The 60948-nt window shown below is 40.3% G+C and overlaps 1 protein-coding gene across 1 annotated transcript; it reads left to right on the top strand.

The window, feature by feature from the left end:
* Positions 1–12157: 12157 nt before the first annotated feature.
* Positions 12158–44960, top strand: LOC130924514 (pre-mRNA-splicing factor ATP-dependent RNA helicase PRP16-like). Its single transcript, XM_057851143.1, has 24 exons — positions 12158–12707; positions 19186–19348; positions 19576–19694; positions 19779–19852; positions 20376–20531; positions 20597–20752; positions 20840–20947; positions 21034–21155; positions 21240–21377; positions 21456–21642; positions 27036–27221; positions 27310–27450; positions 27548–27658; positions 29240–29356; positions 29450–29557; positions 29632–29744; positions 29830–30038; positions 32705–32859; positions 32955–33110; positions 41317–41451; positions 41553–41678; positions 41757–41852; positions 42252–42370; positions 44610–44960. Exons 1-24 carry the CDS (start codon positions 12524–12526, stop codon positions 44677–44679), a joined length of 3249 nt encoding a protein of 1082 aa, XP_057707126.1. The 5' UTR covers positions 12158–12523; the 3' UTR covers positions 44680–44960.
* The last annotated feature ends 15988 nt before the right edge of the window (positions 44961–60948 follow it).

Below are 60948 nucleotides of genomic sequence, written 5' to 3'. Positions count from 1 at the left end.
TTACGCTACACAAGCACTTCATTATGCTTGTTGTTAAGACTTGTGTATGTAAATCTGATGTTGGTAGATTGTTTTCTTTGTTGTTAAGACTTGTGTATGTAAATCTGATGTTGATAGATTGTTTTCTTCTGGGAGATGAAATGCATGTGTGGCAGCTTAGCATTTTTTTTTTTTTTTTACATAGCGTTTTGAAAGTTGCTGTCATATTTTTGGGAATCAAAGCACCGTGTACCAGAACAGCATTCCGGCCCTGAATCTTATACCGGAACTGCGTTCCGGCCCTCAATCTTATACCGGAACTGCGTTCCTACCCGTTCTGGCCCACTTTCACCCCTGCATTTATTTCATTCTGGAAGTCATGCGAAGTAGCGGTGAAATAATTTGACTGCACGCTTTTGAAGTCTGAATCATATTTCGAGAAAAAGTTGCACATTTCAAGATAATTCCCCCTTGATTGTGAGTAACCCTCCCTCTCTTCCCTGTGTCCAAGGAAAGGCAGTTCCAATTTAGCCAGTAGCTTTACTATAGCCACGACTTTGCAAAGATATGATCTGTTGCTCTCAACAGTGGCTTTATGACAGTCAGACAGTTTCTTTGCGATTGATCCCGTGGTTACACTTTGTTTAAAGTTCTCCCATTTCACCACGCAATTTGGAATGGAATGGAATTTTATTGTCATTATCATCGGTATCATTGACAATCATTGACAATTACAAAATGTGAAAGTATTTGCCCGAAGGAACCGAAGAAGAAGACAAAGGCAGACGGGATGAAGCAAATGCTTATCAGTTTCCCGTCCCCCATACAACTAAAGACACACATTATGGCATGGAACATACATCAAAACTGTACAATAACACAATCAACAATTTGGGTTTAGTAACTTTGCGTCCAGTCAAGCAGCTCGATTGATTTCAGGGTGTACAAGGTTTTGGCTTTGTCATGTCCCTGACATTTTTGCATCTGTTTGCTGTGGAACATTTTGTTGTGGCTATGTGTGTGGCAAAAGTGATTATGTGTTATCACAGCTGGTGTGCAACAATTGGCGCACACAAAGGTCACTGTAACAGTTTCATCAGACATGAATGTATAAAATCAAACAACATGCTGTACATATTTTATCCCAAGATTGTCTCCACAACGAAAACATGCTTATTATTCGTTTTATACAGTATCTTTTCCATATACTCAGTAAACTAGACATTTGAATCAGGAGCTCGGTAGACACAGGATAATTATGTTTTTACAATTGGGGATTAGGAGCTCAATTGTAATACATTCCAGGAGATTGTCAATCATAATTGCAACACCTCCTCCCCCCTTAGATGCCCGATTCATTTGTGTCATGTTATGACAATTTAGGTGTACCTGCGAGTTTGCATGTTCATCCAATTTACTGCCAAGTTTTTCCAGTCACTCATACCCTTGCGAAACGAATCCTCACCGTGGTCAGTTTGAAAATGGCAGCAGGCAAAACAGGAGACGGCATCCTTTTGATTGAATCTTCCAGCCAGGAATACTTATAATAATAAGTTGAAAATAAGCGTTTTTTGTTTCCCATCATTTTTGAGGGGAATTCTAAATCAGGCTGCTTCGAACAGCTATACTTTTCGCCAAGATCGTCATCCCATAGACTTCATTATGGTATTGACAGGACACGGGACCGATTAATAGGGGGCCTACCTCCGTCAAAGCTGATCAAGTGGAAACACAGACAAAGAGCTTTTTACAAAGAAAATTCTTGTGTATAAATGCGTAAATCCCTCAATTCTTTATGGATATGGAGGTAAAACAGTCTCAATTCTTGGTTAACCCTTTAACACCGAACGTGTCGGCAGCGACGCGTTAACGCGTATCGTCTTTGAAGCTTCGTGACGCTGTAATTACGTCACCCACGTGCCGCTGGTTGGTCTCATTTGAAAGTGCGGAAGTTGATGTCCACACCAGTTTTTCTTTGAAGTGAATCGACCAAGAAAAACGGGAGATAATGTCATTTGAGTTTCATAGTTTTATTGCACTCATAAATATGCATTACAACACTGCATGGATCATGTATCTATCTCCATATTTCCATCATTTCTTGTCCTTTTTCAAAACCGAAAGCAGCTCAAAAGACTACATATCCCAAGAGCCGTTGTGATGTCAAGAAGGACAAACCGAATGTGATCATTTTTAATAAATATCCGAGCGAGGCGCCAACAAATGAAAGGGAGGCATGCGAAGCAAGCAACGGCCGGTTGGTTTGAGCGAGCGACTTTGAAACTTGGAGAATGAAACTAAAACTACATTTAGCGCAAGCTAATGCATTATTTCATCAACTCAAGGAAGAAGATGAGCCGTATTTGTCGTTGTTTTCTTTGGATGAGTCGGCGTCTCGGCGAGTAGAAGTGACAGCAGCGCGCAAACGGCGAAAGAGTAGGCTGTGTGACATTGTGTGTGACGCAGCTCCATGACCTGTTCAAGAAGAAGCTTTATTGAGTGCGCAAAAAAAAAAAAAAACTTTATTGGGTCGCATGCCTGAAAAATTTGAATTGAACTGAACTACTTGTCAATATTTTTTTTAAAATACTTTTTTAATGTTAGATATATATTTTTTTCACTATAATCTTTTCAATTTTTATGTAGATGTGTGTTCGAGAAGCTTGATTGCATGTATGTATACTTTTGATAAGGTGATGGGTACAACACCTAACTTCACAAAGCGATATCCTCCATACCCCTTTTTGTGTTAGATGATATATATCATTTTTTTCTCACTATTTTGCACTGTATATAACCTGTTTTGACCATAGTATGTGTAAAGGCCAAAAACGGCTATGACCGTACCTGCTGTTTGTGTTGAATTGTCAGACATAAAACTATTCAATCTTATATTTTTCTAGTGAATGTTTATCCTAACAAGTTGAATAAATATTATCAAGCTTCAAAACCGTTGGTCGAACATGTTTGGTTGTCAATGGGATATCAACATTACAAATTTTGAAAAAAGATTTTGGGATTTTTTTTGTCTTTTTGGGTCCAAAATGTGGATTATAATTGGTCAGTGAAGAAAACAACAGTTTGGACATGAAGTTCAAGGTGTCCTGAAAAAAGGGACCCAACTTGGCCATTGTAAACAAAATTTTCTTTGAAATATAAAGGCAAAATCAAATGCATGCAAATTCGGCCAAAATAGGCTTAGGTGTTAAAGGGTTAAAAGCAAAAAAAAAAAAAAAAGGGAAGTTGGAATTCATTTTAAGTAAATATGTTGAATGTGCTGCTCAAGGCACTGTGGCGCCGTCTTACCACAACAAAGAGCTTTTTGCGTTGAACTTCTTGTGAATAAATGCGTAAATACCTCAATTCTTTATGGATATGGACGTAAAACAGTCTCGATTCTTTGTTAAAAGAGCAAAGAACCGGGCGGTTAGCATTTATTTTACGTAAATATTGTGAACTATGATGCCAAAGCCGTAGCAGCTAATTTCTCCCATTGATTTTTTTCAAAATGCATGCATGGTACAAAAAATATAATAACCTTGAATCCTCGAACAAATCACTCCTGAGGCAACCTTTCCTATTTGTATGCGGTACAGCTTTCGTACTTTTAGCCTAAATCCGGTGTTGAATGACCCCGTTAACAAACTGACTACTGGGCTATGTCAAACAATAGACCACTCAAACAAGCAATCAAGCAGCCTAGGTGTGAAGGTGGGGCTGAGGGAGGGGGGGGGGTTTCACTCTGGATAGCTGCAATTAGCATCTTGAATATTTGCAAATCCAGACTTGTTAACTCCTGAATTAGTGTAAAAATGACGAGAGGGCCATGTGGCATGAAACTACGACTAGCATTCAGAACTGTAGCTAAACCAGACTGTCTACATTTTAGAAAATTGAGTGTTAAACCATCTGGGACAAATACGATCAAGCACCTTTACTTTGTCTTGACAAGTCCAACATTCAGTTGTCAAGGTTCACAGTTTATTATGTTGAAGCACACAATGACTAAAGGACTTTCCACAGCAGCTCAAACAGCCGATTAGTTACAGCAAACACAAGCTTCAGTATACAGTAGGCAAACTGCAGCTTTTGGAAGATATAAAAAGGTTGTCTGCCCAATTGCCTGCATGAGTGCTCCATTGTCCGACAAGCAACAACTGTTTTGTCCAACTGAACAAGCCTATTCGGAAGGGGAAGAGAAAATGACCTCTAAAGGTGTTCATTGCCTCAGACAACCATCCAATGGCACCTTTCTGTCTCCATACAGTTTACACACACGTACAGTATATGCGAGACAGACTTTAAGTCTGTCCACAGTATGGTTCCATGCATGAAGTTAAAAAAAAAATGAAAACCTGACTAGTATGTTCCATTTGGTTGACACAGAGGATAAAACTGGAGGAGTTGAAGGGACAAGTAAACACTTAAAAAGAAAAGTCACATCCTCTCAGTAGTTTGGTCTATTTATTTGTTTTGCGAGTGTGAATGGGAATGACTAATGAGGACCATAGTGCTCACAAAAGATATGCTGATTAGGGTCAAATGATCCTTCTCTGGTTACAAAAGTGATTTGTATCAAATGATCCACCCTAGGTAGTTCTAGTGCAGTGGTTCCCAAAGTCAACCTGGGCCCGGACCCCCAGTGATTCGTTCAAAAAGGTCCCGGACCCCCAACCTCAACTTTCGCCAATAACGTAGTGCTGGACACAGCTATGCCATTCTGGTACAAAGAAATACTCAGTTTTAGTGGCTCACATGCTCTTGCTTTTTATTTTTGCACAATAAATCAAAACGTGGTTCAACACTGGAAAGGGCAATTCTCATATCATGATTAGCTTCCAGACGATTTCGTTTTTTCGTCTTCCATCTAATAGAGTTGAAAACCACGCCTCGCACTTGTACGTAGTAACGAAGGGAACATGGTATTCCACGGCCTATTTGGCGAGTTTTGGGAACAGTTCCAACCCCTCGCACCAAAATGGTGCTGTTTGACTTGTTCTCAAATTGTTGACGGATGGCTTCCGAATGACGGAGTTCGATGACTTCTTCCTTTCTGTCGTCGTCATCGTGCATCGTGTCAAGATTGAAGCCAAAAGGATCTTGAACCCATGATTCTTCTTTTCCAGACAATTCATCAGGTGTAAAATAGTGGTGAAAACTTCCCCGCAGTGTTTTCAAATGCTGCTGGATTTCTTCTTTGATATCAGCTTCTCTCCGATCGAGGCTGTCAAGTGCTGGGAAATTAGCAAAGTTATCATTTCCCACTCGTTTCTCCCATAAAGCCAACTTCTCCAGAAAAGCTGAAAGTTTCTCCTTCCCCCGGATAATGTTGACACTTGGGCCTTGCAGCGAAAGGTTGAGCTGATTCAATAATTCGAACACGTCAGCGAGATATGCGATCTTCTGGTGCGTATGTGAGCATCCAATTCATCAGCCAGGGAGTTGTTTTGATGTCGAAGAAACTGAACAACCTCGTCATAGACTTCAAAGACTCGCCCAATACCCGCCCTCTTGACAGCCATTGAACTTGTGTGTGGTTCCATTACTTTATTAACTTCTTTATGATAAAAGCCTCTTGTTAATAATGAGAGATGCGCCAAATGACAGAAGAAAAGCTCTGGAAAATATTACGAGAGTATTATGCTGGGAAGGGAAAACCCAGGATTATAAATTTGTACACCATGCTAACATCTCTTCAAAAGGGAAATGAAGAAAGCATAGTAGACTACATAATAAGAGCTGAGACTGCCATCACAGCATTGCGAAATGCAGGGGAAACAATGGGAGGTGATCTACTTATCACAATGGTCTTGAAGGGGCTGCCAGAAAGTTACAAGCCATTTACAATTCATGTGGCACATACCGATGAGAACATGACATTTGCTGAATTCAAAACCAAACTCCAAAGTTTTGAAGAAATGGAAAAATTAAATCCAGCAGAATCAAGCGACAGAGTGATGAAGACTCAAGCAAGAGCTTCAAAGCAAACCACAAAAGCAAACGCTCGTGACCGGATCAAAGACGACGCAGAGTTGGTGTGCTTCAAATGTGGGATCAAAGGCCACCGTGCTATATCATGTCGACAAAAGACATGGTGTAGTCGTTGCAAAACTGACACGCACAAAGACGCCACTTGCAGACACAAGGACAAACCGGACGGAGCGAGAAAAATTGCTGAAGATGGGAGATCCTGACTTCGTATTCAAGGTGAGAGATGAACAGCCCGACACCAGGCGGCAGGATACACACAGCATCTGGGAACGAGGCCTGATGGTGGACACTGCAGCAACATCTGATATCATCACTGACGTGACCAAGTTCAAAAGCTTCCAGGAGACGTTCAAACCAGAGAACCACATCGTCGAGTTGGCAGATGCTACCCGGTGCAGTGGAGTCGCACTAAAAAGAGGAGATGCAGAGCGCTACCTGACTGACAACAGAGGACAGCAGCGCAAGACAACACTGAGAAACGCAAGACAACACTCAAAAACGCACTTCTCACACCATCGTACCCACAAGACATCTTTTCGGTGAAAGCAGCAACATTGAGTGGAGCCACAGTACTTTTCAAAGAAGGTGAAGACGCATGGATAACTAAAGACGGTACAAAATTCAATATTCATGTGTATGGCAAGCTATACTTTTTGCATACAATTGGTGAGTCTGACAATTAAAAAAAATTCGTCATCTCTAGTCTTTCTATTGGCTGCGAAATTTAACTGGACGTTACAGCTAGTGAAGAATAATAAGTACGAGGCGGCAAACCAAAATGCCCTCATCACCGTCTATGTTATGATATTCACACATGGCACCAAATATTAGGCCACTGTAATTAAGAGGATGTGCTCAAATTACAGAAAGTAGTTGATGGAATGCAGATTAAGGGAAAAGAAACGACCTGAACAAACGTGTGAGATATGCATTCAAGGAAAATTGATCCAGACTCGAAATAGAGGCGCAGAAACTCGAGCAGATACACCCTTAAAATTGGTACACTCAGATCTTGCGGGTCCTATAACTCCAGAATCGATTGATGGTTACAAATATGCGCAGTTATTTACAGATGATTACTCTGGTGCAATTTTCACATATTTCCTGAAAAAGAAAAGTGACACTGTTCTAGCAACAGAAAAAATTCTCGCAGATATAGCTCCTTATGGGAAAGTAAGGTGCATCCGATCTGATAACGGGACTGAATATACTTGCAATGAGTTCCAAACATTGTTGAGAAAAAGTGAAATAAGACACGAAACATGAGCGCCGTATTCCCCACATCAGAACGGGACAGCTGAAAGAGGATGGCGTACACTATTTGAAATGTGTAGGTGCATGCTAGTCGAAAGTGGGCTACCAAAATACCTATGGCACTATGCAGTACAACCTGCAGCCATGGTACGCAACAGATGTTATAACAGACGTGCAGGGCAAACTCTTTACCAGATGTTGACAAACAAGAAACCAAATATTTCCAGAATGTAAAAATTTGGGTCTGTTTGTTACACATACAAACAAGACAAGGGAAAATTGGATTCTAAGTGTGGCCAAGGACAGTGTGTTGGCTATGACAAAAACAGTCCAGCATATCTAGTCTACTATCCAGACACAAAGAAAGTACAAAAACATAGGCTAGTAAAGTTTGTTAACAAGGAAGTCATTGAAAAAGACACAGACATGTGACATGGATCAAGAAGAATACAACATGATAAGGTTACCAAAAACGGATCAAACAAATGTAGAAGTCAAAAACAGAACTGAAGATCCTGTAGAACCAAGTGTACATAGTGAGAGTCCAAAGGAAGTGACAAAATGTGAACTTGAGAGTAGAAGGTATCCCTCAAGAGAGAGGAGAAAACCGAGTCATTAAGAAGACTTCATAACAGAAGACAGAGATAGTGATGGAGTTCATACTACAGTAGACTACTGCTACAGGATGGTAATTGGTATACCTCAAACATATGAGGAGGCCATGAGTTCAAATAACTCAAAAGACTGGTCAAAAGCCATGAAGAAATTCAGTCACTAAACGAAAATAAAACATTTACCTTGACAACACTGCTAAAAGGCAAGAAAACAGTGGGGGGGTAAATAGGTTTATGCACTCAAAAAGGATGAAGATGGGAGAGATAAGTACAAAGCAAGATTTGTGCAAAGGGATTTAACCAGAAAATGGGAATAGACTATGGAGAGACATTTTCACCCACAGCAAATTTGACAAGTATAAGAGTGGTGTTACAGAAAGCAGCACAAGAGAGTCTGTTGTTACATCAGATGGATGTTAAGACAGCGTATTTACATGCTGCTATTGACTATGACATATACACAGGGGTGAAAGTGGGCGGGAACGGTCAGGAACGCAGTTCCGGTATAAGATTCAGGGCTGGAACGCAGTTCCGGTATAAGATTCAGGGCAGGAACGCTGTTCCGGTATACGGTGCTTTGATTCCGGAAATATGACGAAAACTGTCAAAACGCTATGTAAAAAAAGAAAAATACAAAGCTGCCACACATGCATTTCATCTCCAAGAAGAAAACAATCATCTCCAAGAAGAAAACAATCTACCAACATCAAATTTACTTACACAAGTATTAACAACAAGCATAATAAAGTGCTGTGTAGGGTAATCCGTTTCCACCAATATTTATCATTTATTTTATTCCACGGATGGCATCGAGGTTTCCCCAGCTGCTGCAGTTATCTGAGTCTGACGAATCCTCAAGGCAAAGCAAAACGCCTGGACTCATTTATCAGTTCAATTGGCTAACATGTGATCACCAGAGATAGTTAGCTCTGATTGGTTCAGATGTGCAATTTTTCTGAAACAGCAAAAAAAAAAAAAAAAAAAAAATAGGGCAATGCAACAGAAAATGGATCAAATCTTTAAGAGCAAGGAAAGAGCTAAGGTGGCTTATTTATCATATTTCTTTTTATTTGCTCTGATGGAGAGGTTCAGAACATCTTAGCTGTCAATGTGCACTTTGGGCTTATATTTGTTCATGTTAGGCTACTGATTCATTTCCTTATGATTTAAAAAAGTCAATGTTTGCGCGATGTTCAAAATATATTCCATTTTACTCTGCATAATACAAGTCATTTGTACTTATATTTTCTGAATGTATGTTACTTATTCTAGTTCTTAAGTAGTTAAAATTGAGATTTGGCATGTAGTATGTGGGGAAATGAGTGAAAATCAAAATTAGGAGATGGAGGTTGGGGTTATAGCTGTTTTTGTTCACTTTTATTTTGCAAATCATTGAAAAAATACAATTTAGAATGAAAATCAGTGTTTGTATGTGTTATAGAAATAACTGACCAAAACAGTTTCATTTGCATTTGCAGTAATTTTGACCCCCCCCCCCCCCCAAAAAAAAGATAAAATTTCTGGCTCCGTGGCGGCCTTCATGTCGGGGAGTTCCGGCAAGAAATTCTAACCACTTTAACCCCTGCATATACATAAACCCACCTGATGTCCATGAAGAAAAAGATGGTCTAGTCTACAAACTTGAAAAATCACTGTATGGTCTCAAACAATCAGGCCGAAATTGGAACAGATTTTTGAATGGTTAACTGACAACAATTTCACACAAAACCAAGCTGAACATTGTGTTCATACAAAAGAGCAAAATGATGAGAAGGTAATCATCGTCATATGGGTCGATGACTTACTTATTGCTGCGGGCAATGATCGTATTCTGAAGCAAACAAATGAGATGCTGGCAGAGAAGTTCAGAATGAAAGACCTGGGACAGCTTAAACATTTTCTGGGCATCGATTTCATTCAAACTCAAGATTGTGTTAAAATGTCACAGGAAAAGTATTCAAACAAGATACTAGAGCGCTTTGATATGCTTGATTGCAAAATCAGAGAAACACCCTGTGAACAAAAACTTGACTATTCCGCGGATGCAATAAAAATGACCAACGTGAGGATGTATAGGGAAGCAGTCGGAAGCCTTATATATCTGTTTGCACAAGACCAGACTTAAGCTATGTGGTAAGCAGGTTATCGCAGAACTTTAATGAGCTCACGGAGGAGCAGTGGACTTCTGTGAAACATGTCTTACGATACCTAAAAGGTACTTCCGAAAAGAGCCTTAGTTTCAAAAGAGACGACAATGCAAAACTTGGTATACAGGCATATAGTGATGCTGACTGGGCAGTTGATACAAGCGACAGGCGCAGTACTTTAGGATACTGTGTTTTCTTGAGCAAGAATAGTTCTCCAATTTCTTGGAAAACAAACAACCTACTGTCGCACTATCTACCTGTGAAGCTGAATGTATGGCACTGGCTTCAAACATACATGAATGCCTATATTTAGAACAACTACTAGGTAGCATTGATCATTATCAATACACTCCAACAACTGTACACAATGACAACCAGGGGACAATAGCTCTTGCCAAAAATCTTGTTAACAAACAGAGATGCAAGCACGTAGACATAAAATATCATTTTATTAGATATACTGTGAATCAGGGAAGAGTAACATTGATGTATTGTCCAACAGATGACATGATAGTTGATATCATGACAAAACCTGTAAATAAGTTAAAATTGAAGAAGTTTGACAGTGTTATTTTTGGAATTTGAAATGTAAAAGTTCATTTGTTAAAAAGGGCATCAACATGAGAACGAGTGGGGGTGTTGAGAGAAATGTTGGGAGAAATATTTTGTATACATAAATGTGTCCTCAGGTGATGTTGAAATAATGTTCCTATTGCTTGTTATTATTGACATATTATCTTTTCGCCACAAGATGGCAGGATGGGACTTAATTGTCTAAAGTGCTACTTTTATTACTTATTTTTGTTTGACTTTGATTACTTTGATTTGTGGGGTTGCCTGTGAAGACAGCAATGAGAGAGGATGTATCTGCATGTCGATGGAAATTAAATACGCCGAGTTTTGGCTGAAAGACAACTTATTCTCTGTCAATTTTTCCTACGAATGCAACGTTGAGCTGCAACCACCTCAACAGAGCTGACTGTTCGCCGTGAAGCGAGCCACCCCCTCCAGCACCAGCCTCTCGGCTGCCCCCAGCGTAGAACGACGTAGTCTCGATATATGTCCATCGATGTACAGTAAGTGTTATTGTGAGGCACATCAACTTATCTTCCCTTGCCTCACAGCGTTTTCCACCTGTACACAAACGAACAAAAAACCGTAACACTAACACATAATTGTGCCATCTACACGTACTGATTAGTAACATGCTAGTAGCAGATACAGTAGTTAGTAGTAGTAAATAAAGATCATAATTACAATCATCATCGTAAATACAATATCAAAGGCAACAAGTTGTATCCTGTGCAAAATTTTAGCTACAGTATTTCTCGAGGACCGGACACATGAAAATGCAGGGATAGGAAGAACATACCTTCCATAACACAGCGGCTACATAAACACCCAGTCTTTGTGGTGGCACGAGCTAGTTTCTACATCTGCCTTCATGAACATGTTGTCCTCCCCTGCCGTGATGATGGCAGATGAATGCGGTATTTCCTAATAGTTTTTTTTAAAGGGATTTTGATAAGTAATGTTACTCTAGCTCCACTGTTGTTTTGGATGGAGAAATTCTAAAACGGAAGTTGCATGCAGACATGCGGAAGTAAAGCGGAAGCATCTTGGAAACTTGTCTATATGGTAATTCTTTATTAGCTTCATCGCACCACCTAGCCATTAACACACTTATCATTCTAGGTAATTTGTCTTACATATGAATGAATATTTCAAATCTATTCAATAGTTTTCGTGAAGAATTATGTCATTATTTTTCTTCGAATAATTTAAGGGGAAAATGCTTTGAAACTAGGATTGTTGAGGAGCTTCAATTTGCTGATAGACGCAAAAATTCATTTCTCTCTCGCTCTCTCTCTCTCTCGTGCTCTCTCTCTCTCTCTCTCTCTCTCTCTCTCTCTCTCTCCCCATATATTACTGTATTTAACTTATATTTCCTGTGTGATGGTAATTTTTCTGGGGCCTGCGTCTGCTGATGACGTCACAACAACGCTCTGGTTGCTTGACGTGTTCATGTAGTTTTTCTATTGTGTCAATAAAGGACGTTTATATGAAGATTTATTTCATTATTTAAAAAAAGGAACATACGACATCAGTGCTAATGTCGAAAGCAAGCAAAAAAAAAAAAAAAAAAAAACAAATACAATAAAATAACAAGTCATAAAACATTGGGTTGAGTCAGACGCAGGGTTAAAAACCAGGGAATAAAACTTGATTTTTTTTTTAGTTTTCGAGATGGACAGTGAAGGGCCATACGCGCTTTTAAACGGGCACTTTTAGGCGACCGTATTACTACGAACAATTAGCACACTTTTAAACAGGCATTTTACAGGAGAGCACGGCTCTGGGACAGAATCTCGCTCTGAGCATCTCGACTCTTCGACCAATCATATAGCGAGAATAACCAAACGTCACTGTTAAGGGCGGGGCCTCGAACAGTTCGCAATCCGCGCTGATTGCGTACCTAAATAAATAGAAACACCGGCGTCATTCCAACGTAGGTCATTGTCGCGTCAAGGTGCAGACATGTTTTATGTACACAAACCTGTAATAGGTCGTTTTCATTTTTTTCGGTCGGAGCGTCACCATCCATACCGACCGCACCGCAGTGAGAGGAGCGAGCGCTCACAGACAGACTGCTGCTCGGTTCGCATCAGTTGGGGTCGCAAGCGGGATGAACCGCAAACACCTCAACAACCCTACTACAAAGGTAGGTTAAAAAAAATCACACTAGTAGTAGTAGTACGCGTTTTTTTTTTTTTTTTTTTTTAATTCCTACTGTATTGCTTTTCTGCGCACGACTTAACCGTTAAAGGTCCTGTCCAATTTTGTCTGATTTAGCCTTTATAGTTCAAAGAAAAAAAATGCTCACAATAGCGTGGTTGGTACTTTTTTTTCAGGACAGCATAACGTTCATGTACAAACTGTTGTTTTTTTCTCTGAGCAATTATAATAAACATTTTGGGCCCAAAAAGACAAAAAAGTCCAAATTTGTAATGTTGATGTCCAGTGTTGTTAACAACGGCGTTAGAGTAAAACTGTGTTATTCTTTTTACTAGTGCGTATTCTAATTAATTACTTTTCACCATCTTTGCTTAACTGTTACTGTTAACCGTTACTTTGGATGTGAAGGGGCTCACAGCTGCCTGGGAGAGAACAGCAGAGCAGGAGGGGGAAGGGGGCTTGACGCCGTTGCCGTTAGCATTAGCATTTAGCGTGGCGTTCGCCATCTTAAACTTTCGTGAATTTTTTTAAACATACAATTCGTGGCGTAGTTCCTTTTTTTTTTTTTTTTTTGTTTTTTTAAAACATACAATTGGTGGCGAAGTTCGTGTTAGGGGAAACAGACGAGGAAACCACGAGTATAGACCCTACCCACCGACGTCACAAAATCACGTGATCTCTGTATTGTTCCGCCCCCTTGTCCGTCATTTTGTGTCTGTATTATCAATGGTCTCAATTGATCGAGCAATTTATAATGCATTTCATGGAAGACCCGGTGCTTTCGGATGCCGTAAACTCACTGGATGCGTTGCATAAAAGGCGTTATGTGGAAAAGCTTCAGTTTATCCATTCGCCAAATCCATATTTGATGCCTAAATCGATGTTTTTCGACCCGCTGTCTTCGCCGTATTTGCCTGACATCTGCTAGCTACCCTGATATTTACAACTATTTTGTCCACACAAAATCAGCCTATTCTCACGAAAGTTTGAAAAACTTTAAGAGCTTGGAGGCTTATAAATACTTCGTTGCTGGTTGGGTGAAACAGGTCCTCGTCCACGAAAATTCGGCAGGAATCTATCTTGTGCTTGGAAAGGTGAGTTACGAAATTTTCAGTTCAAAATCTTTTGTTCTTGCTAATATCCACTGTCAAGTCTAATGTATTTCATGTCATTTGTCAATGGAGCTAGGGCTTTTAATGTTTATATGATTTAGCGATAGCACTCTCACTACATACATACGTGTACGTTGTCGGCGATTAGCCTAGCAATGATCTTAATTGTGGTTGTCAGCCCAAAACCCTCTAAATATATATTAAATGCATCTTACCAGATATAAAATGACTACTACATAATCTGTGGTAATCGTTTGGAGCCCAGTTTTCTCGTCGAATTGCAGCAGCCCATCTCGCTCTCTCCTCTCCGAGTCTCTCGGAATCCGGTAGAACTTCAAGTCTCTCCGTCTATCTTCTCTGTTGTTGCAACCGACCGCCACACACGCCTTCACCATTTTGATTATTAATGTTAACGAGCAGAAAAACACGCCGTAAATAGGAGGAATGTACGTAGCCGTAACAGGTAAACACGATGTGTTGACGGACAATTGGGCGGCACCAGTCAGGAGGGCGGAGTTGTGACGTCACGTGGATAGGGTCTATAGACCCTACTCACCTACGTCACAAAATGACATGTGTCGCTGTATCCGGCCGCCATATTGTCCGTATTTTTTAGACTTATTCTCATTGTTTTCAATTAGTCGTGCAAGTTATAGAGCAATTCATGGAAGCCCCGGTGTTATCTGACGCTGTAAACTCATTGGATGCGTTGCATAAAAGGCGTTATGTGGAAAAGCTTCAGTTTATCCATTCGCCAGATCCATATTTGATGCCTAAATCGATGTTTTTCGACCCGCTGTCTTCGCCCTCTCCGCCTGACATCTGCTACCCTGATATCTACAACTATCTTGTCCACACAAAATCAGCCTATTCTCACGAAAGTTTGAAAAACTTTAAGAGCTTGGAGGCTTATAAATACTTCGTTGCTGGTTGGGTGAAACAGGTCCTCGTCCACGAAAATTCAGCAGGAATCTATCGTGTGCTCGGGAAGGTGAGTTACGAAATTTTCAATTCAAAATCTTTTGTTAATTGTATGACAACTGTCTGATTATCCCCTTATAATTATATATTTTCAGGTAGTTCATTCACAACGTCTGAGTGTATGTTGTCGGCGATTAGCCTAGCAATGATTTTAATTGTTGTTGTCAGCCCAAAACCCTCTAAATATATATTAAATGCATCTTACCAGATATAAAATGACTACTACATAATCTGTGGTAGTTGTTTGGAGCCCAGTTTTCTCGTATTCCGAGAGACCCAGAGAGGAGACCGAGATTGACTGCTGCAATTCGACGAGAAAACTGGGCTCCAAACGATTACCACGGATTATGTAGTAGTCTGGTAAGATGCATTTAATATATATTTAGAGGGTTTTGGGCTGACAACCACAATTAAGATCATTGCGAGGCTAATCGCCGACAACATACAGTTTCAAATTCAAAATGCTTATTTCTTCCACCATCATTACATTTTGAATAATATTTAGCTGGTACCAAGTGAAAGAAGCTGGCCTCGTCTACGGATCATCAGTTAAACAGGTGTGTCCAAACCTTTTGCAAAGGGGGCCAGATTTGGTGTGGTAAAAATGCGGGGGGCTACCTTGGCTGATTTACATAGAACAATATATTTAAACAAATTTTAGCAAGCCCTTCTGTGTGTCACATTTGCTTTATTATTTTTTTTTAATCCATAATTTCAACAGTCTCGTCTTTGTGGCTTTCTCTTTCGACACTTGGACTCTTTCGAAATACTGCTGCTGTGAAAAAATAAACTAGCTTCAAGTTGCTATAATTTCTCGCTGCGTATCTTCCCTGTAATGTAGTCGTACATGTCAGCGTGTCTTGTTTAGTAATATTGCGTCACATTGAACTCTTTGAAAACAGCGACTGTCTCTTTGCAAATGAGGCAGACACAGTTGTTGCGTGTTTTATTGAAGAAATAGTCCAATATCCACCTATCCTTGAAGCGTCGGCCATCGCAGTCAACTTTTTTTTTTTTTGATTGTCGCCATTTTAGAAATCACATAGGGTAATGTTGCTTAGAGTGCTGCTCTTAAAGTTTTTCAAACTTTCGTGAGAATAGGCTGATTTTGTGTGGACAAGATAGTTGTAGATATCAGGGTAGCAGATGTCAGGCGGAGAGGGCGAAGACAGCGGGTCGAAAAATATCAATTTAGGCATCAAATATGGATCTGGCGAATGGATAGACTGAAGCTTTTCCACATAACGCCTTTTATGCAACGCATCCAATGAGTTTACAGCGTCTGAAAGCACCGGGGCTTCCATGAATTGCACTATAAATTGCACGACAAATTGAAACCATTGAGAATAGGGATAAACAATGACGGACAATATGGCGGCCGGATACAGCGACACGTCATTCTGTGACGTTGGTGAGTAGAGTCTATAGGGGGCATCAGGGTCAGGATTCGGTGAACCCTGATCTATAGAGTTGATTACGGAGTATTTTTCTAATATTAAAATTGAAAATGGTGACGATAGAAGGAATTCGTGATATGTAATTTGCTCTCTTTTTTGTGATATATATGTACAGTATCTTTGTCACAAAGCACTAATTTCTATTGAGGTAAAACTAACATTTGTGCACCGCAAGCTGTGCTAGTAAAGTGGTAGAATTTTTCTTGTAAGATTTTATAATGTCATATTAAGTTTAATGGCTTTCATGTTATTACAAGCAGGCCTGTTGTGATAACAAATTTTATTGCGGGATAAATTATTTCATAAATTAAGTAATTTAAAATTACTGTGATATGTGTATGTGTATAATTATTGCCCCACCCCCCAACCAATTACTAATAACACAGTGAGAATACGGTATATATTAATAGATCAAGTACACCCATTTAGAAGCATTTAATGTTGACTCTTAAATTAAAAAAAAACTTTTTAAGAAATCACAACCAAAAACAATGGACAATGCCTCTTTTAAGTAAAAGACAACAATATTAAAGAGCATACGACAGGAGAAAAAAGTCTTAAATAGCATTATTATGTGAATTAGAATCATATTTTGAGACAATTCGACTATATACAACAATTTAGCAAAGTGCAGATGACGAGAAATTAGTCTTTTAATCTGCCGGTTAGCCACGCCTACCGTTATAGGGCTCGAGCGTCCCCAGCAGGTGGATGACGTCAGCGGGGAACTGGGCTCATCGGTTTTACTATTCAGCCCATTAAGGGTGAATTTTTCAGAACGAGGAAAACGCGACGAAGAGAGCCGCAAAATGTCATTGTTTCAGTCTCTCTACTCCAATATTTTTACAGGATATTCTTTTTATCCAAGTATTTTCCCCAATAGCTAAATAAATGGATTGAGAAGGACCAGTCAGCCCGTCGAGGGGGAACTATTCACAACGAGGAAGACGCGACGAAGATAGCTGCAAAATGTCATTGTTTCTGTCTCTTTACTTCAATATTTTTACAGGATATTCTTTTTATCCAAGTATTTTCCCCAATTGCTAAATAAATGGCATGGTCATGACAAATAACAGTCTTGTGCTAAATGGAATATGAAATAATAAAAATGCACTTATTCAGGACGACATGGCAAAATTACTCCATAATGGTCAAAACTGTCCACTTCACCTTTATTGTCGCACCTCCCGAACAATATTTTATGACACCTAAATCGGACATATGTCATTTCCCTTCCCCGGCTTTGGAGAATGTAAGCAAACCAAGAGGCGTGACAGCTAGCCGACATGCTAACCCGAACCGAGTGATGTTTCAAAGTCTTCGAAGCGGAAAATCACACATAACTAGCCCGGATTATTTGACATGACGACTGGGTTGTCGATTGGCTACGCGGATCGGCAAACCGCCCGGCAGAGAGCAATTTACAGTTTGTTCCCCGGAGGAGGGCGGCTGCAGTTGTTATGCACCTAACGTGCAGCTAATGTGCACGAGGAGAGCTTTTTACATGCCTATCAATGATCAAACGTAAGTAGTCCTTTATTTAAAGAAAGTTTGTAGTGTTTACTTTGTAATCGCTGTATTAATATTTGACATAATACAAAACAAGATGTTTACTCACTTCCTCGTAAGTCCAGTGGTCCCACAGTAGTAGGGCTTGGCCAATATCCACGGTGAATGGGAACCTTTTGAAACTCCAAAAAGGCGCACACGCCTCTCCCTCATAAAGCAAGATTTTTCTGCAACCATTTGGCTGGCGTGATGCAAAAAATAAACGTATTAATCCGCAAAATCAGCTGAATCCTTAGTCCTCATACACAACAGTAGGCTGTATAGTGAAGAGGAGTCCTTCTCCCGTACACGTCACAGTGCCCTCCTCAATGCAAGACCGAAGCCGTAAGTCACTCATTTTCATGGCGCGGGATTAAAAAAACTAAATAAATATAGAGATCGCTTCCACACACATCCAAGCGGTCCATATCATTCAAGAGCATAAAATACTGCGTGTATTATGAAATAAACATGCTTTTTCGTGTCACATGCACTTTAATACTGCACAGAATAAATAAAATGGCTTTTTCAAGAAACAATTAAATTGCACTTCAATAACTTCAGCATTTAGGCACAGGGGTATAAAGTTGTAGGAACACGAACAATTGCACTTCAACAACAACAACAACAGAGAAAAATAGAGTAATTAAGTAGCAGTAGCAAAAAAATGCCTTCAATAAGTATCAAACAACATTAAACAGAGGTAATACGGTCCCTCTACACTTTCCGTGAGGGAATGCCACTTTGTGCGGTCTCGTTTGTGTTTCACACATCAAGCGAAAACCTCTGTAATTGTCGATTGATGTGACGAGGAAGGTTCCGCTTATTGCGATGCAGTTTGCTCACTAAGCAGTGAAAACTAGAGGGTGATGGTGTTTCAAATGAGCATGTAGATTTGTTGTGTTGGCCCTCTTTGTTGAAACAACCTCCAGACACATTTTGCAGACTGGTTCATCCTTTTTGGTTGCCTCGCCATTTTCATTTGGTTTAAAATCAAAATATTCCCACCTGTGGTGTTTGGCTTGGAAATCAGGATTTTCCGCCCCTTTTAGTCTTCCTCACTCTGCTCGCTCATTGCTGTGCGCCGACTGTGCACTCGGCACTGCCTCCCTCTATTGAATGATGGTCACTCAAACTGAAATGTATAAAACGAACATACTCAGAAGTATATAAAACAGTGAGTCTTCGTCACAGCATATTGCATAGCTGGTAACAAGGAAGCCAAACTTTTTACAGCACGTCTGCCGCACTGGGGCGATAAACGGGGAAAATTACCGCCTTCCTTTTTATTCACCATGCAATAAATGGAATTATTGCATATTGTGAATGGCTTAATTACAAGGTATATTTATGTTTTTCAAACCAGATGGTTTTACGCCTTCCTGCTCCAACTGGGAAGATGACGAAGGCGGTTTAGCCAGTTCCCGGCATTCCCATTGGGAGTCTCCTTCCCCTGCTCCTTTCAAGAGAGAATTGGACCACTCAGAACGGAGTTGGCACATGGGCCGAGAAAGCCAGAGAGGACACAGGTAAATATTTTATCTTGAAATAAACACCATCTTATTCTAGCATTCTCTGTGGTGACAATGATTCATATTATGAAGTACTGTCCTTTGCTGTAATGTCTACTATTTATTCTTATGACAATGTACACACATTGGCTGCCATTGACGGCGACAGACGTCCAATACATTGTTGTCAATGGCAGTGGATGATTTAATATTGCAATGTCAACTGTGCTTTGCTCTTACTTCAGATCAGTGAAAAACAACTATGCTGCTGACACACCCTTGCCCACCCCGTCGTACAAGTACAACGATTGGGCCAATGACAGAAAACATTTCCATTCCACACCTCGTTTGTCACAAGGAAAAGGTAAAGTGAAAATATATTTTATTTAATGATTCTTTCATATTATTTGGGACTATAGAGATTATGATTATATTATATTTATTGTAGGTAAAAAAGAGGGCGGGACTGGAATTACATTCGACAATGAGGACGAGAAAGAGCAGTGGCAAGAAGATCAGAAGGTAGGTCAATTCAATGTTGTCTATCCTAGGAACTAAGTGAATTTTTAAAAAATTGAATTCATTTTGAAAATTAAAATTTAAAATCGTGATTCGTGTTCAATGCCATAGCAAGTGATTTTATGTGATTTTTGTTATTCCCTGTAAAAAAACAACAACTTTAAGTCATGCTAATTTAACATTTTCAGTAAACAGAACTAAAATCTATTCTTAGAACAAACGAACGAACTACGAAGAAAATGAATTTTATATTCCGAAAAGGATTCATTTCACATGCGCTGCATTTTAGGACGAATGCAACATCAGTTATACCCAAGCTCCTTTCTGTTGGAGGTAGGGCTGGGCGATATGGGCTTCAGTACTTATCATGGTAAATTCAGCAGATTTACCTTGATAACGATAAATGATGATAAATTCGCCCAAGCAAACTGTTATATGATTTGAAAATCTGAATAAATACAGTATGTCTATCACCTTCAATGGCAGCCAGTGAGTTTACTATTTCTATTTCTTTCACTGTTTACAGCAAGTCGACAGAGACTGGTACATGATGGACGAAGGCTATGATGAGTTCCACAACCCCTTTACTTCCACATCTGAAGATTATGTCAAGAAGAGAGAGCAAATTCTTAAGAAGCAAACTCAGAAACGAATATCCGCTCAAAAACATCAAATCAACGAGGTATGTTACAAGAGCATACTGTGTTTTTCACATCTTAATAACAGCTTATGCTTTTCTGTCAATAGGACAATGAGCGTTGGGAAACCAACCGTATGTTGACTAGCGGCGTGGTGCAGAGGTTGGAGGTGGACTTTGAGGAGGACAATATGTCAAAGGTTCACCTGCTGGTTCACAATTTGGTTCCTCCTTTCCTGGATGGGCGAATAGTGTTCACTAAACAGGTAGGTTGGCTTATCTTTACAATATGCAAGTTAGCAATTTAATTGAACCTTCATGTCTAACCGTGCGCGTTTGTATTGTAACTGCAGCCAGAGCCCATAATCCCTGTGAAAGACGCCACATCTGACATGGCCATCATCTCCCGCAAGGGCAGTCAACTGGTTCGTAAGCATCAGGAACAGAAAGAACGCAAAAAGGTAGGTTGCAAATCTCTTCAGTTTTAAGGCTAAAACGGGGGCATTCTTAAGTGGAACGTATGAAAGATGATAAAATATCTTTTCAGGCACAGCACAAACATTGGGAACTGGCAGGCACAAAGCTGGGGGACATCATGGGCATCCAAAAGAAAGAAGACAATGCTTTTGGAAGACAAAAGGTTGGCAAAGATGGCAAAGTAGACTACAAGTGAGTGTCTCTGACTCATAGTGGTGTTTAGTGCCACATGTATTCATAATATTATTATGGTTCTTTTCTGATTTGACGCCATAGAGCAGAGCAGAAGTTTGCGGATCAAATGAAAGAGAAGAGCGAGGCCAGCAGTGAGTTTGCCAAAAAGAAAAGCATTTTGGAGCAAAGACAGTACCTGCCAATTTTTGCTGTGAGGCAGCAACTTCTTAATGTCATCAGGTACACATGCATTCAAAGACACGTCAAAGATGGTTATTTTACAGTCGTGAACAACTCCTTTTTTCCCTATTCTTACAGGGACAACAATATCGTGATTGTTGTCGGGGAAACGGGCAGCGGAAAAACCACGCAGCTGACCCAGTACCTTCACGAGGACGGCTACACCAGCTATGGCACGGTGGCGTGTACACAGCCGCGCAGAGTGGCCGCTATGAGTGTTGCCAAGAGAGTCAGCGAGGAAATGGGCACCAACCTAGGAGAAGAGGTGAGGCAAACTATCCTCATTTATGTGATTGTAACTTTTGACTTCGATGTTTGTATGAGAAATCCATACTTGAGACATTTTACGGTAATGTTACTTGAATGTTGGATATACCACTATAAAATATTTCAGTTACTTCACATACATTTTGAAACGAAGCAAAACTCAAAATGGATGCATTAAATGTTCATGCCGCTTTCTAAGGGCCTGTTTACATGGTGACACTGGGACACCAAGTTGCAACAATTGTGTTACAGATTGGCCTTGCGTTCTCATGGTGATGGGGAAAACGGAAAGCAAAACAATGAAATGAAAAATCCAGCGGACGCTCTGGTTTCGATGACATCACCACACGCTTCGCATTATTTTGGGTATGCGCAGTCGCCATGAATGGCGACTCTCCTTTCCACCCTGAATCCTGCATTAACATTACAAACGTTAGATACAGTATATATACGAAAATACTGAAACGATTGAGGCGGAAACGCACTACTGTAGTTTTGATCGCGCAACCCGCTAGACTTTTTGGAGAGACACCTGCCATTGACGAGTATGTCCGCTCCGTGGCAGGTGCTTGATGCTCACTTAGCCGTGTCGCTCCAGGGGTCGACAATATGAGTGGGCCGGACTCACTGGTCAAACCATCAGGGCCACCAGAATGCTCCCACCACTGGTCCGGACCTGATGGGCCAGTAAAAATAATGCTTAAATTAAATGAAAAATAATTTTAAAAATCTTCACATTAATTCCCAGTGGTTCCGTGTTTTGATGATGTTACGCTATCCCGATCAAAGACAACCTTAACAGTCTATGGAGGAGCCGTTATTCTCCGTGAGGCGAAAACACACCTTGTTCGTTGGCTCGCTCCCACGTGACCAGGCGCAACCTGATTACTGTTGCTGATTGATTGTCAGTATCTTACTACCCACCAAACATTATACGACAAGACAACATGTTTGTGAAACCCCCAGCACCAACTATAACATGATATAGAGCAGGACTAAACCACAATGTAAGTAAACATGGTGTGTGCATTTAAAATGACAATCGATAGTTGGGAATTTTGACGATAGTAACTTGACTATCATGCTGTCAATATATACCATCATATCACGAAGCATTAAGTACTGGTACAATAATTAATTGTTTCTCGAAGTAGTTTTATAACTTGAAAATTGTTTAGATGCATTTTTTATATAAATGCCCCAATCCGTTCCAATCCCCCCAAAAATCAGACCTAAATCTTTTATAGTGCATAAAATGCATCAAACCATGTAACAAGTACGTTAAAATTAGATTACTGCACAAAAACATGAAATCAGAGTTGTGCAGAATGTAAAAAACTATAAATAGAGTAAATAATAAAAGTTAATACACTCATGTAAAGCTATCAGAACACATGGCGCGATTAAAGAGGATGCTGGGCTTGACACATGCAGTAGAGGTCCGTTTTAGCCAATTGGATGCCAGGAATGCTGGGCAATAGCCAATGGCGGAGCAGCTATAAGTATGTTATGTTCAGTAAACTCTGGGAGCTCCGAGTACCAGCCATACTGTATTTTGACTTTCGTATCCTGAAATGTCATTCGTCACTAGTGGCAATATTTTCCTGTTGAGGCGTGTCTTAATGTGAAAATTCAGTATGTAGATACGTCCATAAGTAGAGGTACCACTGTACATAATAAGGGCTCATTAGCTGCTATTGACGTCCAATTCATTTCAACCGGTAGGGCTTGCAGTGATCATTCGCTGTTAGCAATGATCATTCGCTGCCATTCCCGCCTGGTTGAAATGGATTGGATTGGCAGTCAATAGCATCCAATAAGTTACCGTAATTTTTGGACTATAAGCCGCTATTTTTTTCCTTCATTTTGATCCTGCGGCTTATTATGTGGCCTATTAACCCAAATAAATCAACAGATTTATTTGGGTTAATAGGCAACACATGCCTCCTAGCAAGCATTGCAGTGCTACAAATGTAAATGACAATCAAAATTCACATTCCCTGCTAATTATTTATTCAATTACAGTTCCAGTTCTTTTGTTAATTACTTGTTATGGTATTTTCTAATACTTTATAATTATGATATGACACTATCATAGGCATGACTGAATGCTTATGACAGGTGTCATCCGGCCAATTATGTTACTAACTCCAATTATGTACAGTTTGGATCTTTTAATTCCATTCAAAAGTGAGATAATTTGCTGGATAACACTAAATGACATATGTTATAAGCATTCATTAATGCTCATGACAGTCTCTTATCATAATTATGATTGTCTAAACTAGTGTTGCACCGATACCATTTTTTGACCCCGATACCGATACCTGGCTGTGCAGTATCGGCCGATACCGATACCATACCGATTATATATATATATATATATATGTATATATATATATATTTTTTTTTTCTTAATTTTTTTTTTCCAAAGAGCTACATAATTGGATGTGAAATCATTGCTATCAAGGCTTTGTCAGGCTGTTGCTTACCTTTGCAAAATAGGAAAAAGTACACTAAACCCTAGTAGACAATAGTTGAATAAACCTTCCGCTCTCAAAGGCCAAAATAGTGCTAAATTTGTGAAATTAATAAAACATGTATAATACTAGCCCAACAGTAAGAAAGTAAAAATAAATTCATAATAATAAACTCTGAATGAACTGAATAAACTTTTTTAAACCTCTCAAAGTCCAAACAGTGCAACTTTCATGAAATTATTGTCACATTCTGCTGCTGGTTGGATTGTGTTTTGTTGCTGGGCGTGGGGGCGTGGCACTTGAATCCAATGCAGGCTCATCAACGCAGCATTTAAGCACGGGTGATCTCAGAGAAGGCTGCCGAGATATTTGCCTTGCTGATCGCTATTTGACATCTGGCACAATAATCTCGCTACATTTGCTTGTTATGCCCCTGCATTGGGTTTTTCTGTTACAGTGTGCTGCTCTCGTTTGTAACCGCTGCCTATCGTCTTAGTTTGTCCGTCGACCTGCTGTCACGGACTCCTTTTGTTATTTCTACTGTCCCGCGATCGCGTGTTATTTTTTGTTTGCAATCATTAAACCGTTTTATGTATCCCCCGCTTGCTGTCTGCTTCGAGGTTCAACCTTGTTTCTGCATTTGCAGACGCTAACAATTATAAGTAATAATAATTGACCACAGCATCCCGTCTCTCCTTTTTTTCGGGAGGTGGGAGTCCCTTATTTCTATTTCTGAAAGGTGGCAACAATACTTTGGAAACACTTCCCAAATTACTGCGTCATTTCTTTCAGTAAAAGACAATAAAAGTAAAGTAGACGAAGTGAACTGACCAGAGATTGTTGCTCCGGTCCAGCGGCCTTCTTCCTCTGGATAGCAGTCCTGCTCTTGCAGGCTCAAACTCGTTGTGTTCGTTCACGTTTCGTCTTCAAATGTTTTATCAAGTTCGAGGTATTGAAACTGGCCGATTTAACTCCACATCTCCAAACTTTCAGGCCGCAAATCTTGCATGCAGCCATTGATTTTAATCGACGGGATTTCTATTTGGAAATATTTCCCGACCGCCGCGGCGCCGCCATATTTCCTGGTTTGTTTTTCGTCCATATGAAAAAGCCCCCTTTTGATTGGTCAGGAGTGGCTATTGGCCCGCTCTCATTGGTCTGGAGCAGGCCAATAGCGATAGCTGCTTGGTGTTCACGTGTCATCACACAACACAGAGACAGAGTGTAGTGAGCGCCAGGAGGAGAAAAAGGCTGTGGTCAAATGTTATAATAATGGACCGGTAAATGGTATCGGCGCCATCTTTGTTGGTACTCGCCGATACCGATACCACCATTTTGGGCCGGATCGGCGCCCCCTGCCGATACTAGTATCGGTATCGGTGCATCTTTAGTCTAAACCAGGGGTCGCGTTAACCGGATATTTTCCGTCGTCGACCGGTTTTTTAAAACAGTGACGGAAAAAGCTGAAGTCCGTCCGTCATTTTGACAGGTTGCAATTCACACCCCAGCCCACAGGGTGGCGAGTTAGAATATTAATTAGCTATTGTCTCTCTTAATGCATGACGTCGTTGGCTCTTCTGTCAGAATATTGTAGCGTCACCGGGGTCTGGCGGCGGCACCGTGATTGACACATCAACGCAAGGTTCTTATTGGTGCACCCGGTGTGCCAGTGCGTCATCCAATTGATGGACAAGATTGCCACCTGTGTATAGACCCCAATCACATGACGTCACAACTCCGCCCCCCTGACTGGAGCCGCCATATCGTCATATTTACACATTACCGCTACGTACATGCCTCCTATTACGGCGTGTTTTTCTGCTCGTGAATATTAATAACCAAAATGGTGAAGGCGTGTGTGGCGGTTGGTTGCTGTAACAGAGAAGATAGACGGAGAGACTTAAGTTCTACCGTATTCTGAGAGACCTGAAGATGAGAGCGAGATGGACTGCTGTAATTCGACAAGAAATCTGGGCACCAAACGATCACCACAGACTATGTAGTAGTCATTTTATATCTGGTAAGATGCATTTAATATATATTTAGAATATTTTGAGCTGACAACCACAATTAAGATCATTGTGTGACGTTGGTGATTGGGGTCTATATCGTTGCCTCTTTTTCTTTGGGAGCGGAGTTGTTGGCGGTAAGCAGAGTAAAAAGGGAGAAAAATACCACGACTTCCGTGTCTAATTTTTCGCCGCCAAGCAAGCTTTACAATATTAATTAAAAATGAATAAAAACTAAACTATTGAATATGTCATCATTATCATTTTAGAAATTTAAGTGACGGGTAAAAATAGACTATGACCGGATTTTTATGACCCTGTCAGTCAAAATGACAGACAACGAAAATGTCTAGCGCAACCTCTGGTCTAAACACAGTCTTATGGCGCCACTGTCAAATAAAGTGTTGCAAAATACCATAACTAGAAATTAGAAAAACAAATGGAAGAGTAACTGAAGAAATAATGAGCACAGAACATGAATTATTATTGTTATTTACATTTGTAGTGCTCCAATGCATGCTAGGAGGCATGTTGGACAACAACAGTGTTGACAGTAGAGGTCGACTGCTTCCCCCAAGGGAGCAATGATAGCCAAACAAAGCTTCTTGAAGCAATGAAGCTTTGCAGCCAACTGGTTCAAAGCGGCATGGTGGTTCATTTGGTCTTAAGACAGTTGTATAGACCGCTGTCAAATAAAGTGTTACCAGTTAATATCTTTTGGTGTAAATTCCAATAATACACTGAGGACAGCTGCGGCTTATAGTCCAGTGCGGCCTATATATGAACAAATGTTGTTTTTGTATCAAATTTGGTGGGTGGTGGCTTATAGTACAAAAATTATGGTAATGTCATTATATAACTTGATTTTGTCATTTACAATTGTGTCATTCTTTATTACACAGGTTGGCTACGCAATTCGTTTTGAGGACTGCACGTGTGAGAAAACAATGATCAAGTATATGACGGACGGCATCCTGCTCAGGGAGTCACTGAGGGAGTCTGACCTGGACAATTACAGCGTTATCATCATGGACGAAGCTCACGAGCGTTCGCTGAACACCGACGTACTGTTCGGTCTGCTTCGGGAGGTCTGTTTCGCTTGTCACCCGCTCTGCTTTAAAGATGTGATGTTATACACGCTGTGACTAATTTCTTGTTCTGTGTCTTTCCTGGCAGATTGTATCTCGCCGCATGGACTTGAAACTCATTGTTACTTCGGCGACAATGGACTCGGAAAAATTTGCCTCATTTTTCGGCAACGTACCCATATTCAACATTCCGGGAAGAATATTTCCAGTGGACATAATGTTCACAAAGGTTTGTATGCTTGAGCTTTTTGGGTTTATAAACACCAGGCTAATGATTGATTGACTTAATTGTAATTTCTGTGTTTTTTTTTTTCCCTGTGTTTCAGACTCCTCAGGAGGACTATGTGGAGGCAGCAGTGAAACAGGCCCTGCAGATCCACCTCAGCGGGTTGTTTGGGGACATTCTCATCTTCATGCCTGGTCAGGAGGATATTGAGGTAAGGCACAGGTGTAGCGGAAAAAAAGAGGTTTGAATATACAGTCAGTCATTTTATATACCGGTAGTGACAGGGTTCCCGTGGGTCCTTAAAATGTCGTAAATTTTAAATCCGGACAATCAACGGTTTATATTCTCTTTAATGTAATGGATTTAAATTGCAGTAGGTATTACATTTTCAGAAGATACTTTTAATGCCTGAGAAATCACTGTAGTCTGCCTAAAACTTTTTATGGTGTGTATTTGTTTTATGTTAATGGCCGTCCACGAAATACGAGAGTTGGGGATTAATACATATTATATAGAACGTTGTACGCAACCTCAGCATACGTCAGCGACTTGAGTTGTCGTCATGATGCCGTTTCCTGGTTATTCGCAGTTGTACAGGTGAGCGAGAAAAAGCAGGGATGGGAAGTGTACATTTAATCAAAAATAGATGGAAGGCGTTGTTGCTGTGAAAGATGTTATAGAATGTAGCATGTAATTATGTGTAGAGGATGAAAAGTAATGACAGTTACTTTGCTGAGTAACTAATTACTCTTACATTGAGGTAACTGAGTCACTAACGCAATTAGTTTTTGGCAGAAGTAATTTGTAACTGTAACTAATCTAGAGGTGGGAATCTTTGGGCACCTAACTATTCGATTACGATTCAGAGGCTACGATTCGATTATAAACCGATTATTCATGACCCCTCCTCCCCAAGCTATTAGCTGCTTTTCATGTTTCGTACATTAGTTACAAAAATTGTACAAAAAGCCTATCAGGCTTAAATAAACGACCATTTAGGTATCAAGGTACCAGTTTAAAACGGTAAATAAAACACTGAAGTCCCCATTCTGTATCAACAGCTTTAAACTACATTCAATTAATTTAATGTTGTGAATCAAATTTTAAGTCTGTCATTTCGCATCTAGTTTTTGATACATGTGATCTCTGCTGTAGCATTATGCGGACGTAGTTTATAGCGGCTGTCGGCAGCAGTCAGGTATTATTATTATTTTTTTTAATATAGCGGCAGTAGTTCTTAACCTGGGTTTGATCGAACCCCAGGGGTTCATTGAGTAAGTCTAAGGGGCTCGGCGAAAGTATAAACGCGGAGCCCTATTTTCGTACGCTGATTAAATGTTTGCAAAGTGGCTTTTTAGACCAGGTTTTGGATTGGTTTGCTCCCAATTTACAGGCTTAATCCATTTCTTTTAACTGCTAGTCCTCAATCTGATGGGAGGAGGAACTGGTTTGCTCAATGGAAGGTTGATTCGCATTTGGTAAGAGGGAATACAACAGACAAATGGTGGTCTCAAATTTTGACCTGTTTATAAGGCAAGGCAAGGCAAATTTATTTATGTAGCACAATTCAACACAAGGCAATTCAAAATGCTTTACATCACATGAAGATAATAAAAATCACATTAAAACTGACAGGACGTAAAAACAAAGCCAATCGAAATAGGAAATAAAATTATACATAAAAATTGCATTTAATCGCGAAAAAAAAAAAAATCAACAAATGAACAAATTGTGTTGTAACTGTAGGCTTTTTGTATACTTAATATATTGCTATGAATCTTTGTCCTTGTAGGTGACATCTGATCAGATCGTGGAGCAACTGGACGAACTGGATGATGCACCTGCTTTGGCTGTACTGCCAATTTACTCCCAGCTACCATCTGACCTGCAGGCCAAAATCTTCCAGAAGGTTTTTTTTAAAAAAAATATTATTGTCTATGTATTGAATGTTTTCTGTTGTCACTACAGACATGGTCACCACCATTTTTATTCTGCACCATAGGCCCCAGACAGTGTTCGAAAATGTATCGTTGCGACAAACATAGCAGAGACGTCCCTCACTGTGGATGGTATCATGTTTGTTGTGGACGCTGGATATTGCAAACTCAAGGTATTTCGATGCTTCAACCGTTTTGTGATGACCGTAATCCTTAAACATGTTTTAATCTATGCACTTAAACACAGGTGTTCAATCCTCGTATCGGAATGGATGCTCTTCAAGTGTATCCTATAAGCCAAGCGAATGCGAACCAGCGTGCTGGTAGGGCAGGTCGTACAGGTCCAGGGCAGTGTTACAGGTATTGGTCTATTTTCTTAACTGCGGTGAAAAGTTGCATGGTCACGATGTGGTACTAATTCATTCAACCATAATTTTCCACCCAGGCTGTACACTCATAGTGCCTATAAGAATGAGATGCTGACCACCACCGTGCCAGAGATTCAGAGGACCAACCTGGCCAATGTGGTACTGCTGTTAAAGTCGCTGGGTGTTCAGGATTTGCTGCATTTCCACTTCATGGATCCGCCGCCCGAGGACAACATGCTCAACTCCATGTACCAACTTTGGATCCTGGGAGCGCTGGATAATACTGGTGCGTGAACTGGCTATTAAGATAATCAAGTTTTTCTGCCATTGACGGCGATAGACTTCCAATTAATTTGAACTGGGAGGAGCAGGTAGTTCAAATGGAATAGACCCTACTCACGTGACGTCACAGCCACGCCCCCGCGCCATGTTGTCCGGATACTCGTCATGTTAATGCATTAGCGCTTCGTAAATTCCTCCTATTATGGCGTGTTTTTCTGCTCGTTAACATTAATATTCAAAATGGTGAAGTCGTGTGTGGCGGTCGGTTGCAAAAACAGAGAAGATAGACGGAGAGACTTGAATTTTTACCGTATTCCGAGAGACCCGAAGAGGAGACCGAGATTGACTGCTGCAATTCGACGAGAAAACTGGGCTCCAAACGACTACCACAGATTATGTAGTAGTCATTTTATATCTGGTAAGATGCATTTAATATATATTTAGAGGGTTTTGGGCTGACAACCACAATTAAGATCATTGCTAGGCTAATCGCCGACAACATACACGTATGTATGTAGTGAGAGTGCTATCACTAAACCATATAAACATTAAAAGCCCTAGCTCCATTGATAAATGATATGAAATAAATTAGACTTGACAGTGGATGTTAGCAAGAACAAAAGATTTTGAATTAAAAATTTCGTAACTCACCTTCCGAGCACAAGATTCCTGCCGAATTTTCGTGTACGAGGACCTGTTTCACCCAACCAGCAACGTAGCATTTATAAGCCTCCAAGCTCTTAAAGTTTTTCAAACTTTCGTGAGAATAGGCTGATTTTGTGTGGACAAGATAGTTGTAAATATCAGGATATCAGATGTCAGGCGAAGCCAGCGGGTCGATAAACATCGATTTAGGCATCAAATACGGATCTGGCGAATGGATAAACGGAAGCTTTTCCACGTAACGCCTTTTATGCAACGCATCCAATGAGTTTACAGCGTCAGATAACACCGGGGCTTCCATGAATTGCTCTATAACTTGCTCGACTAATTGAAAACAATGAGAATAGGTCTAAAAAATAGGTACAATATGGCGGCCGGAAACAGCGACACGCCCATTTTGTGACGTAGGTGAGTAGGGTCTATAGGGTGACGACAGTCGCCGTCAATGGTAATGAGCCAATAACTCGAAAAAGCTTTATTAATTTATAAAAGGTTCACATAAATCAAAGGAGATTTAATGCCATCTAGTGGTAACTTTATTGATTACATTTTAAGGAAATATTCCTCTTGTTGGATGGTCATCCCTTCTTTTGAAAATTGTGTCATTTTGAATATGCTATTACATTAAGAAAATTAAAACCATAAATATGCTATTCATTTAAGAAAAATAAAAACCATCATGAAATTGTAAAAAAAAAATATGACGATAACCACTGCAAAATGTACTATGTATTTGAGTCTGTTTATTATACCACGCCGTAATTCATGCAGCTCATACACAAAAAAAATTGCCAAAACTTTTTAAAGGTCAAACTAATTTAACTTTTTATGTTTTGATGGGGAACTCCCAAAAACAAGTTGACACTTTAAATTAGGGCTGCAGCCGTCGATTATTTTTAGTTGTCGATTAATCGAGGAACTAGTTAATTTGAATAATCGAGTAATCTGATGAGGGACACGAAAAATTAAAATACCTGAGCTGAGCCTCAAATGGTATAAAAATAAAAAAAGAAGAATCTATGTACAACAAAAGAACAATTGACTAATTTGCATGCTAAAAGTTCGCTAGCTTAAATGCTACAAAACGCCAACTTTTTTTTTTTCATAATGCTCTTAACAAATGGTTCAGACACCTTATTCCCACAAAAAACGGCTAAATATACCTATAAGCTGAATTACGAATGCAAAAAAACATAAGCGCAAACAAAAACTTGGCTTATGTTGGTCTTATCGTAGAGCAGCTGGATTCAGCCACGTGAAATTAGGCAGACTAGAGGGCAGTGTATCCACCTAAATCAATAAAACTGAATGCAAACACTTTCAAAATAAATCATGACAAGGCCACTTCAATTAAACGAATACTCAAAGCAGCAAAATTTAATTCGAATCTTTTTTTCTAATCGAATACTTGAGTTCATCGATTAATCATTGCAGCACTACTTTAAATGGAACATTCCAAGTTAACTAGGCTCCCATTAAGTAGTTATAACTCATCATTTTAAGTAAATCGGACTTCCATTAACGAGTTGGAATCAATTTTTGTTTCTATTAACTTGTTCAAAGGAAGTCCGTATACTTTAAATTACTTAATTATTAATACTTTAATTTACTTAAGTGAACTTGAGAATTTCAGTTTCGGGATTTAGAGATAAGGATGGACTTTTGATGATTCCCTGTACGGTGTGTTAACAGCAGATCATCTCTGATTAAGGTTTACCTGTTCTAAACGTGCTGCTCTGCTTCTCCCTCTGAGTAAGCTTCTTAGACTGCCGTCTAATCATTTCCAATCAGAACTGGCAAAGTTTTTTTATCTTGTCTGTTTCCACGGCTTTGAGTATTTAGAACTATCAGTCCATCCACTTTTGTAAACGGATAAAAGAAAAATGTCATTATGCTGCCTTTTTCTCATGCTAGGCAGGCTTTTGTCGGAAAAAAAATCTTATAGGCCATTTTGTACATTCCATGCACCTAATTATTCTTTATTTATGACTTAATTGCTGCTCTTAGGTTCTCTTACACCGACCGGCCGCATGATGGTGGAGTTTCCCCTCGACCCGGCATTGTCCAAGATGCTGATTGTGTCCTGCGACATGGGCTGCAGCGCTGACATCCTCATCATCGTTTCCATGCTCTCTGTGCCGGCCATATTTTACAGACCTAAGGTTTGACCCTCTCTGGGTTTTAGACCCTTTAATGTTGTGGCTGTTTTTCTTACTACCTATATTCATATATGACCACACCATATGTGCATCTGTAGGGCCGTGAGGAAGAGAGCGACCAGGTCAGGGAGAAGTTCTCGGTTCCTGAGAGTGACCACCTGACGTACCTTAACGTCTACACGCAGTGGAAAAAGAACAATTATTCCAGCATTTGGTGCAACAATCACTTCATTCACACCAAAGCTATGCGCAAGGTTGGACTCTCACACACACTCTTCACAATGAATGACATGATTTTCGATTTGTTCTGCTTCACGTACTATTTTTTTAAGCATCACAGTAATACCTCTGCTTCAAAGTTTCATACGTATATTTACTACTAAAGCATTAAAAGCCATGAAATGGATTTTGTCAATATCCAGGGCTTAAAAAGCATTAAACTAAATAATCGAGGCCTTAAAAATTATACTAAACGGTAAAAAAATGTATTTTACATTATTTATTAGAGTTGTCCGATATTATCAGGTAGCCGATAATAGCTGTCGATAAAATAATTTAAAATGATATCGATTAATATCGACATCGCTTTTTCATGATCGGTTTTGGCCCAATATGCATGTTGGCTGTATAGTGAATGTAAAACCCTTCTGCATTTGTACAAGGGCTCGTCACAGTTTAGGATTGCAGTTATGGTAATTGACCATTAGATGTCTTCAAACTAAGATGCTTAGGATTTGTTATGTGAGCAGACTGTTTGCATTTATGGTGCAAAAACTAAATGACCAATAAGTGATTGAATAATAATGACTTATTAACTCATTACATACCTCATTCACTGCACTGAAGCTGTGTGCCTTTGTTGTTATTTTGAGCCAGAAGCACTTTGTGTGCCATATGTGACATGGCCATGGCCAGTGCCTTATTGGCACTGTGTACTTGCACTTGATTTCAACAATAAATATTTTGGTGCAATATAGGAATTTTTTTCCCATAACTACCGCATATATCAGTATCGGTTTGATATCGATATCGGATTTTTGGAGTTGGACAATATTGGTTAAAAAGTAAATATCGGACAAGTGTACTTACAATTTTTGTGCGTGAAACTATCTGCATTTGGGCATTAAATTACTTTAAATTGGCATTAAAAAGCAGTAAAAAGGAGTTGCTGATACCTGTAGAAACCCTATATTATATTAGGTCTTTAACCTAGGGCTGTGCGATTTAAAATTTCAAGATTGAAGATTGAAAAATTACTTTAAGTCATTCATCGCGGTCATCTGTGACATATTTAAATTGACCATTTGTATGTGCAGCTGCAAAAGGATTTCAAGTGATTTATTACACTCCAGGTGAGGTAAATTGGATGGCAAAACACACATGAGAAAGACGGTTACAGGGTTCCAACGGGTCCTTACAAAGGCTTGAAATGTCTTAAATTTAAAATCTGGATAATCAAGGTCTTAAATTTAATGGAAATTACAGTAAGTATTACATTTCCAGACAATGCGTTTAATGGCAAGTAAATCACCGTAGCGTTTAATGCCAAGTAAATCACTGTAGTCTGACGTAAAACTTCTAATGGTGTGTATTTGGTTTATTAATGGCGGTGCACTAAATACGAGAGTTTTGGATTAATATCCAGTTTATCTTATGCCGTACGTTGTCCGTAACATCTGCGTACATCAGCAACTTGGATTGTCGCCATGATGCAGTTTACTGGTTATTTGCAGTTGTACAGGTGAGTGGGAATGTGCACAGATGGGAAAGTGTGAAATTAATCAAAAATGAATGGGAGATAGTTTATTGTGCAAGGTAGGGATGTGACAATTCAGTGTATCACAAAAGTGAGTACACCCCTCGCATTTCTGCAGATATTTAAGTATATCTTTTCATGGGACAACACTGACAAAATGACGCAATAAAAAGTAGTCTGTGTGCAACTTAGAGTTATTTTATTTCCCCCTCAAAATAAATCAAAATATAGCCATTAATATCTAAACCCCTGGCAACAAAAGTGAGTCCAACCCTTAGTGAAAGTTGTCAACATTAACATACAGCATGTCAACTGTCAATATTTTGTGTGGCCACCAATATTAACCAGATCTGCCTTTACTCTCCTGGGCATGGAGTTGACCATAGCTTCACAGGTTGCCACCTGAATGCTCTTCCACTCCTCCATGACGACGTTGCAGAGCTGCCGGATCATTGAGACTTTGTGCACCTTCATCTTCCGCTTGAGGATCCCCCAAAGATGTTCTATTGGGTTCAAGTCTGGAGACATGATTGGCCAGTCCATCACCTTTACCCTCAGCCTCTTGAAGCAGTGGTCATCTTGGAGGTGTGTTTGGGGTCATTGTAATGCTGGTACACTGCCCTGCGACCCAGTTTCTGGAGGGAGAGATCATGCTCTGCTGCTGTATTTCACAGTACATGTTTGAGTTCATGCTTCCTTCAATGGAATGTAACGCTCCAACACCTGCAGCACTCATGCAGCCCCAGACCATGACATTCCAGCATGCTTGACTGTAGGCATGACATACTTATCTTTGTACTCTTCACCTGGTTGCCGCCACACGTGCTTGAGACCATCAGAACCAAACAAATTAATCTTCGTCTCATCAGACAATAGGACACGGTTCCAGTAATCCATGTGCTTTGTTGACATGTCTTCAGCAAACTGTTTGCGGGCTTTCTTGTGTACAGTCTTCAGAAGAGGCTTCCTCCTGGGGTGACAGCCATGCACACCAATTTGATGTAGAGTGCGGCGTATTGTCTGAGCACTAACAGGCTGACCCCCCACCTCTTCAATCTCTGTAGAAATGATGACAGCTCTCCTGCGACGCTCTTTCAAAGAAAGCATTTGGATGTGACGCTCAGCACGTGCGCTCGGCTTCTTTGGACGACCAACCCGAGGCATGTTCTGAGTGGACCCTGCTCTTTTAAAACGCTGAATGATCTTAGCCACTGTGCTGCAGCTCAGTTTCAGGGTGTTGGCAATCTTTTTGTAGCCTTGGCCATCTTCATGTAGTGCAACAATAAGTCTTTTAAGATCTTCAGAGTGTTCTATGCCATGTGGTGCCATGTTGGAACTTTCAGTGACCAGTATTAGAGAGTGTGAGAGCTGCACTACAAATTTGAACAAACCTGCTCCCTATGCACACCTGGAACTATTAACACTAATGAGTCACATGACATTTTGGAGGGAAAATGACAAGCAGTACTCAATTTGGACATTTAGGGATGTAGTTTCAAAGGGGTTTACTCACTTTTATGGCCAGGGGTTTAGATATCAATGGCTATATTTTGATTTATTTTGAGGGGAAAATAAATTAACTCTACTGTATAAGCTGCACACAGACTAATTTTAATTGAGTCAAAGTGTCATTTTGTCAGTGTTGTTCCATGAAAAGATATACTTAAATATCTGCAGAAATGCGAGGGGTGTACTCACTTTTGTGATACAATGTATATCGAAAAGGTGATATATCGCTAGAGGTGTGCAGCACTGCCCTCACGATTCGATTCGATTACGATTCGGAGGACCACGATTCGATTCAATTTGATTCGATTCGATTCGATTCAGAGGGTCACGATTCGATGCATTAAAGCCTGGGATGCATTAAAATTCTAAAGCAAAGCATATTTTTCGTGAATCATGAGGCAACACAAGCGGTCGGACATTAAACAACTTTTTATTGAGTCTTGTGTCACCCCTGGTTGAAGTCAAATGAAAATAGTATACTTTCAGATATATATTTAAAAAAAAAACAAAAACATCACAGCATTTAATTAGTGCTTTGAATGAGACCAGAGGTTTCTCTTTTTTTTTTTACACAGAGTAGCAGCCTTTCACACAGTGCAACATCTGAACTCCTGTGCAAAATCAGTAATAAGAGTCACTGTATTTTAGTCACAACGACCCATCAATAAAAATATTCAAGTAAATATTAAAGAAAACGACAAAGAAAATATTGTAGTGCAGCAGCATCTTTATCTCAAAATGTCAATCATTTACGGGTCGGGTCGGGTCAGGCCGGACTTCTCTCTCGCTAACTTTTTAAAATAAATATATATTTGCAGACTAAAACGATGTATGGAAGTTAAACTAAGGAATACTTGTTATAAAATAAATAAATTGAAAAAAAAAAAAACGGAGAGAAGGCGCTTGGTTGGTAATCCCAACCATGAGCCGCAGCTGAGCCAGTGCATTGGTTGCGCACATGAACGCCGTGGCCCCGCCCTCCTTTTAATCTTCCCCTCGCACTCTAGTGCTCTCCGCGAGTCTGCAACTCTGCATCCTGGTATTTCCTTTTCGGATTTCGATATAGAGCACCAAGAGGCGAAAAGCAAACTAAAGACGGGGGGATTGAAAAGGCAAGAATCCACGAGTGGTGTGTGGAAAGGATTTAAATTGATAGTGGAAGATGCATACAGAAAAATGTGTCAGCCTGGCCGAATGCAACAAATGTGGCGCGCGCTTTGCTCTCGTACGAGAGCAGAAAGACTGGCACCTTCACGCTGAGCAGGCATTTTAAAAACAGTACTGGCCTAAAAGATGATATTAGTCACACATTGTTATTATCATTTGTTTCGAGGGCTGCACCTCTTCGTGCTAAGCAGGACATCGTGGAGTTCTTGCATGGTGTTCCTTAATATGTTATTATTTATTTTGTTTCAGTGCTCCTTAAGGCAGCTTGTTCTTTTGTGTGTTCTGATGCGAGTCATTAAAATAAAGAATGTTATTTAAAAGTTTTTTAGTTTATTTTTGCACATGCAGCTGTTCCTCTCCTTGTCAGAGAGGCGCGTCCATGCATGTGAGCACAATATCCGAAACAGAAATATATTTAACATACATTTGCAGCGTTATTTCGTTGTGTACGCTCATTTATAATGATAATAAAAATATGTAGACTTTTTAAACATTAAGAAAACTTACGTTTTTTTTCTGCCAGCTCGAATAAATTAAAATAAATGTCTGTTGCTGCATTTTGCCAAGTAAATGAGCATAAACTATCCACCTGATAGAACAGACACACAAATATAAACGATATAAATGTTTATTGAATATGCATCTTACAGTCTTGTTTATCTGGGAGAATTTGTGACAAAAGACAGGTTTTAATTTATCATTATGCACATAGGCATCGTCACAATTGTGATCACACAAAACGCAACCACGCATTGCATCCCCGCATTTGCTCCTCCTGCTGAAACGGGCTCGGGCCTACAAATAAAACGTAACATTTCGGGCTCTCGGCCTTTCATACACGCGGGCCGGGTCGAGTCGGGCTGGATTTTTTAGGCCCGAACTAAGCTCTAATCGAGAGAGCAGAGAGATAGGACATAACATAACAATGGCTGAAGCGGAGAAAGAGGGAGCGAGAAAGATTATTGATGCACCTAACACATTGAAAGCAGACATCTGGAGACATTTTGGCTTCTACGAGGTTGGTGGGAAACTTGACCAGAGTTATGTGGTGTGTAAAAAATGAAACATGAGAAAAATAATACAAATGGGGAAACCAAATCCGTTGCATCACCGGAATTGCGCAGGGAAGATTTTTGAACGTACTTATATATTTTAAAACTGCGCTGAATCGATTCGGCTTGTTACCCGCATTGAATCGAATCGTCCATGCCCCGCATCGGGATGCATCGCCGCATCGATTATTGTTGACACCCTTATATATCGCTGTACTTTGTTGCCCAAAAGATTATCGATATGCTCCCCACCAAGTATCAGTTTTGTTTTAAAAAGGTGTCACTATTTAAAAAATAAAAATAGAGGAACCAACAGGTTGCTACCAAAATATTCCATTAGAATAGTGTTTTGACTGGTTTGGCTTTCAGTGGCACTGGAATCACAGCATTCTCAGCCAGTCTTACGGGTTATTTCCTGTTGATTATCAGTGACTTCCTATTCATTTGGGGACATTCTTGAATCACTTCCTTTTCAGTAACCTAAAATCAACAGGAAATGACCGGTAAATGCCTCGACTGGAAAAGTGACAGAAAATCAACAGGAAATGATGTGAAATGCACCAAAATGAACTCGTTGCCTGACATTGGCTGCCACAGACGGTCATAGACATCCAATCTGTTTGAAGTCCGAGGGACGGCAGCGAATGAACGAATGTTCACACTCATAGTTGAAAAGGATTGGACGTCTACTAGTGATGAACTCATTCCAATTCACAGCAGAAGGATGAAAATAGCTTGTTTTTCTGTTTATTACCGTAGTTGTTTTGTAGAATGGTTTCCTGAACAATGTATCGATAGTTGTTGTATCATCGTTAATCGTGAGCCTTGGATCTATAGTATACATATATAATCGTATAGTATACTAGTAGTTAGTACTATTTGTGTAAACAAGCATCATTTGTCCATAGAATTATGAGTACACCTCAGCATAACATTTTGCCCTTGTTAACATTAAAGAAAAAAGTAATATAGATCAGCTTAAAACAAAGTTTACCTTTATTAGCATTGTTTTGTTTGTAACAGAAAAGACTTAAAACACATTAATTTGCCTAAATTAAAAAAAAAGTCACATCCAAACTGTAAACATACACTCAAGGTAAAATATTTTTTCATGGTGTTTGAAGGGTTTGTTCAACGTACTTCATATCTCCTGCTCTTTGCTTCCCTGGCACGGCCAGACTTTTCTCCCTGTTTTTTTCATACACTGATAGTATATTCTGGGACCCAGCCCATTAATGGCCTCTCGAGCAAGTACAAAATCAATGGACAAATCAGATTCGTTTATTTGCGTGACGTGTTCTTAACGAGCAACGTCACTCTTCCGCGTCGGAAGTCGTCTCCACAACAACACAGATGGCAAACAGGAGAGCCGAGAATATGTTCCAATCCACGGTAAAATCAGTTTTAAATTACCAAAAACACATCGACACAAGTCATTGACAACAGTCTGTCTCGCGCTAGCCATGTTGAATAAACTCCGCTCTCCTCGTATATTTACTTCCGCGCGCAAGTCCCTCGTCCCGCCCGTCACTGATTGGTCCACTCCGCTGTCTGTTTGCTGTGGCTTGCTCCGCCCTGGAAATTTTATCCGCTTAATGGTGGCCAGACTCAATAGCTGGAACAGCGGTGAGTCTGGAGTACCAGGCTAGCTCTTTTCTGTGTGCTCTTGTTTGGTTAAAAAATACTGTGCACACTGTGAAAATGAGAGCATCACCTCCACCCACAGAGTGGATGTGCAATTACACTTTAGTCTCATACGGCAAAAAACTATGTTCACCGAGGTCTCACATAGGGGTGGGAACCTCTTGGTATCTCACGATACGATGCGATTTGCGATACAAAGCTCACGATAACGATGATCTCACGTAATGGCGATACAAGTAGAATCGATACATTGGTCAGGAAATCTTTCTAGGATGTTCTACAAAAACACTAATAAATGGAAAAACAAGCTATTTTCATCCTTTTGCTGTAAGTTTATTACTATTAGACGTCCAAACGAGTGTTCATTCGATGCCACCCTCCCACTCCAAACGGAGTGGACGTCTAGGGCTGTCAATGACAAGCTATGAGTTTAATTTGGAGGCGTTTCAGGTCGTTTGCTGTTGATTTTCAGTCACTACCTGTTAAATTTGGGGCATTTAAGGGTCACTTCTGGTTGATTTTGGGTTACAAAACAGGAAGTGACCCGGGAATCTCTTCAAATGAACTGGCAGTGACTCAAACTTAAAAGGAAGTGACCTGTAAATGTCCTAAAATGAACAAAATAGTGACCTCTAAACGCCCCAAAAATCGGAAAGACTGGCTGCAAATGCTCTGGTTTCGAATCAATGAACGTTCATTCACCCTTCCCAGTCTAAATCGATTGGACGTCTAGGGCCATAAATGGCAGCAATGGGGTTAACAAAGACAGTATTCTGGTAGAAGATTTTGGTAACCACTTGTTGGTTCCTTTTTTTTTTTTTTTTTTAAACCATTGACACGTTTTTAAAACAATACATTGATTCTTGGCAGGAGCATATCGATAACCTTTTGGGATAAAAAGTATCACGGTATGTCACCATTTCGATATTTTTTCCCACCCATTGTCTCATATGCCCCAATCCCCGGCATTGCCTTGCACTCCACTATTTAAGAAGGACTGGTTTACAGTGAATTACAATTAGTTCTTTCTTTATCAAAAATGTTTGCGAGATGTTTGTCTTAAATTTTTAAAGTCTCAAAAATGTCTTTAAAAAAATGAAATTTGACTTGTAAAAAGGTGTACGAGCTACGAGTTACACATTTGGTGCACAAAAATACACAAAAAAGTTAATTTTTGGAACACCCGCGTTTGTTGCTAACATACAATGGAAGACACAATTCACACACAAATGCCTCGGTAACATTTATGGACAAGATATATCACAAAACTCACAGGCATATGCTCTTTGTACGCTACAAAAAACAAGTTTTAATGGATGTGTTGTGTTGCAGGTGCGTGAGGTACACTCCCAATTGAAAGAAATCATGGTGCAGCAGAGGATGAACTTGATGTCGTGTGGATCAGACTGGGATGTCATCAGAAAGTGCATCTGCGCCGCTTACTTCCACCAGGCTGCCAAACTCAAGGTAATTTTTTTCCACTTCTCTGTTCGGCGTATATACTTACAGGACTTGATAGAAAACTTCTATGCAATATTTATGTAATGTACTGTTTACTTTGCTCCCAGGGCATTGGTGAATACGTGAATGTGAGGACAGGTACGCCGTGTCACCTTCACCCTACCAGCTCCCTCTTCGGTATGGGCTATACCCCCGACTACATCGTCTACCACGAGCTTGTCATGACTACTAAGGTGAAACCTTTGAACTCGATTGAAAATGACTTCATCTTTGGTGACGTGTTTTTTTTAACTCACATGTTTGTCTTGTAGGAATACATGCAGTGTGTAACAGCAGCGGATGGCGAGTGGCTGGCAGAATTGGGGCCCATGTTCTACAGCATCAAGCATGCTGGGAGAAGCAGACAGGTATGTTTTGTGAGTTGAGATTTTCTAAAAAATTTGCATGTCATGAAAAAAGTGAATACACGTTTCATGATATTGTCATTTGTGGAAATTACTGTATTTTTGCAATTTTGCAATGATTTAGTTTCCACTTAATCATATGATGAGTAAAGTATGCTATTGATGATAAAAAAGTCCAATTATGTGGCTGTTTTCATCATTCTGCTGAGTTTGTCATTAGTAGACGTCTAATCCATTTGAAGTGAATTGGCAAGGTCAGCCAATGAGTAAAGAGTTGCATTTGGTCTTTAGCTGATTCTTTAGCTGTTTTAGCTGCAGGAGGGAAACATCTCCACATTTTTACCTATTCCAAAGTTCTCTATCACTCCTCTCACGGTTTCTGTGTGTTTGTGTCACCTCCAGGATCACCTTCGACGGGCCAAGGAAGAAATGGACAGGATGGAAGAAGAGATGACTTTGGCTGAGCAGCAGCTACGAAGCCGTCTTGAGGAGAACGAGAGGAAGAAAGCTGGCAACGTGAGGTGAGTGGCCGACCGGCGATGACGACGCTCCTATCAACCTGCCTCTCCATTCTTTATGCACAGCAGAGATATAAGCGGTTAATTTAGCCACGTCTCTGCCTCCCACTTTGTGGACTCTCTCACTCTTCTTCACCTTTCACTAGGGCTGTCAAAATTAACGTGTTAACGGGCGGTTATTAATTTTTAAAATTAATCACGTTAAAATATTTAACGCAATTAATGCATGCGCGGAACGACCCACTCAAGCATTGCCGCGAACAGACTACAATGGCGCCGTTTGAAGTATATTGAGAGCTAACGGCAGAGAGAAGCAAGTGGAGTGGACGCAGGTGTTCCCGGCAACCGCCAAGGGGGCCGCTGTTATTTTCAATGTGACCGGCATTGTCAGATTGAGCAGTGAGGAAGAAAGTGGTCGAGCGAGAGAGGGAGCAAGAGAGTAGAGAAAGTGCGCAGTTAGCGCAGGCCTGAGTGCTGCGTTCCCCACATGCTTTTGTTTTGTTAATAAAAGTATTCACAAAAAGCCATCTAACGCCTCCCGGTGTTTATATGTACGCCGCCGTATTCCTCAGGAGGTAATCAGATAAACCGAGCCATCTGACGACAATGAGCCAACATGATTCACCGGTCCAATGGGGTTCATAGCACTACCAATCTCCTAGCAGGATGAATTGGTAATGCAGACATTTATTGGAGCCTTGTTATTTAAAGGGTTACGCAGTAGCATCTCTTCCACAATTGTTAAAACTATTGTGGCAAGCAACATGGGGAAGTATAATTAGAGATGATCATTTACTTAACACCATGTATTGTACTCAACGCAGAGAAGATATATCCTTTGCAGCAACCACTGTGACTCATGGTTGCTCAAATTCCCATCATGCATTTGGGCAGTTAAGAACATTTAAAACGCTACAGTATCCTTTAGTGAAAGCACAACAAAAATAATATTCCTATCTCTCAAAAATAAAATAATGTTCACAAAAAGAAAAGCGCTCAATGTAAAGAGATCTGGCATTCCCAATCAAAATAGCTATGCAAAATAATACGCTATTCAAACATTAAGTTTAGCTAAAAAATACACTAGATGACAATATTTAGTCACAATATACAAACTACCAAAATTACTAGAACTTGTACTCACATTTATCTTTTATGAATTAAAAGTCTTTCTATCCGTGGATCCTTTTCACAGAAAGAATGTTAATGTTAATGCCGTCTTGTGGATTTATTGTTATAATAAATAAACACAGTGCTTATGTACAGTATGTTGAATGTATATATCCGTCTTCTTTCCATTCCAACAATAATTTACAGAAAAATATGGCATATTTTAGAGATGGTTTGAATTGCGATTAATTAATTTTTAAGCTGTAATTAACTCGATTAAAATTTTTAATCGTTTGACAGCCCTACTTTTCACACCTCTGATCCTCACAGACAAGACAAAAACAAATGATACTGATCCCGAGTTGTCTCCCTATTACTGTTGCAATTTAAATTGGGTGGCAGCAGAGCATAGAAATCAGGGGAGACCTTCATTTTAAATATTAGACGCCCCCCCCCCCCCCCCAATTTATTTCACACGCAATTTACAAAACAGAGATTGGTGTGTGTGTGTGTGGGGGGGGGGGGGGTTTGTCAAGTGTGTTTGATTCAAGAAGATGGATGACACTCTCACCCCGGTAACACACCAGAAACGTCAACGGCATCATCAATGAACTTTAGTTAAATGTTCATAAGAAAAAAAAAAAAGAGGCATTTAATTTGTTAAGTACATGTTAAAATTGTCATTGGCATTGTTTTTCGCTTTAGCACAGGACTTCTTTTCTTTCTTTCAGAAAGAAAGCTGACCAATTCGTTGGGTCTGAAAAGCAAATGGTTGTTGTATTATTATCCTTAAATACCCGCTACTCTCGCGCGATCTTTCAATCTTCGCGTGAACTGATCGAGCCGCTCCATAGATGCGCTGCTCGTAAAACGTGTCCTATGGAAATTGACGCCGAGTGTCACTGGTGCGTTGTCGCGGCGGAATCGTTGACGCGCCGTTGACGTTTCTGGTGTGTTACCGGGGTCAGAATGAAGCTTTATCCACTCGTCCTTTCACTGTCATCGCTCCCTGATGACCTAGCGGTCTCGCCACTCCTCCGGTGGTCTGTCCGTTCCCCTTTTCATTTTCCCCTCATGTCTTGTTGCTTATTGGTCCAGATTATGCTTACAACTTGTCTTATCTGTGCCTTAGGTCGTTGAGAATCTGCACGCCGGGGAGACGTGACGAGGCCTACAAGACACCCCGACTCACCCCTTCCTGATTTGGACTGTAATGGCGGAGTCATATTGAAAAGTGCCAGCACCTGCAGTTAATGGACAGACCATGAGGAATAACTGAAGGGCCATCAAAATATCCTCTGACGTCTATTTTTTTGTACCTTCAATAAAAAAAATGCCACGTCCATTGAAATGTCTCCATTTATAAGAACTCATTTCGTATCCTGGATTGATTTCATCAGGAAATACTTAACTCGTGCTAAAAGTGCTCACACAGTCACAAGTAAAGTTACCTTTGCTTCCATTTTTTTTTTTTTTAAGCTATGTTTTTGCAAGGTGAAATAGCTTTGATTCACATCACATTAAAAACCAGTGATGTTACATTCACACTCAAATACTTGACCATATTTTGTTTTTGTACGTCTTTGAATAACATGACGCACACCACTCTGTTTTCATTGTTAAAATGGTCTTCCTCTTCGTCAGGGGTCTCCCCCCCCCCCCCCCCTATTTATTTTGGTAACTTTGATATTCACAAACTGCTTGCAATCATTTATAAAAAGATTTTAAAATAAACGTCAGCTATATTTATATAATGCAAGTTAAATTGAGCTTTGATCCCATTTTGTGTCTACATTGCAAGTGTCTCACAATGTCTCTCTTTCGGGGACAGTGGTCACTACAATGGCCATCTATTCAATCATTAACTTATTCACTGCCACATAAGGTCACAGTATGTGTTGTGGTAGTGAGAGGGAGGTGTTGAAAACACCTATTGACGGCAAGAGACGTCCAATTCATCTTAACTGGGCGGGGCAAGATTCTTTGCAAATTAGAGTGTACCTTGATGATAAAGTGGTCAGCAAAACTGCTTCAAAGTTGAGATCAAGGGTTCAAGCTGAGGCAATGACTTCACAATTATATTATGAAGTCTATTTTCTTTTTTTCCTCGATTTTTTACAATAGTACAACAAAAAATTTGGGCAGAAACAGTAAATAGGTTCATTAAAAAAAAAAAAGTTGAAGGACTAAATTATTGTTGACCTAAAAAATATATGGCGGAAAACACTCAGGTGACTTGAAGTTCAACTCAGACTACAAATTTGGCCACATTTTAAAATTGTCCTATATGTATGTTTGATACATCATTGGAAAGCTTAAAATCTCACATTTCTGGGGGAAGAGAAAATTTTGTGCCGGAGGGCATTTTTAAAAAACTTTTTTAAACAGCAAAACCCTAATTGGCGGTGAGAGCATGTGAGAGCATAATTAAAGACGCCATGATTTTTAACGAGATATCGCGTACATACTAGCAGTGCAATGGTTCGCGGTTCAAAACCGAACCGAACGGTTCGCCCTGTTCGGTTCAATACGCCTTTATGAACCGCGCCTTTTTGGTTTTGCAATTACAGTAATTTATTCCGACCGCTTGTGGAATGAATTGGTCAAACTCTCTGTGCCTGTGTGTGACATGAAGCGCAGCTGTGGAGAAATTCCCGCCCCACGAGTAAATGTCCAATCGCTGTCAAGCACCTGTGTAATAGGAGCCGAGTAACGCCCTCTCTCGCTTACGAGCGAGGTGAAAGTGAAACAAGAAAGAAAACATAAAAGTTATGGCGAGCGGAGGAGTCGACAGACCGAATTTTGAGGAAGCACCGGCTTCTTTCAAATCTGCGGTGTGGCAACATTTCGGTTTCCCCGTGGACTACAATGCAGACGGAGAGAAAATATTGAAAAAAACATAAAACAATTTGCAAGCATTGCTCAGCGCTTGTTCCTATGCTAACGGCAAGACTTCTAACATGACCCAGCAGTCAGCACTTCAGCCGGTGTTCTGTCAAAATTTGCTCCCTTATAAAATTTTGCTCCCAAAGCTTTTGTGGCGCTGAAAACCCCCTCTTTTACATTCAATTGGACTCTCAATGTTATCCAAAGTGTTAACTAAACTAGATACATCATAAACATACATGTGCAACACGAAAATGGCTTAAATTAATACTTAACGACGCGGCAAAGTTATTAGCAGTGAGAGCGCGGAGTGCAGTTACTGTGTGCAGCTAACATGGTAGGATGTGTCTGAGAACTTTTGTACATGTCTTTACATGATGAAAATTAAGTAAATATTCCTTTCTTTATGAAAGTTTGTAGTGTTTACTTTGGAATCGCCGCATTCGCGGCCATTTTTAATGTTACGCGCATGCGCAAAACCCGCAAGGTAGCAATTTTTGATGGGTTGCAAATTTTGTCAGAACACCGGCATCACCCAAAGACATCGCTTTCTCAGAGCAGGACAACCCCGAAGATGACACCAGTGAAAACACACGGGTCTATAGAAGAGGCGTTCCAAAAGCCTTACAATATCAGGTCAGAAAAACACAAGAAAATAACCCACGCAGTGGGGATTTGCATTGCAAAAGACATGCAACCATATTCCGTGGTTGAAGATGCGGGCTTCGTTAATTTAATTGCAACGCTTGACCCGCATTATATTGTTCCCTCGCGGACATATTTCGCCCACAACATAATCCCCGACATTTAAGAAATGGCACGCAAAGCCATTGAAGATGATTTCACGAAAGCACATAGTTTCGCCCTGACCGCTGATAGTTGGACGTCCCGTGCTACAGAGTGCTACTACCTAACTGTGACGGTCCACTATAATTCATACCTGTCAAGTTGTACGGTCTCGTCGTAATTTGTACAAGTGAGCACTGGTTTTTAAATGTGTACGCCGTCCGTTGCGTTCAAAATCTGCACGTTTTTCATGCATTGCGTTTTTGTTTTTTTTCACCCGTTCGGATTTGGTTACGTTTCTGCAAGGAGCCAATGTTCGTTAATACTTGAATGACACGAGAAAAGTCAGACACGGAGAGTTTGTTGAGACGCTGTAGCAAACGCGATGCTAAACTCGGTGGCTTCAATTTCCTGACCGTGGCCGACATCATACAATCTACGCCTAGATATGTCATGCATATAGAACTACAAGCGAAATGACACTCGGTAGTGTTAGTAAACAGCCGCCATTTTAGAGCAGTATACTTCTCAGATAGGCTCTGTTGTAGTAAACCATAGCAACTTTTTTATCCAAAATACTCCTAAATCGGCAAAATCTTGACTTGAGTCTATCTTTAAAGGATGAAACAGTTATAAAATTTTTTTTTTTTTTTTAAATGAAAAAAAAACATAAAAAGGTATCACCAGTTACTTTGCCAAGTAACTTTTTTACTACTGTGTGTGTATTTTAGTAGTCAGTCACTACACTTGCCAAAGAGCTAAGAGGCATTTTAACAGTCAAAAATGTTTAAATTTTAAGTGTTTATTTCATTTTTTAAAAAGCAAAATAAAGGCAGTTTAAAAAAAAAAAAAAAAAAAAAAGCAAAACGCAAACCGAAACCGAACCGAAACCGTAATCCCAAAACCGAGGTTCAAACCGAACCGTGGGCTAACTGAACCGTTGCACCCCTAGTACATACGTCTTTTCGATCCAAAAACTCCATGAAGCATGTATCACCGAGTGTCAAACAGACACAGATGTGAATGGTCACAGCAGGATTTTTTTGAGATTTTATGGGTGAAACATGGTAATATAACAAGGGTCGCGATGCAGAAATCATAGACATCAAAGAGTGGTCGAGATTTTCATTTTCATATATTTACCCTTTTAAATGTTTTTTTAAAATTTGCCTTTGTTTGGATCGATTATTTATCTAAAATATTGGGGAAAATGCGACAGTAACAAAAAAAATACAATAAAGCCATAGTTATGATGTAGATATCCGAGACTTATTTACAGACACCATTATTTTCATTGTGATGTAATTGGTTTAAAATAAAATACGCGAGTGAATAATTTTTTAAAGCCGTTTTTTTAAACTAAATATTAGACATTAATTAATGATTCTAAGCGAAAAATGACAGACATTTCGAGTAATATAATTGCTTTTTATGGCTGGGTTGAAACAAAAGTGGTTGCGCGACGTCTGTAAACGGGAGTTTCCAGGGTAAAATGGAACAATTAAAAATAGTTTGGGTGCTTAATGCGCCATGAATCTGCTATGACAGCATATAGACATATCGTTCTATCAAACACAACAGTTCTTCTCGCTTAAAATATAGCAGTTTATTTTAAAGAGCGGTGCAAGAGCAGAAACTGCTTTATCAGTCTTGTCTGTGTTTTCCGCCATATCTATTTTCTTGAATATCAAACCTTCACATATTTATTTATTCTTCTTTTTACATAAAAAAAACAAAAAAAAAAAAACAGGAAAGAACAGTAAATACATTTTGGGGGGGTCAAAGGAAAAGTGATTTGTCGTCAAGAATTTGTCCTATTAAGTGATGGTTTTAGAAATTACAATCTGCACCATCATAATTCATGACACTTTTAATGTTTTGGGTGTCAATGATGTTGATAGATGTCCATCAAAATCATGTGGCTCTTTTCAGCCTTCTGTGAATTTAAATGAGTTTGTCACTAGTAGACATCCAATCCATTTGGACTGGAAGGGCTGACAGCAAGTCAACATTAGATTCGATCATTCCTTGAGTTCATATTTGAACAAAATTAGAGATATGTCACACCGCAACTTACCTCTTGAGGTGCAAGAGCCCGTTGACAGCTCAGAAAAGCCCTTACCTCCTGTTTCCTACACTGCTGGCCAAAAGTATTGGCACCCCTGCAATTATGTCAGATAATGCTCGATTTCTCCCAGAAAATGATTGCAATTACAAATACTTTGGTTGTAATATCTTCATTTATTTTGCTTGCAATGAAAAAACACAAAAGAGAAGGGGGGTGGAAAAAAATCATTTTGCCCAAATTTAAAAAATGGGCCGGACAAAACTATTGCCACCCACAGCCTATTACTTGGTAGCACAACCTTTAGTAGACAAAATAACTGCGAACAACCGCTTCCTGTATCCATCAATGAGTTTCTTACAATGCTCTGCTAGAATTTTAGACCATTCCTCTTTGGCCAACTGCTCCAGGTCTCTGAGATTTGAAGGGTGCCGTCTCCAAACTGCCATTTTAAGATCTCTCCACAGGTGTTCTATGTGTGTTTTGGGTCATTGTTCTGCTAGAAGACCCATGACCTTTGAGGGAAACCCAGCTTTCTCACACTGGGCCCTACATTATGCTGCAAAATTTGTTAGTAGCCTTCAGACTTTATAATGCCATGCACACGGTCAAGCAGTCCAGTGCCAGAGGCAGCAAATCAACCCCAAAACATCAGGGAACCTCCACCATGTTTGATTGTGGGGACTCTAAGGGGCAGTTTACATGGCGACTTTGCGACACAAAGACGCAATCACTGAGTTGCGGACTTGCCTCGCGTGCATATGGTGTCGGCGAAGACGAAAAATTCTGGAAGAATCCGATTGCGGGGGGTTGAGGGGGGCTTCCTCGGCATGCATATCAAAGGCTCCTGCGGCGCGAGACCGCGCTGTTAATGTCAGCACTCGTACACGTCACATTGGGCGTGCGCAGCGGTGCTACTAAACATTAAAAACAGCAAATATGGCAGAATGTCGGCTTTAATTTACTGTTTTAATAATATTTTTAAATTAAATATGTTGAACGTTTCAATTTTTGTGCCTTTTTGAACAAAAGAAAAATGACATTGCTTCAAGTGGGCGGGATATTTTTTTCCGGGCTGAGGGAGCTTGGTGGGGTCAAAGTGCATCATTCTCTGTCGCCCAGTAAACCTGCACTGCCCCCTAGGGCCTGGCATGAATACTACATCGTTTTCATACGGAATCGCGACATTGTTCAAATGGAGACGCAAATGCAAATGCAAATTTGAAATTTTTCGTATTCTCGGAGAGTCACCATGTAAACGGTAGTGATGGGTCCAGTGATATAGATGTCCCTAAGGAAGGATTAAATATGATTTACTGACCACAATTAGTACAATTATAGTTTTTTATTTTTAATCTATCTTTATTTTATCTGTATTTGTGTATGAGAATAGTTTCTTCTTTATTTCTTTTATAACGTTGATACGATTCACTTCTGGTCAGATGGCCCCAGCAAGCAGTATAAAATCAATAAAAACTTTTCACTTCTCTGCAGTGTCCCTCCAACTCTAGGTTTTCAGAGCACCACCTGGAACTTCTTCCCCACCTCACATGGGAAGGGAGCCCCAGACGGGGTTGGAGGAACTGTGAAAAAGGCTGCAGATAGCCTTATACTGAGAGGAAAGGACATTGTGGATGGCAGTGTCTTTCATGAGATGGTTGATTGTGCAGTACCAAGGTCTTTATTATCACAGAAGCTGTCATGCAACCATATGATGCACTCCTAAGTCAGACACTAAAAGCTGTACCTACCACTCGGAAAATCCATCAGGTCATCCCAACAAACCAAAACGACTTTGAGATCAAATGCAGGTTGCTGTCCTGTTTCTCCAGTGAACCAGAGATTTTCGAATGTTTCAGCCCTACGACATGCCAGTTGAAGGCCAGCATACCCAGGGCCGAGGATGACGGTGGCCCACCGCAAAAGAAAAAGTCCTCTGGCAATGCTCATGGAGGAGATGGAGCAGGAAGAGGAGAGCGAGCCACAGGAAGTGGAGGAAGGTGAAACACCAACCAGCAGAGTTCCACTTCCTGATGGGACTGTAGCATATCTATCTGCTGATAAAGTTCAGTGCGGAGATTGGCTTGCAGTGATTTATGACAAGAACTGGTGGTTGGGAAAGGCTGTAATGGTGGATGCTCAGGATGAAGTGGTACAGGTGGAATTCTACCATCATCATGGGCCTAATCCACAATTCAATTCAAAACAGGGAGAAGGGATGTGTGCTTCATACCATTTCAACATATTCTGGTCAAACTCGTGGAACCATCTGCACCAGGTCGTGCAAGCAGAAGAAGGGAGATATACAGCCTGTCTAATGAAGTCATGGACTACATAGAGGAGAAACACGTACATTATAGGGGCTGACAAAGCTGAATGAGTGTTGGAGTGATAAAGTTGTCTTCTCTCCAATAGGACTATATGTTCAATACACAGTTTATATGCACTAGTTGGCAGTTTACAATGTTATGACTTAAACATTATTTTCCATTGTTAATTGATTATTCTTGTCTGTGATTTGATTATTTTGTTCTTTGATTGTTCCTTATGTTGCCAATCAAATATGTATCACAGTGATAATACTTTTTCTTTGTTTTGCAAATTGTTAAATAAAGTTGTAAAACAAAAAAACATGACTGGTGGTTTATATTATGGAATTATATGTGAAAATGGAAGGCACTGTCACCACCGTCAGATAGGTGTCACCACCGTCAGGTCCAATGTAACCACCGTCAGAAGGACTTTTATTTGCTTTAAATACATATGTTTGTAATTTGTTACTTCAGTGCTCCTGGGCTAGAGAGGTAACATTCTATTTTATTAGAGAAATGGGTTTTTAGATTTAAAAAAACATTATTGACATATTTAAGTGAAAAGTAAACATTGGATTATGTAAGATCTTATAGAGGAGTATACTTGAAACGGTATAAAAAAAATAAAGTAAAGTGAATATTTACCATTTAACACCATATACGTGTACTTATAATGAAAGGCATTGGTTTGAAAGCTCCAAATTGGTATTGGACGAGAAAAATAAAAATAAATGAGCTTTTTATTGTGTCTGACGGTAGTGACAAATGCAACGCAGTGACTCAAAAAGCATCTATTTTATGAAAAAGGTAAAAATTGGGGAGCTGACACCAGTACATTGCTGAACAGCTAAGACATTGGTCTATAATAACATTACTTCAGATTTTGCAATCAAAACATTTCCCCCCCCCCCAAAAAAAATACCTGTTTTAGGCAAATTCTCAAGAATCACTGATATACAAACAGTAGCCACCTCCTCAATGCTGAAGCATTATTGGGCCAAGCATTAGAATGAAACTTTTGATAATCCCAAAATAGACACAGATATAGAGCCATTCCCTTACTTTCCCACAGTAGCTTTTTTGGTAATTTATTAGAAATCGGTAATTAAGCTATTATTTTTGTCCACTTGAATTTTCTTCTGATGGGCTATGGTAGCACGTAGATGACGATGTGGTGAAGGAGTGAAGGAGGCAATTCAACGAAAATGAAATTGCAAAAGTGCAACGATGCATGGCTGAGCCGAACATGGCACGCAATGCAGATTTTCTTCAATACTGGAGGAGCCAATGGACATCTTATCCAAACCTCTTTCAACTGGCTAAGAAATTCTTGTGCATGCTGGCATCGTTGGTTCCATGCGAGTGTGTGTTGTCCACAGCAGGTGAAATTGCTTGTTTAAAAAATAAATAAAAAGGAACCAACTAAATTTTAAACATTAAAAAAAAACTATGTTTTTGAATAAAATCTTATCAGAACAAAAAGTCCACAAGCATCCTCATTCACCCATTCATTATTACATTTTCACATTATAATATACAGTACTGTGCAAAAGTTTTAGGCAGGTGTGAAAAAATGCTGGAAACTAAGAATGCTTTCAAAAATGGAAGTGTTAATAGTTTATTTTCATCAATTAACAAAATGCAGTGAATGAACAGAACAGAAGCATTTTGTAAATTGATAAAAATAAACAATCATTGTTTATATTTTTGAAAGCATTCTTAGTTTACATCATTTTTTCACACCTGCCTAAAACTTTTGCACAGTACAGTATGTTCAAATAATTTAAAGATATGGAATGATGCAATATGAATGCAAAGACTTAAATGATTTGATTTTCCATGCTATGTCATCAATTCAGTGTCAGTCTGTCAAGTGGGTTGCCTGTAGGGATTTTTTATGTCCAGCAGGTGTCAGTATTCAATGACACAGTATCCACACTGTGTCAACACAGTGTGTCACTGTGTTGACACGCTTCATGAGGTCTCACGGACCCATTGTAAATGACCTTGTTTATTATTTCACATATTTGTAATTCATTTCCGTTTTTGAGATTTCATGCTTTTATGTTGAAAGGGCAAAGGAAGGCAGAATGCCGTAAAATGTAGCAACTGCTGAAAAGTCTAAGGAAGTAGGCAAAAACGGCGCGCTGACGAGAAGGCATAGACGTGCGTCGCCGTCACGGTGAAAATAAGAACCAAAACAGTTGTTTTTAACTGCTAAAAGTTCTTAGCGCCTGGTTGGTGAGGGAACAAGCTCTTAAGGTGTGTTTACATAAAAGACGGAATAAAGGTTGTAAACCATCAGTTGAAGAGACCATCATTCCAATCGGGACGCTACAGTAAGAGCTTGACCCAAGCTGAGGAACGCTACAGCCACTCTCAGCTCCAAGATCCCAGTAAGGTTCCAGCTTCACAGCTCCAATCAAGGTCAACGGGGATCTGATGGTCAACAGCGTCGCTCTATCCTCAATATGGAAGCATCTGAAAGGAAAGCAGAGCACACGGAGGATCTCCAGGTCCACATAGAAGAGGAATCTTCACGCTCTGTTCGTCAAAGGAGACCAACGGAAAAGATGCAGGCGTATCTGGAGGAAGAGTCACTTAAAAAGGAAAAACAGCTTCATAAGGTTTATGATGAGTGGAAGAAACAAGTGCGCACCACACGTGAGCAATTGAAAGAAGACATATCAGACAGTCAAATAGCTTCTCTCATGGACAATGTAGAAAAGGAAAGTGACTGTGTCATTAAGTTATATGAGGAAATCAGGGACCATATTACTCCCTCCAGTGACACAAGAAGACGTGTAGATGCATGTGAAGCAGTCACAAGAGACCTTATCAAGGTTGCACACGAAAGGCTCTCAGGCATTGATGACTATGATCGTGATAACGTAAAAATATGTCTTCGTAAACTTCTCAAACCAGACTATGCACAGTCCATTTACAGTTCTTCCGGCACCATGTCCAGCAAACGCTCCAGCTCCAGTAAGTCATATTCGTCCAAGTCAATGGTGGCTGTAAGGAGAGCAGACGCTGCAGCAGAGTTAGCAGCCAAAGAAGTGGAGTATGAGGTGTTATTAGAGGAAGAAAAACAAAAGGAAAAAATTCAGCTTTTGGAAGAAAAACAAAGAAAAGAACTACAAGCCCAAAAACGTGAATTAGAACGAATAAAGGCCGAACGGGAAATAAAGTCTGCTCGAGCTCGACTACAGACATATGATCAAGAAATGAAAAGTGAAAGCAGTGATAGTAGTGATTGCAGTGTTCACATTGCTAAAGATGTAAGTGGTGAAGTCCATCGGCCCTCCACAGATTCTGCTCCTAGTCAGGTTCCTGTAAGCAATATGGTGTCCACTTCACTTCAACAATCTGACATTCATTACTTAGCACAAGCTATACAGGACAGCATCACCATGAACAGACTGCCAACACCAGAACCCTCCATATTCACCGGTGACCCAATACAGTTCATTGAGTGGAAAGCTTCATTTACTGCACTCATTGATAAAAAGAGCATCTCACCTGCTGACAAATTGCATTACTTGAAGAAATATGTAGGAGGCTCAGCTCGAAAGAGCCTTGATGGCATTTTTTATAGAAATGACAGTGACGCATACAAGAACGCATGGGAACGCCTCAACCAACGTTATGGACATTCATTTGTCATACAAAAGGCATTCAGAGAAAGGCTAGCAAAATGGCCTAAAATACAAACAAAGGACTCAACAGGATTTAGGGCATTTGCCGATTTCATTCAAGCATGTCAAGAAGCTATGCCCCACATTGAAGGATTAAATATTTTGAACGACTGTCAAGAAAATCAAAAACTTGTTCAAAGGTTGCCAGATTGGGCAGCAGCAAGATGGAATCGTCAAGCTACTCAATTCATGAAGGAAAGAGGGAAATTTCCAAAATTAAAGGACTTTGCTGAGTTCATGTCAGCTGAAGCAGAAATCTTGTGTAACCCAATCACATCATTTCATGCTCTCCACTCTACAGACGTCACCACGATGAGTGATAAAAGTTACCAAAGGGAAAAAAGATCAATCTCCAGCGTTCTCCACACGCAGGCTGTAACAGAGACTGAAAATATAAAACAAAGGTCAAATGTCAAACCACCATGCTTCGTTTGTCAAGACAAAGGACACAAAATTCACAGTTGTCCACAGTTTAAAGGCAAATCACTTAATGAAAGGAAGACGTACATAAAGGAGAAAAAGCTTTGTTATGGTTGTCTTAAACCCGGACACTGTGCAAAAGACTGTCGTTACAGACTTGTATGTGAAGTGTGCAACAAAAGGCACCCAACTTGTCTGCATGACTTCAGTTACGATAAATCAGCCACAAGTTCAATGCAGAACAACACAGAACAGACAGCAACTACACTGTCTCTCAATGCAGAATCCAATGAACAATGTGTCAGTACTTCGATGATTGTGCCAGTATGGGTTTCTTCAGAGCAGCACTCAAGTATGGAAAGGTTAGTGTATGCACTCTTAGATACCCAGAGTGACACAGTGTTCATTGACCGAGATGTGTCTAACAGTCTTCAGACAAAGTCCACTCCAATACGGTTAAAGCTCACTACAATGCTTGGTAAGGATGCTGTGGTGCCAAGTGAACGTGTTTCAGGCCTCAAAGTTAGAGGCTACAACTCCTCAGAAACGATCGAACTCCCTCCTGCTTACACTAAGGACTGTATACCAGTGAACCGCTCCCACATTCCTACTTGTGAAACGGCAAGGCATTGGAATCACCTCAAGGAACTAGTGAATGAGATTCCATCACAGTTGGAGTGTGAAGTTGGTTTGTTAATAGGCTATAGTTGTTCTAAGGCACTGGCTCCAAGGCAGGTAATTTTAGGAGAAGAGAAAGAACCCTTTGCAGTCCGCACAGCATTGGGCTGGAGTATTGTAGGCCCCACGTCATTCCACAATGACACTCTGAACATGTCCACTGTGTGCCACAGAGTTGCAATTAAAGAGCTCCCCCTAGTGACTCCGGCTGAAGCACTCAAGGTTCTCGAGTCTGACTTCAAAGATGACAACAAGGACAATAAGGTCGCGTCTCAAGACGACATTCTCTTTCTGAACACATTGAAGGAAGGCATTTACAAAAACAAACAAGGGCATTATGAAATGCCACTCCCATTTAAGGAAAGACCGTACTTACCGGACAATAAGCAAATGGCTACTGTGCGACTTGAAAACCTCAAAACCAAGCTGTCAAAGGATCAAAGGTACAAAGAGCAATATGTTCAGTTCATGAGTGAAATCATAGAAAGGAATGAGGCAGAAGAAGTGCACAGTGAAGCAAAAGAAGGAGAAAAGTGGTATATTCCCCACCATGGGATATATCATCCCCAAAAACCAAACAAACTCAGAGTGGTCTTTGACGCATCAGCAAAATATAAAGGTAACAGTCTCAATGATCATTTGCTCTCAGGCCCTGATTTGCTGAATAATCTAAATGGAATTCTCATCAGATTCAGAAGGCATCAAGTTGCATTGTTATGTGACATTGAAAAAATGTTCCACCAATTTCATGTGTATGATGGAGACAGAGACTATTTCAGATTTCTTTGGTGGAAAAATGGCAACCTGAACACTGAACCCCAAGAGTTCAGAATGAAAGTTCACCTTTTTGGTGCCACCTCCTCACCAGGTTGTGCCAATTACGGCTTAAAGCATCTTGCTAAAGAAAACGAGACACAGTTTCCCCTTGGTGCACAGTTCATAATGAAGGATTTCTACGTGGACGATGGTGTATCAAGTACGGCGAGCATCAAGGAAGCTATTCAGCTTGCACAGGAGGCTCGATCACTCTGCGCAGCAGGCGGCCTCAGACTGCACAAGTTCGTAAGTAACGAGCAAACGGTGTTGGAAAGCATTCCAGCTTCTGAACGTGCCAGACCACAGCAAGCATGTGACCTAGCGTTTAATGACTTTAACTTTGAAAGAGCACTAGGCATACACTGGCACATTGAATCGGACACACTCAGGTTTCGCTTTCACCCCAATGACCAACCTACTACAAGGCGTGGCGTGCTATCCATGGTTGCATCGCTCTACGACCCACTGGGATTCATCTCCCCCTTTGTACTGACAGGAAAACGGGTTCTCCAAGAGACGTGCAAACAAAGCATTGGCTGGGATGATCCTCTTCCCAGTGAACTCGAGACTGTGTGGGATAAATGGAAATGCGACTTAGAGAACTTGGAAAAAATAAAAATTCCTCGTTGTTATGTTCCTAAAGACTTTGGCCAAATAGTGAAAACAGAACTGCACCATTTTTCTGATGCAAGCTCATATGGTTATGGTCAATGTTCATATTTGAGACATGTAAGCAAAGATGATAATGTGCATTGTGCTTTGGTTACAGCAAAGACCAGAGTTGCTCCTATTAAGGTAATCACGATTCCAAGACTCGAACTTACAGCTGCTGTTGTCTCCATTACTGTGAGTAACATGTTAAAAGATGAGCTTGGATTGACACAGGTTGATGAGTATTTTTGGACGGACTCTAAAGTAGTTTTAGGCTACATCAATAACGAAGCACGACGTTTTCACACATTTGTCTCCAACAGAGTTCAAAAAATAAGGCTCAACAGTTCTCCTCAGCAGTGGAGATATGTACCCTCAGAGCAAAACCCTGCGGACATTGCTTCCAGAGGCTCAAGTGCAAGTGAGCTCATCACCCCAGACTGGTTTGCTTCCAGAGGCTCAAGTGCAAGTGAGCTCATCACCTCAGACTGGTTCAAAGGGCCACAGTTTCTATGGGACAAAGAAATACCTCCAGCTGCAGACATTGACACAGAAGTACCACTCGGAGATCCAGAAGTAAAAAAGGTACATGCGCTGAACACACTCAAAACAGAAACCAAAGGATTGACGGACAAGCTAAGAAAGTTTTCCTCATGGTACAAAATCACTCAAGTCATTGCTCGACTTATTCGCCGTGCCAAGGGAGATAAAACAACTGGTCACAGCACAGTACAAGAAAGACAGAATGCAGAATGTGTTATTATAAGGGATATACAAGCAAGTGAATATGCCAATGAAATAAAGATGCTAGAAAATGGAAAGGCACTTCCTCACAACAGCAAACTGTTTCACATGGACACATTTCTTGATAAGGATGGACTCCTTAAGGTGGGAGGAAGGCTTAGGCATGCAACGTGCTCCTCCATAGTGAAACATCCTGTAATCGTTCCAAAGAATCACCATGTCACTCAACTGATAATTGCTCATTTCCACAGTAAAGTGCAACACCAAGGGAAAGGACTGACAATAAATGAGATCAGATCCAATGGATTTTGGATTCCTGGCATAAACAAGGCAGTAGCAACCTTTGTGCACCAATGTGTAAAATGTCGCAGACTGCGAAGAGGCACAGAGGAACAGAAAATGTCTGATCTTCCAACACAGCGGTTAGATTCAACTCCACCGTTTACGTTTTGTGGAATGGACTGTTTCGGTCCCTTTCAAACTAAGCAAGCTCGCAAAGTGCACAAGCGTTATGGACTTCTTTTTACATGCCTTTGTTGTAGAGCAGTGCATATAGAAATGTTAGATGACCTAACCACTGACGCCTTCATCAATGCACTTCGCTGTTTCATAGCTCTAAGAGGAGCAGTCAGTGAGATAAGATGTGATCAAGGAAGTAACTTTGTCGGAGCTAAAAACGAACTACAGGAAGCTTTAAAACAGATGGATACAGAGCGCATCGTCACATTTCTTGCTGAGAAACAGTGTGATTTCAGAATGCACACTCCTCATTCCAGCCATACCGGAGGTGTTTGGGAAAGACAGATAAGGACTATTCGCAACATTCTGCGCTCAACAGCATCAGTTTCATCAGGCAGAATGGACGACGCTTCCCTCAGGACATTCTTCTATGAGGCAATGGCAATCGTGAACAGCAGACCGCTAACAGTGGACACTCTCAGCGACCCAAACAGCCCTGCGCCATTGACCCCAAATCACTTGTTGACTATGAAGTCCAAAGCAGCCCTGCCTCCTCCAGGTAAATTCATCAGAGAGGATATCTATGCACGAAAGAGGTGGCGGCAGGTGCAGTACTTGTCAGAACAGTTTTGGTCACGTTGGAAAAGGGAATATCTATCCAACATCGCAACAAGGCAGAAATGGCACACTCCCAGGAGAAACCTAAAAGTTGGAGATGTTGTCATGGAGAAGATGGATGATTTGCCTCGCAATGAATGGAGATTAGCATGCGTAACGGACACTACAACTGACAAAGATGGACTTGTAAGAAAAGTAAAGATTCGTTTTGGAGAAAGAAAGACTGAGAAAGGACAAAGTTCCGGAAAACTTTCCATTGTGGAACGCCCAGTGCAGAAACTGGTTCTGCTCCTAGAGACTCTTTAACGATATGTACAGTTCAATGTTTATTCTTCATCTTGTTGTGTGTTTTACAGATGTTAAAGGTTATGGGTCATTTCATCATTAGGAAATCATTATCGGTCTGAATAGTTATCAGCCAACGATAATGACTTGGTGGGAGTGTAAATGACCTTGTTTATTATTTCACATATTTGTAATTCATTTCCGTTTTTGAGATTTCATGCTTTTATGTTGAAAGGGCAAAGGAAGGCAGAATGCCGTAAAATGTAGCAACTGCTGAAAAGTCTAAGGAAGTAGGCAAAAACGGCGCGCTGACGAGAAGGCATAGACGTGCGTCGCCGTCACGGTGAAAATAAGAACCAAAACAGTTGTTTTTAACTGCTAAAAGTTCTTAGCGCCTGGTTGGTGAGGGAACAAGCTCTTAAGGTGTGTTTACATAAAAGACGGAATAAAGGTTGTAAACCATCAGTTGAAGAGACCATCATTCCAATCGGGACGCTACACCCATCACTAGTAAACGGCCCCTATGTCAGCCTGTTTGTGCTCAGACCATACACCGCACTCCACATCAAATTGGTGTGCATGGCTGTCACCCCAGGAGGTAGCCTCTTCTGAAGACGGTTCACAAGAAAGCCCGCAAACAGTTTGCTGAAGACATGTCAACAAAGCACATTACTGGAACCATGTCATATGGTCTGATGAGACAGGTGGGCTTTCTTGTATACCGTCTTCAGAAGAGGCTTCCTCCTGGGGTGACAGCCATGCACACCAATTTGATGTATGGTCTGAGCACTAAGAGGCGGAACCCCCACCTCTTCAATCTCTGCAGCAATGCTGACAGCACTCCTGTGACGAGTCACATGACATTTTGGAGGGAAAATGACAACCAGTACTCAATTTGGACATTTAGGGATGTACGTAGTTTCTATGGGGTGTACTGACTTTTGTTGCCAGGGGTTTAGATCAGTGCTTCTCAATTATTTTCTGTCACGCCCCCCCAAGGAAGACGTAAATGTTTCGCGCCCCCCCAAACTCTCTGCCGCCACTGTAAATAGT

Source organism: Corythoichthys intestinalis, chromosome 11 (assembly GCF_030265065.1).
Source record: "Corythoichthys intestinalis isolate RoL2023-P3 chromosome 11, ASM3026506v1, whole genome shotgun sequence".
In the NCBI taxonomy this organism is placed as follows: domain Eukaryota; kingdom Metazoa; phylum Chordata; class Actinopteri; order Syngnathiformes; family Syngnathidae; genus Corythoichthys; species Corythoichthys intestinalis.
The sequence above is the reverse complement of the archived record's forward strand: the minus strand, read 5'-3'. Positions and strand labels throughout refer to the sequence as shown.

Bases quoted from the DNA above. Each gene is read 5' to 3' on its own strand.
- LOC130924514 (XM_057851143.1), top strand. From the start codon at position 12,524: ATGTTTTATGTACACAAACCTGTAATAGGTCGTTTTCATTTTTTTCGG. The intron at 29,745-29,829 runs GTATTGGTCTAT...TTTTCCACCCAG, and splicing joins GGTCCAGGGCAGTGTTACAG to GCTGTACACTCATAGTGCCT. The intron at 32,860-32,954 runs GTTTGACCCTCT...GTGCATCTGTAG, and splicing joins CCATATTTTACAGACCTAAG to GGCCGTGAGGAAGAGAGCGA.